At 46.0% G+C, this 59,911-nt stretch overlaps 1 protein-coding gene across 1 annotated transcript; it reads left to right on the forward strand.

Moving 5' to 3' along the window:
* Positions 1–19,682: 19,682 nt before the first annotated feature.
* EDRF1 (erythroid differentiation regulatory factor 1) lies at positions 19,683–57,223 on the forward strand (the record flags this gene model as incomplete). The annotated part of the gene is made up of 25 exons (XM_080694699.1): positions 19,683–19,793; positions 20,748–20,956; positions 23,117–23,183; positions 24,007–24,132; positions 25,708–25,832; positions 26,054–26,210; positions 28,969–29,070; positions 29,290–29,411; positions 30,053–30,164; positions 32,991–33,138; positions 33,215–33,323; positions 33,663–33,774; positions 36,952–37,212; positions 39,065–39,136; positions 39,392–39,542; positions 40,284–40,472; positions 41,037–41,237; positions 42,744–42,962; positions 44,665–44,888; positions 46,433–46,591; positions 46,755–46,904; positions 48,983–49,136; positions 50,867–50,982; positions 51,669–51,820; positions 57,070–57,223. 25 exons carry the CDS (start codon positions 19,683–19,685, stop codon positions 57,221–57,223), a joined length of 3,702 nt encoding a protein of 1,233 aa, XP_080550825.1.
* Positions 57,224–59,911: the final 2,688 nt, after the last annotated feature.

The raw sequence follows: 59,911 nt of genomic DNA on the forward strand, positions 1-59,911 counted from the left end.
TGAGGGCTTAGGGGAGGGCGTTTGGGGGTTGCCTCTCCAGCATCCATCTTCCTCTTTTTTTCCAGAAATAACACCCCCCCCATTTCCTTCTCATCCCTATTGTCGTTCCATATGACTTGGGTAGAGCTAATTGTGTCCCTTGCTCAACGCTTGTCAATCGGAGCATTACATTCCCCGGGAATAATGTTTGGTTCTGGAATAAGCACATGGCCCAAATCAGCAAGTTAAATTCCATTCCAAGTTTCTTACTTGCGCAGGGAAACAATCTCAGCTTTCCTGGCACATCCGAATCTGGTATTTCTTCTGCCATCTCCCTACGCCCATGCCTTGGGATTGGGGCCAGCTCATGGAGAAGACCTGCTGTGAGGCAGAAGGACGTGGGGCTCGGGGCCATGGGCTGCCTGCAGCGGAAGCCCGCGGCACCCCTGAATGTCCCAGCACACAAGCCAATGGAGTGTGCTTCTTGCCAAAAAAGAATGAGAAGCAAGGTATGGTGGTTCACACCTGTAATGCCGGTACTCAGGAGGCAGAGACAGGGCGACTGCGGGTTTGAAGCCAGCCCCAGCTACTTAGGCCCTCAGCAACTTAGCGATAGCTTATTTCAAAATAAAAAAAATATAAAATAAAATAGGGCTGAGAGTATAGCTCAGAGGTAGACGCCCTGGGTTAAATCCTCTATGAGAGAGAGTGAACAGGAATAGGAGCATATGAGTGAGAGAGAAGCTGGGAATCGGGAAGGTGTGGTCTCATGAAGTGTGGTAGAGCAGGGTGGGGGATGGATGGAGGAGGACCAGAAGATGGCAGGAAAGAAAGGACATTCTTCCTCCTCAGCACCAGAGAGCCCTGCCACGGGCCAGGGGGTACCAGCCTTCAAGGCTGGGGGCCTCCCCTGTGCCCCACAGTGTCCGCCTGGCCCTCCACTTGTCCACCACTGCTGAGCTGGGCTCAGTCCTCCACGTCCTTCCAGGCAAGTTGGGGTCCCTTGATAGGGCCCCTGCCCAGGAATGATGCCGGCAGGCAGCTGAGCCCCATGGGGATGGGATGAGGGATGGATTCCGGCTCCCTGGTCCTCGTGGGCCTTCCACATACCTGACTCCAGCCCGCCCACTCTGGGTTTGAACCTATCCCAAGTAAACACCATCTGTTCCTGCCTGGAAAGGACTTCTTTTGGCAAACCCCAGGGCCTCCAGGACAGCCCCACTGTCCTATGACTTTTGGCTATGCCTCCACCTGGCAGAGCCAGCCCCATCCACTCGCCCCAGGGGTGAAGAGACCCTCTCTGTCTTGTAGAGGCTCCCTTGTGTGGCGGCATGTACACACTTGTTCCCACGGGGCCCAGGCGCTCCCTTTGGGGCCTCCAGGCAAGTAAGGAAATGATGATGGGGACCTTGTGAGAGCAACTGGCAAAGCCACACTAACCCCATTGCACTGGGCAAGGTCAGGAAGTCCCACACTTCAGAGGTCCTTCCCTAATGTTCAGATCGGCATCAGTAATATAAACTTTATCTTTTTGTCAAAAATAGGCGTCTTCAGGCTGCATCTTTGTTCGCCATGTTTTTGGGATGTAAATGCCCGTTGACCTCTTTGGTCTTAAAGTGCCAGCCCCTGTCTAAGTCCATGTCCACGGTTGGCAAATCCAGAATTACCTCTTGTCTGTTCTTCAAGCTACCCTTAGAGGCAAAAGCCACCTGGATACCACTGCCTCCCTCTTTCTCTGGGTGACAGGAAAACTTTCCAGCAGTTCAAAAGCAAGCAGAGAGCAGTCTGTAAAGAGCCATGCAGGATGGCCGTGGGGCCAGCAGGAACACGGGTTGCTGTGGCCAGCTGGCTCGCCACCCCCCAGCCCCCCAGCACCGCCACTTAGCAGATGTGCGGCCTTGGGCAAGTTCCTTAACCTCTTCGCACATCAGTTTTCTCTTCTGTAAGATGGAGACAGTAATAGTGCCTATGTGGGAACACAGTGATTGCCAAAGGCAGGACTGCGCTGGGAGTGTGGGCCAGTTCAGAGGCTCTGAACATCTGTCCTGGAGTTCAGCTGAGAGATATAAAAAGAGGCAGATCCCACCGGGTGTGGTGGCGCACACCTGTGATCCCAGTACTTGGGAGGCTGAGACAGGAGGATCGCAGGTTCAAGGGCAGCCTCAGCAACTTAGTGAGACTCTATTGCAAAATAAAAAATAACAAGGCTGGGTGTAACTCAGTAATTTAGCAAAATTCTGTTGCATGCAGTAACTTAATAACCTATCTCTGATTCAAAATATAAAAAAAAGTACTGGGGGTGTAGAATACCCCTGGGTTCGATCCCAGTGCCCTGGGAAGGGGGAGGCAGGAGCTGTCTGCAAGCTGGTATAGTAGCATACATTTGTAATCCCAGTACTTGGGAGGCTGAGATAGAGGATCACAGGTTCGTGGCCAGCCTCAGCAACTTGTGAGACCCTCCACAACTTAGACCCTGTTTCAAAATAAAAAATAAAATAGTGTTGGGGGTGAAGAATACCCCTGGGTTCAATACCAGTACCGCAGGGGAGAAAAGAAGAGAAGCAGCAGAGCCCTCTCCAGAACCTGCCGTTGGCTCCTCTGCTGGCTCCAAGGTCCTGACCTCGGAGCCCGCTTCTCGCTCTCACTCTGCTCCGCTCGGCCTCAGGATTCCCTGCAGCCATGCTGGCATCTGTCTGTCTGATTGCTTGGGGACACAGGAGCATGCAGCCAGGAGGCAGGGAGCTGGGAGGAGGTGGGGGTAGTGCTGGAGAAGGAGTCGGGAGCCCAGAAGGCTAATACAGATTCTCTGCAGCTCTACCAATGGCTAAGCCTTACATCCATCTGAATTCGGGTCTTCCAAGAAAAGCCACAAGCGATGACAAGCCCTTCAATATGGATTCCCAGCACAGGCCAGAGATCAAGCTTTGCGGAACCAAGAAGCAAATGCAAGTCAGACAGCTCCTCCGCAGGCACAAAGGCTGCAGTGGGCTGGCCACAGGTCATCCTGGACCGGCAAGGGTGGTGCACAGCGCCTGGCTCTTCGCAGTCATGGATGGGAGTGAGGGTGCGGGGATGTGGCCGCACCCTCACTTGGTGGGCAGTCCAAAAGCCATTTCTCGTTGGCCATGGGAGACGTTCCTGTGTTCATTCTGCGTGTGGCATACGTGAGCCTACCTGCCAGGTGGTGTGCACAGAGCAGTCTGGGCAGAGCCAGAGACCCAGGGTGCACTCAGGGGTCTCCTGGCCCACAGCAGCAACCACCGCGATGAAGAGGGACTTCAGAAAGTGGTTCTCCATGTGCGCTCCATTCTGTGGTCCGTTCTCATCCTCCTCGGCCCTGCCTGGAAGGCTGCGTCCGCTCGGCCCAGGGCCCGGGCTCTCTTACTCTCTGGCTTCCTAGCAGCTTTGAGCCATAGGACCAAAGAAGACAAAAGCTGGGCTATTTCTTTCCACTTCCTCCTGCCCTGCTGTCTCTCTAGTTGCCTCTCTTGCCCTCTACCCTCCTCCCTGTGCACGCTTGTAATCCCAGCAAATGGGAGGCTGAGACCAGAGGATCGTGGTTCGTGGCCAGCCTCAGCTACTTAGCGAGGCCCTTTGCAACTCAGTGAGACCCTGTTTCAAAAAATAAAGACTAAAAAATAGGACTGCGGTATAGTTCGGAGGTAGAATGCCTCTGGGTTCCATCTCCAGTATCGCAAAAACAAATAAATAAATAAATAAATAAATAAATAAATGTGCCATGGAAAGACATGGTGGTTATGCCTGTAATTAAAGTATTAAGTACTTAGGAGGCAGAGACAGGAGGACTGCAGGCTCGAGACCAGCCTCAACAACTTAGTGAGACTCAGCAACCTAATGAGGACTGGGGATGTAACTTGGAGGTAGAATGCCCCTGTGTTCAATCTCCAGTAACACACACACACACACACACACACACACACACACACACACACACACACACTCACAGAGAAACTTCCTGACAAACTGACCATGTTTCATTCTCTGTTCTTCATAAAGATTTCCAATAAATTCATTTGTGAAAGGTGCAGACCCAAGAGAACTGCAAAAACCAAAGATAAGACAAGGATGTCAGCACTTTGGGAATGTGAAAAGTAGGCGGAGACAAAGTTGCTGGTTCATGGTACAACAAAGAATGATAGCTCCATCCCAGGAGCGCACGGAAGCGATCCAGGTGACGCGCAGAACCCAAGGAGCCGAGAACCAGAGACACAGACGCATGGCCGGGGGGAGTGGGGGCGAGCCCTCTGTGAGAATCCACGTACAGAGTGCTCCAGCACCCTTACTCCTCCACTCTACACCCCTGCAGGAGAGTGGAGGCTCATCCTCCAGTGAAGACGAACTGGAGTCTGTACAGGTGAGGAGCTGAGACTCGGAGGTGGCCGTGCCCTGGGCTGGATGAAGGAAGGCAAGTAGGACACCCCGCGCTGGGGAGAAAGGCCCTCAGGCGTGGCCAGCTGCTGGCAGTCACAGCTGGCAGAGCACGCAGAATGGCCTCAGGATGGGACAGGGCACAGCGCCTGCGAGGAAAGGCAAATGGCCCTCGGGAGATTGATCCAGTCCTGGATCACAGAAAGGGGCAACTACTGAGAGTGATTTGAGACATTTCGGGGAAATTCAAATAGGGACTCCATGTTGGATTTTATTTATCAGTTTAAATATCTTGCTGTGATAATATTATTGTGGAAATGTAAACGAATGTCCTTGTTCTTAGAAGAGCCTGCTGAAGTACTTAGGATGGAAGTGGGGTGATGTCTGCAGCTTCCAAATATTCAACAAATAATTATACAGCTCTGACTTGGGAATGTCAATATAGGCACAGACAGACAGACAGCCAAACGGTGGGAAGAAACAGAGTAGAAAGCAGAGGAAGCCAGGATGTCGAAATGTTAAATATAATAAGTCAGATGTGTAGTATCTGGTATGCGTTGTTCTTTTCTTTAGTTCTTTTATATAGGCTTGAAGTTTTACAAAATAAAAAAAGAGGCCTAAGATTTCTCAACAGCAATACCGAGAGCTAAGACCAAGCACAAGGTTGTCTCATATACTCAGTAAAACTGATTTTATTTTTACCATAGAATTCTATTCATAGCTGTACTATCTACAAAAGAGGTGAGTGCAAAACAAGGTTTTTAACACATATGAGACCTCAAAATATTGATGTCTTGTGTTCTTATTCCTAGAAAGCTACTAAAATGTTGAACTACAAAGTTTGGGTGCAAGAAACAGTGCCCAGAAAAAGAGGAGCCAGAGAATGGTGACGGTACAAGAGGAAATCCACTCCAGACTACGGCAAAGGACACTGGGCTTCCTGAAAAAGAGGAAAAAGAGAATAAAACAAAATTTTAAAACACTTCTGTTTCCGAGCAAAAAATATTGTATTTAGTGAACATGTAACAAGGCATGAAGAAAAATGTACTGATGATACATGAACCCCAGCAAATGTAGAACTGATGCCATTTTAACTCCAGAAGAAAAGCAACACGTACTCAAGAATAGGAGGGTGAGCTAGAGCACGACAGCTCGCTAGGTATCCGCGTCTGCACCACTGGATTGAAGAAAACCCTGGCTGCTAGCCAGCATGGGAGTGAGGTGAGGAACACAGAAAGGCAAAGGGCAGGAGTTGATTAGGATTTGGTCCTCATCTGCCTCATTTATCATGTCTGGAAGTCAAGACGTAAGGTAAAAAATGATAAACTAAGAAATCGTTGCCCAAAAGAGTTGAAAGCAGGGCCTTGAACAGACATGTGTGCACCAAAGCTTACGGCATCATCGTTCACAGAAGCCAAAGGTGGGAGAAATGCAAAGGTTCGTTGACAAATTAATGGATTAAAAAACATGTTGTCTATCCATACCGTGGAATATTATTCAGCCTTAACAAAGAATGGAATTCTAAAAACTATAAGGGAAAAGAGAAAGAAAGAGAATGCCAATCTGGTACATGGTGTAGCATGAGTGGCCCTTGAAAAACATGCTCAGTGGAATAAGCCAGTCACGAAAGGATGACGAGTGTGTGATTCCACTTGTATGATGAGGTCCTTAGAATAGTCAAATTCATAAAGACAGGAAATAGAAAGGTGGGTGTCGGGGGACTAGAAGGAACAAGGATGGGAGATGAGTACTGAATGGGAATAGAGTTTCAGTTTGGAAAAAAAGAGGAATTTCCGGAAATGGATGAAAGTGATGATTGGACAGTGCGTGGCTGTGTTAAACAACACGCTTTGGATGACTGACATGGTTCTAAAACTAGCTGTATCCGGGTAAGACCTGAAGTGATGAGGGGACCCTCCAGAGACCGAGCAGTTGTGAGGGCTGCGTCTTGTACCTGGTCCTGGGGACCAGCCCAAAGTGCGCCGTGGGAGACTGCGGCTTTTTATTACAATCCTTCCAGCGCTATTCTGCTTTGAAAAGAATAGCGTCAGCCAGGCTAGTGCTCGGGAGGCTGAGACAGGTGCAGCCAGTCTCGGATACTCAGTGAGGCCTTCTGCAACTTAATGAGACCCTGTCTCAAAATAAAGAATAAAAAAGAGCCAGGTATGGTGGCATATGTTTGTAATCCCAGTACTCGGGAGGCTGACACAAGATCACAGGTTCGCCACTAGCCTCAGCTACTTAGGTCCTCTGAAACTTAGCGAGACCCTGTTTCAAAATAAAGACTAAAAAATAGGGCTGGGGTTGTAGCTCAGAGGTAGAATGTCCCTCAGTTCAATCCCCAGTACTGCAAAATAAAAAATGAGAGGGGGGGGGGGGAGAATGGGAATAAAAAACAGGGTTGAATATGTAGCTCAGAGGTAGAATACCCCTGGGTTCAAATCCCTGATACTGCAAAAAAAAAAAAAAAAAAGAATTAAAAAACAGGACTTAGAGTGTAGCTCAAAGGTAAAATACCCCTGGGTTCAATCCCTAATACTGGAAAAAAAAAGTATAGGGTTCACACTTAACTCATGTTTACTGTGTGCTAGGCATGCTTTAAACACAGCACATACACGCTTGTATAATGCTTGTAACACTACCACAAGGAAGCGCTCATAGCCATCCGCATCTTGCAGAAAAGGAAAGGGAGGGACAGGTGGAAGGCTGGTCCAGGAGGGCTCCCCCAGTGGTCCTCGCCCTTACTCCTCCTACTTTGCCACCGCTTGTGTACGGATATTACTGGGATGGAAGGGAAAGCCTAATTTAAAAAATATGCTGCAGTGAATAGCCTTCCATGCACATTTTAAAGTGCCTGAGTGGGATATCAGGCTCCTAGATGTGAAATAACCCAAGTTTTCATAAAAAGACAAAATGCGACTTGGATTCATCATGTGGGCAGAAAAACGATTAGAAGAGCGCTGATCCTGACATCATACTCGCTGAATTATGGAACCGCAGCACAGAAGCAAATTACTTTTCTATGTGTCTGTCATTTTTGATCAGGGGCCCTGGTTTACTCCGTCCCTTCGCCTCTCTCGTAGAGTCGGGATGCTGCGATGGAATAAAACCTAAGAAAAACGAGCACTGTGAGGGTGAATCTGCTTCCTTGAGAAAGAGAGGGACATAATTTTGCAGTTGAGAAAACATGTTGAAATATTATTTTTACAATGAAAATAGTTACATCACAATTTTAAATTACATTTCCATTTGAAACGGAGTCGATTTGCACCACCTACTGGAATATATGTCTCCGTATAGTGGCTGGTTTAAAATTATGAAACCATTTTTAAGAATTTCAAGTCATATTTCTAGTTATCTGTCAGAGACCAGCCTCTTGGATACGTTGGAAATGCCAAACGCTAATTTACTTTGGGGACCATTTTCTAAAACAAGCTCTCTTTAGAAGCCAAATTTAATCATCTAACTAAATTAACAAATTGTAGAACTGCTTATAAAAATAAAATGATTAAACCAAATACATCAACCAAGGAGATAAAAATGTAAATTAGAAGCAAAACTGAAATCAATACACATTATCAGTTGCTAAATCACCATTAAAAAACAGGATTCAAGCAGACAACTGGAAAATGACAGGAAACATAAGCAAACAGGATAATAAACAGAACATAACTCAACATTAATTAAAAAAGAACTCACCAATGAAAATTTGATAGTATTTACATCCAGAGTAATAATCATTGTCACAGCTTAATTATAGCCTGAATATCAATACACGGAGTATGCATATTTAGGCCCTTTGACATTTTAAAAGAAAACCTCAACAAAAATTTTCACTTCTCACAACAAACTACTCCAAGCAATAAATTTCTGAATACAGAGCAGCAACATTTGTTACTGTATAATTGACAGGAATTTGTAAAAAAAAAAAAAATCTACAGTATCTACTATTCTAGATGAAATTGCTTTAGAAGGGAAGCCTAAATATATTACATTTTAATTCCTTGAAACCTATTACTCCATTTCACTTATTTTATGGGTATTTTGTCTGAAAATTGATTTTATTTTTATATGTCAACTAAATTAGATGTCAACTAAGTTAACTGAAGTGTAAAATATGCTGGCAAGATATATTTACAAACACACATGGCAAGGAACAAGAATCTGAATTAAACTCACAGGCACCAAGAGTTCTCGGCCATCGGCGGCGACCTCTCCTCCACAGTCCTCTTTCTGGGTGTAGGTGATTCGCGGATGGCAAGGCTGGTTACCGTGACAAATGTCCTCTGCAGGGCCACTGGGTTTCCCATTCCCGTGTTATTTGCTGCTGGTGCCGTTTTATTCTTAAAGCTCTGCTGTGCCTTGGGATGCTTGGGTTCCATTCCTGCCGGGTACGTAGGCAGTCTCTTTCCAGGGCTCACCTCTATGGCTACCCAGCATCTGCTTGGAGATGGCTCTCACACTCTTAACCTCCTTTTACGGCTGGGCCCGTGTATCCTTCTGCCTCCTTCCTGCCCTCTTTGATTTCCCTAAGGTGCTGCAACCCATGTGTCCCAGAGCCAACTCAGGACCTGTTCGCCCCTTAACCTCTTCCTCTCTTGGCAGCCCCACCTCATCCATCCCATTTATCCAAGCATGTGTCCCTGTGACCTGCTTTCTCTTCATTTCTGAGCCATAACACACACACCCAAAAGTCCTGACTGTCTAAGTCTCCCTGGAGCCTTTCTGTCTCTGGATGTCTCCTCCACTGGTCCAAAAATCTACCATGTCCAGCCTAGACTGCTTCAGTAGTCTGGGCTAGCTTCATCCACCCTGACCATGTAGGTGGCACCTCGCTGAAAGCCTTTTGTTGTAAGTAAACCTAAACTTCTTTCTCTCTCTCTCTTTCTTCCTTTCTTCCTCTTTTCTTCCTTCTTTCTTTCTCTCTCTCTTTTTTTTTCTTTCTTCCTTTCTGGGGGTGTAGCTCAGAGGTAGAATATCTCTTGAGTTTGATTCCCTAGTACTACAAAAAGAAAAAGATTCTCGGTACCCCTTTTGAATTCTGAGGTCAGAGGAGGATTGATTATTAAAATCAGCAGAGATATAAACATGATTGCTGAGCTGGACGTGGTGACACACACGAGTAATCCCAGTACTTGGGCGGCTGATACAGGAGGGTTCACGGCCAGCTTCAGCTACTTAGAGAGGCCCTCTGCAACTTAGTGAGACCCTGTTTCAAAATAAATATAAAAAAAAATAGTGCTGGAGTGTGCCTCAGAGATAGAATGCCCCTGGGTTCAATTCCCAGTACCACACACACACACACACACACACACACACACACACACACACCTGGATTGCCCAAATGCACGAGGAAGCACAGTGAGTAGGAAGCAGGGAAGAGCCCCAGAGCCACTCAGAATTGAAAACAAGCTCAAATCATTCTATGGGACCCAAACGCTCAAAGTATGTCCTTCAGGTGATGGAACGATGGATCTCCGTTCCTGTTCTTTCCTTTTCACATTTTGCTACGGTTTCAGTTTTCTCTTATAAACATGCTTACATTCCTAACAAAAACCTTGTTCTTTCAAAAAATCACGTTCCTGAGGCCGGGAGTGGTGGCGCACGCTTGTCATCCCCGCGCTTGGGAGGCAGAGACAGGAGGATCGCGCAGGTTTGAAGCCAGCCACGCGCACTGGCTTAGGAGACCCTGTTTCCAAATAAAAATGTAAAAATAGGTCTGAGAGTGCAGCCCAGAGGTAGAAGGGCTTCCAGGAACCCCAGTACCACCAAAAAAAAAAAAAAAAAAAAAAAAAATCACGTTCCTGTTCTGATTCATTCACAAAAATGGAACATGTCGTGGAAGCCTGCTGTCCTCTTTTCTCTTTCTTTCTTTCTTTCTTTCATTTTTTTTTTTTTTTTTTGGTGTGTGCAGTACTGGATATGGAACCCAGGGGTATTCTACCTCCGAGCTACACCTCCAGCCCTATTTTTTAGTTTTTTTATTTTTGAAACAGGGTCTCACTGAGTTTCAAAGGGCCTCACTAAGTAGCTGAGGCTGTCCTCGAACCTCGATCCTCCTGTCTACGCCTCCCTAATGCTGGGATTACAAGCGTGGCCACCACGCCCAGCCTCTTTTCCATTCCTCACACCAAATCAGGGGTAGGAATTTTCTGTCTGTGCATTTACTTCACTAGCAGAGGCTTTAAAAAGCCTTATACTTTCAGAACTTGGTGGAAAAGGACCACGGCTTAACTTACATGTTGTATATCTGTAGTCATGGACAAGCCACAGACTTTTATTAAAAAGGATATGTTACCTGGCTGACGTTACCGCGTTTGGTGCACCTGTCCGAGTTTATTATATTATCCATGGTGCCTAATTTCCAGCCAGCCCACCTGCTTTTGTGCCCTAATTGTGCTGGCGTTTCTGTTCCAGAAGCCCAGGCTCTGAGACCCTGACCGCCCATCTCCTTCGATCCTGGCATCCCCCACGGGGCACTTCTCGCAGTGTGTCCTCATGGATTAGGTGGCCCCTGTCCCCGCTGCCCCCCTCCACACACTAGTGCACCCCCTCCAGGTCTCTCTCCTGCGCCTGACTCCGCTCCCCGGCTTCCCAGCCTTCCCAGCCCTGCCCCACCACGCACTGCCCCTCCTTTCTCAGCGAGCCACACTCTGCCTTTGCCTTGATCCACGCCCCAGACCCGGAGCACTGAGCCTAGAGGGCAGCAATCCTGTCTTACCCAGAGGTCTTGGCCCCCGCGCTGCACCCAGCGCTCAAGTCACAGATGCACTGAATTAAATGAAGTGTAAGTTGTAGGTCAAACCCAACATTGTCCTCAGAGCTGCTTAGGGCTCTCTGGAGACGTGGGTCTTCAGCTCGCCAGCCCCACCGTCTGCTGGCGGCCCTGACTGACAGAGGAGAAAAGCACTGCTGGACAGGTGCAGCAGGAGGGCTGAGCTAAATTTAATGCAGGACGGGCCCCTTCAGCGCTAACTGCTAAGTCGGGGAAGGGAGGAAGGCGGGACCGGGGAGCCGATGGCCGATGGCCGGCATGAGGGTAATTGCTGAAGAGAGCGGCGATGGGACACAGGGGGCTTATTTTAGTGCTCTCTCTGTTTTGATTTGCATTTGAAGTTTTTCTTGTGATGGAAAGATTTGAAGAAGAGAAAGCAGCCGCAGCTGATGTGCAGGCTGTGATGAGGTCCCAGGCGAAGGCGTGAGGGAAGGATCTAGAATACAGGTCTCCCCTCCCCGCTGTGGCAGCACTCCGGTCTTTCCAGCACCCCGTCCCATTCATTTGAGTGGACCCTGGCTCTCGGACTGACCCAAGTAACACCCCAGCCTCGGCCTCTTGGGTTGCCCTATGTTCTAGAACATTCCCAAATGGGAATGGGTGCCCCTAGAAGTCAGGTTCTACTTCCCTTAATCCAGCTGGCAAAGCTGATTAGGTGAAGAAAGCTAAAAGAAAAGAAGAAACAGCTGAGACCCAGGCTGAAGTCTTCTGAGACAGAGTCCCTTTGATACCTCCATGGTATCTCACAGGGAGCTTGGCCCTCCTGAGAGGATCTGCTCCAGGCCACGGGAGCCATCTTGACACAGACTTCTCCACTCAGAAGCTTCCCGAGGCAGTGGAGGCCAGTGCAGACTTTCTTCTGCCAGAGCAGCTGCTTTCTAATCCCCCACTCTAATTCCCCCGCTCTCCCCCCAGCCACCCTCCCGAGGATCACTGCAATCGGATAATATATGTCTGCTGTGGCCAAGATGCACCAAGTACTGCCTTGACTCCATACTCTGGTTTTCCCAAAGCAGTTCACGATGTCCACCCTGATCAGGCCCAACCAGCTCTCTGAGTAAACAAGCCTGAGCCCTCCACGGGAGCGGCAGGGTTCTCTTCCCCGGCCTGTGTGCAGCGCATCCTCCCTACCTTCAGGCCATCGCAAGAGTGATATTTGTAATGTAGATGAGGTCAGTCCTTTCGCCCGGTGTTGACAGACGAGAGGAAGATTCCGGAAAGAAATGCCACGGCAGCAAATGAATATAAATGACGCTTTTCCACTTTGCGCTTCTGAAATGCCTTTTGTGCCAGAATCTCGGAGCTCTCCGGGAAGCAAGGCGCTGACTGGCGCTTTCACTGGGGTGGATGGAATGGCCAGTGCTTCCCAAGTCGTTTCCCATAAGAAGGAACAAACATCCGAGATGTTTAAAATGCAATAGTCTTGCCTTCTGGGTAGTAAACAAAATGTGCAGATGGATAATGACATCTGTGGGCTCTGGCTCTGAGAGAGAGAGAGAGAGAGAGAGAGAGAGAGAGAGAGAGAGAGAGAGGATGTAAATAAATATATTAAAAATGTCATGTGTGGGTAACACCGGCGGTTCATCCAGTGGCTGCTCTGCTCCGTGTCAGCCAGCAATGGCTCTGTTACCGGGTGCCTGATGTGTGCATGACACAGAGAAAGCAAAACACATCTCCTCAATGCCCAGGGGAAGGCAGATGTGATGGAGATGCTTCTTACAGAGGTCCCCACAGTGGCTCTGACACTCGACGCTTTCGCGAGAGGACGCTCTTCCTGTGTTCTCGCCCTCAGAACCTCCCCGTAAATGTTTAATAGCTAAATGATGCATCTGGATCTGCAGAGGCCACACCCTTAACTGGATAGGCAGGGGCCACAGTGGATCAACTGGAAGGTTCATTGGAGAATTTCTTCCCTTCTAATCCATAGCTTAAGAGGCATGTGCAGTGTGAATAACCACTTGGGCTCCACTGCCGACGTGCCCAAAGAGCAGATGTTAGTGACTTGAAACCATTCCTAGGACTCATTTAGGGTATTAACCAGCCTTGGAGGATAAAACTCAAAGCTGGGAACACTGCTGCGGTGAAAGTGATACCTCACAGGAACAGCTTGACGATGCAGTCCCTTGCCTTGTGACTCTGAAAGTCAATGCTAAGAGCTTGCAAAGAACCCCAGCTCGTCAGATAGCTAGGAAACAGACGCCTCCAAGTGCAGCCGAACAGATTTCCAAAACGTTTCAAATACTCCGCTGAAATGTTACTCGTCCACAGAACAGCAATTAAATAATTAACAGTTAATAATTAAATATTCTGCCCAAGGCATCATGGTGCATTTCTGTAGTCCCAGTACTTGAAAAACAGAGAGGAGGACCGCAAATTCAAGTCCAGCCTCTGCAACTTAGGAAGACGCTGTTTCAAAATAAAAATTATGCATACTTGTAATCTTAGTTTTTGAGAGGTTGAGACAGGAGGATCACAGGTTCACAGCCAGCCTCAGCAACTTTAGCGAGGCCCTCTGTAATTTAGTGAGACCCTGTTTCAAAATAATAAAATAGGACTGAGAGTGTAGCTCAGACGTAGAATTCCCCTGGGTTCAGTCCCCAGTACCCTAAATAAATAAATATTGTTTTTTTTGTTTTATAGCGGGTCTGGGGAGGGAGCCCAAGTGCATTTGACCTCTGAGCTACACCCTCCACCCTATATTTTGGTCTTTATTTTGAAACAAGGTCTCTCTAAGTTGCAGAGGACTTCATTAGGTAGCTGAGGCTGTCCGCAAGCCTTGATTCTCCGGTCTCAGCCTCCCGAATGCTGGTTACAAGCGTGCGCCACCACGCCCGGCTAAATAAATAAATATTGTATTAGGTAGTTGTGACCAAAAATATCTTGCTGTTGCACTGGTAAATTGCATTAAAAAATCCCAGGCCTACATTATCTTGCACTTTTAAAATTTCCCACTCTTTTCAAACAAGTGTAAAGCAAAGTGTAGCTCATTAACTTGCTAATTGTTCTTGACTTAAAGAGTAGCTGGCATTTGGTTGTCGGCACCACAGAATGTCTACAATAGTCATTCTAAAAGCAGTAGTCTATAAACTTTTTTTTTCCTGACACTGGGGATGGAACCCAGGGGCATTCTACCTCCAAGCTACACCCCAGGCCTATTTTTATTCTTTATTTTGAAACAGGGTCTCACTGAGTTGCGAAGGGCCTCACTAAGTAGCTGAGGCTGTCCGCGAACCGCGATCCTCCCATCTCAGCCTTCCTAATGCTGGGATTCCAAGCGTGCGCCACCACACCCAGCTCTATAAACTTTAAAAACCACTTATCATAGCCAGCTGTGGTGGTGCACGCTTGGAATCCCAGCATTAGGGAGGCTGAGATGGGAGGATCACACAGGTTCGAGGCCAGCCTCAGCTACTTGGTGAGGCTCTCAGCAACTTAGTGAGACCCTGTTTCCAAATAAAGTGTAAAACAGGTCTGGGAGTATTGCCCGAAGGTAGAATGCCCCTGGGTTCCACCCCCAGTACAAAAAAAAAATCCACAAAATTTCTGAACATAGAACCTGATTCTATGTATATTTACTCATTTATTTATAAATACACATTAAGACTAATACATTGACATAAAGCATAAAAGTAAAAAATGTATGCATTTTGAAACATTTTTATTCACTGGCTACAAACTAATTCTGTTCTCACTAATGTTTGTTAAAATTTTTAAAAAGTGAGTAGCTTAATGGGCTTCCTTCACCTTTGAGAATCTTGAAAACTTCTCCAGACAACAGTCTGAAGTCTCCTTCCAAATTAAGTTAATTTTAAAACTTGGTTCTAGCCGGGCGTGGCGGCGCATGCTTGTAATCCCCGCGCTTGGGAGGCGGAGACAGGAGGATCACGCTGGTTCAGAGCCAGCCTTGCTGGCTTAAGAGACTCTGTTTCCAAATAAAAATATAAAAATAGGTCTGGGAGTGTAGCCCGGAGGTAGAAGGGCTTCCAGGAACCCCAGTACCACCAAAAAAAAAAAAAAAAAAAAAAGATAAGTAGATCTATTGACAGAATTACTTGGTCTCGGAGCTTTCCAGACCAAACCTGTCCTTTCAATCCACAAAGTACACAAAGGCTTTAACTGAAAAATTTAGATGGTTAAAGCCCCACTTTAAGTCTATCCATCATTCTTACAAACCCCTTCAATAGTGTTGAGGAATAACTCTGAAGCGTTTGGTCTGTTCTTTCTGCATGCACTGTGCGTGTGCATACATGTGAGAGAAAGGTCAAAAGCCTGTTGTCATGGAACCAGAGTTAAAACAGGATGTGTAACAGGTAGGAGAAGGGCCAGGCCTGCTAGCTGCCTCCAAAGAGTGGATCCTGCAGGGTAAACAAACCACCTGGATGTTCCAATTGGCCAACCAGCAACGTTAAAGAACACAGTAAGTGTGGGTAGATATTTTCGAAAGCTGAAGAGCACGAGCTTGCTGCCTCCACGAGACGTTGGTGGTCCGCCCCGCACCCGCGTCTTCCTGAGCCAGCCCTGCAACACGGTCCTGGGATGCCTCCATGTCAAAAACTCCAGCTCCCCTTAGGATGCTTTCTCAAAGAGGTGAGGAATTTCCCTTTCTAACCTAGGTGCACAGACATGGGTCTTTAGGAGCAGTACGCATCACTTTTAGTGACATGATCACATAATGTTGGAAAGATTTCAAAGATGCTCCCTTTGCAGGATAAGACTCTTATGAAAGCCAAATACTTTCCCACTCGCTTTAAAACATCGCCTTTATTGTGAAGGAACACACAAAGTCTATTTCTGTGAAACGTCCTCCTAAGTAGCATCCTAATGACAGCGACTTGTCAGCCCAGATGAGAAGGTGCACGACACTGCAAAAGAAAATGTTCCCTTGCTTTTCAAGCTCGACAACTCTCCAGTGCATTGTCACTTTTGTTCTGTGACCTCCATGTGGTACACGGTGTATTCAAAGTCACTCCTGCCTCACTACAAAATTCGCTAAAGGTTGTCTTTTCTTTTTTTCTCTTTTGGTGGTACTAGGGATTGCGATCTGGGGCATTCTGTCTCCAAACGACACCCCAGCCCTATTTTATTTTGATTTTGGAAACACGGTCTTGCTAGGTTGAGGGTCTTACTTCTTGCTGAGGCTGCCCTCAAACCTAGGATGCTCCTGTATCAGCTTCCCAAGTGCAAGGATTACAGACACGTGCCACCACACTCAGCTCAAAGGTTGTCTTAACAGTCCTGTCTTGTCACCAGATTTCTCCTCAAGAATGGTGCTTGGCCAGCGGCTTATTCAAGCCACCATATGCTTGTGGCAGACTGTAGAATGGTCTCAAATAACCTACGTCCTCCTCAGGGGAGCATATCTTCCCTACCTCGCTGACACCAAGTTGGCCACGTGAGTTAGTTCAGGGGTGGCAGTGACATGTGTCACTTCTGCCCAAAGCTAGAGGAACCAGTGGACAGTTCCCAATCTCTCTGCCCCTCTGCTGCGCCCACTGGAAATGCTCCAGGTCAAGGTCAGCATCAGCTCGGGTTCTGAATAAAAAGGACATGGGTTAGCATAAGTATGTCTCAAATGCTAAATGGATATACTTACGCTAGATTAAAAAAAAAGGTCTTTTTCACTGTTCATCTGAAATTCAAATTTAACTTGTATTTTGCCTGGTGACCCTTGTTGTAAGCCACTGATGTTTGGGGATAATTTGTTTTGGCTACATATTGGAATTGAAACCAGGGGTGTTTTATCTCTAAGCTATACCCCTGGCCCTATTTTATTTTTTCATTTGAAATAGGGTCACACTAAGTTGTTGAGGCTGGCCTTGAACCTGCAATCCTCCTGTCCCAGCCACCCAAACAGGCCAGTACTAAGTGTAGAAGTTTTGGGAGTTTGGCACCTGTGTGTACGCTGTACACTCCTGTTTTGAGTAGCACCCCCAAACGACATCTGCCTTTCATACAGTTACCTTACTATCAAAGTTTTTGAAGGGGTTTCTAATTTTGCTTTGGGAAATACTATGTCCTCTGAATAACTAAATAAATTGACTTCAATCTTTCAGAAATCACACTGTATGCTGGGAGGAATTCTGCAAACCGAGAACGTCTACCCTCCAAATTGTTTTAGAATAGAACAAACTGTATTTCAACATTAACTTTAATAATTAATGACATTGACATTGCAATGTTTTTAGCACCACTTCATCAAACGTCTTAGCTTTGATTTTGCAGATTAAAAAAGATTTTTGAGTCAACAACATTGTTTTTTTGTCTCCAACATTTTGATAAGCATTTTAAAAGCCTGGCATCCCTAGTCATTTCTCTTATATTGCCTAAGGGCTAAAGCAGCTCTGTCGGCTGGTGCCGCGCTTGGTGCTGGAGAAGCAGAGTTGAACAGACAGCACACCCGCCCTTGAGGAGCTCCCAGGCAGCAAGGGAGGCAGATGCAAACAGGTAATGCTTCTATGATGTGACACGTGTGGCATAGAGCTGTACAACTGATGGGAACAGAGGGACCCTGAGGGGCACGGGGGGGAGGTGTTAGAGGAGACTTATCAGAGATGATACGGGAACTAAATCTTGAAGACAAACAGGAAGAGGCCTGGTGAGGCAGGGGAAGGTATTGTAAGCAGAGCAAAGAAAGGCACCAGCTAGTGTGGCGCTATGGGACACGTCGCTGGGACAGCACACACAGACAACTCATTCGCTCAGCAAACAGTAAAGTCTTAAGCAGTGAGGGCGGCAGGTGCTGGGGAGGCAGGTATGATGCAAGAATCCTAAGTACAAGTGAAATGTGGGTGTTTCCTCTTTTAGGGTTCTTGTCCAGTGGATTTTGACAAATCAAGTCTGAGGACTAGTGAAGGGTATAGAAATATGAAAGTTTAAGTCAGGGAAAGATACAAGACAAAGCAGCCCAGCCCCACCCCCACGGGGGTAATACGATGTACAACTTAAATAAACCTGAAAAAACAAGTTAATGATTGCAGTGTTTTTTTTTTATGTACCCTAACTAAGCCATCTTCTGGTCTTGGGTACTTGTGTTCAATTTTTTACTAAAATAATGTATAACTTGTGAGACAACAAAAGAATTATTGACTGCAAAATTGAACAAGAGTATGAAAAATCATACCCAATGCATGTCAATGTCTATAAAATATTAGTGAGTTATCAGAGCCAACTGTAAGTTGCAAACTGAGTAAACTGCCAAGGCAAACTAATTTAAAAAATTTTTTTTAAGCCAGGCATGGTAGTGTATGCCTGTAATCCTAGTACTTGGAAGGCTGCGATGGAAGGATCACAGGCCAGTCTCAAAAGTAGTGAGGCAGGCCCGGCTTGGTGGTCCAAGCTTGTAATCCAAGCATTCAGGAGGCGGAGAATGAAGGATCGCAGTTCCTGGACAGCCTCGGCTACTTAGTGAGACCCTGTTTCAAAAATAGAATAAAAAATTAGGGCTGGGGGTGTCGCTCAGAGGTAGAATGCCCCTGGATTACATCCCCAATACCGGAAAAATAGTGAGGCAGGAGCCCGGGGTGGTAGTGCACACTTGTAATCCCAGTACTTTGGAGGCTGAGACCAGGAGGATCGTGGTTCGTGGACATCCTCGGCTACTTAGTGAGGCCTCCGCAGTTTGGTGAGACCCTGTTTCAAAATAAAGAATAAAAAGTAGGGCTGGCGGTGTAGCACGGAGGTAGAATGTCCCTGGGTTCAATTCTTAGTCACCCACATATATACTCATACAGCCTTTTAACATCTTACTGCAAAAAGAGGCAATTTTTTTTTTTTTTTTTTTTTTTTTTTTGGCCACAGTAGTATATTTTATGAGAGGTGGTGGCTTTAGCTCTTTATTAGGTGTAGTCCCAAAGTAAGGGCGCCTAGGCTTTCAAAGACTTGAAACGGCCCTGGCGACTTCACCGTCCCCCCGCACCTCGCCGCCGGGCAGCACCTCCTGGGAGCTGGTGCCGACGCAGACGCTCAGGCCCCTTCCCGACCTGCACGGCCAGCTCCCCGGGCGCCGCCCTGCACCGCACCCTCGGCCGGCCCGGGCTCCAGCCGAGCAGCACCCCGCGGAGCCGCCGCGTCTCCGGGGCTGCGCCCAGGCTCTGTGATCACAAAGGCCGCCTGCAGCCCGGCTCGGTGTGCCCGACGCCATTAACTCATAGGAGCCGAGCCACCGGCGCCGCTCGGCGCATCTGCCGACCCACCCCACGCCGACCTCCGGGTTTTGACGGTCTCCAAGCCCGCGTCCAGACGGCTATTTGCCAACAAAGCCGAGCCGCGCGCGAGGGGCGGGGCCTGGAGGCAGCTATCGCGAGACGTGGGCTCCCCGGCGGGTCGACGGGCGCAGGCGCACTGCTGCGGAGGCGGGGTCGGCCCCGGAGACAAAGCTCGCGAGACTTGGCGCGTCACCAGGAGCCCTTCCGGTCCGGGGCCGGAAGTGCGGGCTGCGGAGCGTCTCCCGCACCTGGTCAAGGCGGCTCTCGCGCCCGGTCGCGCTCTCCGTCGCGGCTCGTAGGTCCCTGTGTGGTCTCGCCTGCCCCGGACCCAAGTGATGGCGGACCTCAAGGAGGCCGGAGGAGCCGAGGCGCCGCCCGCGGGGGCCAGTGCTCGGGGAGGGCTCAGCCTCCTGTCCCCGGGAGAGCCGGAGGAACCTTCTGCACAGGTGAGTCCTCCGTGGGTCGGACTGGCCGGGTCCGGGCTCCGCGGGCCCGAACTGCCCGGGAGGGACGTCGCGGCCCGGGAGCTCCAGGCACCTTCCCCACGCCTCCCTGGCACCTCCAGAGGAGAGTGGAAGTCCGGGTGCCTCTCTCCAGGTATGCGGGTGTTGACTTGCAAGTCATTAGGAACCAAAGCAAAGTCGGAGGTAAACGACTGGTGAGTTAGATACGATCTCCGCTCTCCAGGTAGATCCCTGTAAATAGGTGGTTCCAAAAACATAGCGCAGTGGTGCAGAGCTGGAGGGAAGGGAGAGCATGCCAGGGAGGGGACGAGGGGAGAATGGGACTGAGCTAGTTGTAGAAAGGTGCAAAGTGTTTGCAAGGATGACAGCGACTGCGCAAAGAAAGGTTAGAATAGCGAAGCCAGGCGCTTGCTTGGGGAGCCCCCAACGCCGTGCTAAAAGCTAGAAGGTTCAAAGTACGTGTGTCAGGACCTGATTGACCAGTTGCCGCATGTTTACTTAAAACAGGCCCAGGTATCTCACCAGAATCTTCTATGTGAATGACGTATGTTACTGAAATTAAAATGTTACTTTAATACCGAAGATCGGTTTTACTAAGTTTTGCATTTAGTGCCATTCGGTAGGATACTGTTGAGTCTCCTGGGTTTCTGCTTCCACATTTGATGTGAATAAATTGTAAAAAGCAGAGTGGTTGGCCTGTTTCCCAACTGAAACCCATAGCCATCATGCTCCTCCATGCAGCCATTCTTTTTCTTTGAAATTAGGCAAAAGGAGCTAAGTAGATGTGATTATTTATGCTTACGTTTACTAGGTGTTAGTAGCGTGCAGCATACAGTCCCGATGAAGCCTGATGTGGTGGGTTCTCGTTTTTTAAAAATAGATGAGATATTTATGTTTAGAACAGTATGTTAAAGTTTTACTCGCTGTGTTAATTAGGCATCAGCTCTGTTTCTTGGAGGCAGTGAAGTGAAGAGCCGGGCGGTGGTGAAGTATTCCTCCGCCCCTCCTCGAACAGCATTTGCACGACTCGAAGAGAAAACAGACTTAAAACTCCCACCTGCCAACTGGTTACGAGAGAGTGCCAAACTAGGGCCAGCAGGAACTACCATTCTGGGCAATAGTAAGAAAAGCAAACCATTTTCAAGGTAAATATTAACCCCTGGCATTTTTACTGCCCCTTTGCCTTCACTTAAAACTCTTAATACTTGGTTTTCATTTAATTTGTGATGTACATTAACTTGCAGAGGTCTTTTTTTTTTTTTTAATAAAAGGTCACATTTGGCTTTCAAGGTCCTTTTTCTTTCTAGAGAGTAAGATGTTACAATATGAAGATGCCAACTGCATGTGCTTCTTTCAGTGAGTTTGGACTGCTAGTTAATTATTTTGCTTTAGCCAATTTGCATATCTTTTGAATGTGTGGAAATAAAAGAACCAGGGTAATACATGAGAAGGAAAACTCTTCCTACTGCCTGATCGGTTCTGTGGAGTTTTCATTAAGTGGTGATGAATTGTCTGGTCTGGAAAAGCCTGATTAAAAACCCAGATGTCAGCCGGGCGTGGTGGCGCACGCTTGTAATCCCAGCATTCGGGAGGCTGAGACCTGGAGGATTACAGTTCGCGGACAGCCTCAGCTACTTAGTGAGGCCCTCTGCAACTCAGTGAGACCCGGTTTCAAAATAAAGAATAAAAAATAGGGCAGGGGGTATAGCTCGGAGGTCAAAAGCCCCTGGGTTCCATCCCCAGACCCGCAAAAAAAAAAAAAAACCCAGATGTCACATGACTTGCACCCTTGACTTTGACACTGAAAATCCTGCTAGTAGCTTTTAAAGATGAGAGTGGCCTGGCAACTTATAAAGAAAACGTACTAATGTCCATATTCTTGTAGGCCATTTAACATGTGAGGCCCTTCCCCCTCGCTCCAGGTATTCAACCTAAAATAATTATAGTTACTAATAGCAAGAGCCATAAATACATTAATACCTTAGGAGGTAGTCGTTTGTAAAATTATCCTGATGCTTCAGAAAGTAAAAGTTACATATGCAGATTATTTGTAGTATTATTTATACTAGCAAAAAATTGGAAGTAATTCATTTTAGAAGAATAATATTAAGTATGATGGGGCAAGTTAGTTGATAAGTATATGGGCTGTGTGCAAGCACTGCTAGGTACTTTACATCTTCGTCTCATTTAACTCGCATAACAGTCTTTGGAGACAGGCACCATTCACTGTTTTGCACATGAGAAAGCTGAAGCAAAGAAGGTTAAGTAATCCCACAGAGCACAGAGTAGAGCGTAAGCTCATGCTTGCTTCAGAGCACGGATACTGACTGGAAAATGCTGGCACCAGTTACTTCTCTGGCTCGCAGATTATAGATGAGCTGCGTGTGTTACCTGGCAGGAGCTGGGTACTCAGCGTGTTTATTCTTTTCTCCTAGTTGTTGAGTTGGTGTCAGGTTCATTTTTAAATATGTATATATTTCAGAAGAGAGTTGTTCTGTATCACTAGGAACATAGTCCCAAGAACTACTTCTCTTTCTGTTTTTCTTATCGCCCACCTAAAGAATAACATCTTATTTTGCTGGGTGTGGTATCACATACTTGTAATCCCAGCACTTTGGGAGGCTGAGACAGGAGGATTGCACAGGTTTGAAGCCAGCCTCAGCTACTTAGTGAGGCTCTCAGCAACTTAGTGACACCCTTGTTTCCAAATAAAATATAAAATAAGTCTGTGAGTATAGCCCGGGAAAGCCCCTGGGTTCCATCCCAGTACCACCAAAAAAAAAAAAAAAAATTCTTAAAGTTTTTTTTGTCTTGGAGATTTTTTGAGTTTCATGAGGACAAAAATAAAAGTGCTCACCAAGTACTTTTAATTCACACTTTTTCCTACTAATTGAGTCTTGTAATTATTACTCTGTTTTATCAAACTTAAGGTGCTATCAATTTTAAGACACTCCTTATTTTATGTACATTAAAGAAACAGCCGGGCATGGTGGCGCACGCTTGTAATCCCCGCGCTTAGGAGGCGGAAACAGGAGAATAGTGCAGGTTCGAAGCCAGCTGCCCTGGCTTAAGGGACCCTATTTCCAAATAAAAAAGTACAAAAAATAGGTCTGGGAGTGTAGCCCGGAGGTACAAGGGTTTCCGGGAACCCCAGTACCACCAAAAAGAATAAATAAATAAAGAAGGAAACACCAGCGATACACAGCTTGATTTCAGAGATGTGGAATTGTGAACAATCCGTATCCTAGAAGCTGACATTAAATATTCTGTTTACCGTCTGACCTGTGGCCTTTCTCCTTCCTTAGTTTTGGCATGGCCTATGACTTTATAGATTCAGTGGGAAATGATGTGGATGTTGTCTCCGATTCTGAAGTAAGTGTTACTTTCTGCTTAACTGTAACTTTGTGGGTGTTGTGCTAGGCTTTTATATCATGTTCTGTTTTCCTGTCTTGAGAAATTCCCAGTGAAATAAGATAGTTATCTGACTGCTGAATACCTTTTTTGTTTCTAAAATATTACTCTTTAACACTTGTCCTTTCTTCAAAGAGGAAGAGCAATCCCCAGAACAATGGCGGTGATAACATTAATGCTAATGACTATTTTAATAGTAATTGGCTGATGGTAACGCTTGGGGTTATTCTACATATGTTACCAATTCCGATGTACACATAACATATCCAGTAAAGTTTACTAATCTTTAGTCATAGCTGTTTTCTGATAAGCTAAAAGCCTTGGTCAGTACAACAATGTGACCTGTACACACTTACCTTTAGGAATTGTAGCTTCCAAAAATATTTGCCCATCATTTACATTAGCATGTGTTAGTATAGCACGTAACCAGGTCATTGTGATATTAAAGATCTATATTTAAAAGGTTATAGTTTAGCCGGGCGTGGTGGCGCACGCTTGTAATCCCCGCGCTTGGGAGGGAGAGACAGGAGGATCGCACAGGCTGGCGTAAGAGACCCTGTTTCAAAAAAATAAAATAGGTCTGTGAGTGTAGCCCGGAGGTAGAAGGGCTTCCAGGAACCCCATTACCACCAGAATAAATAAATAAATAAAAGGTTATAGTTTGTATAACCTTAAGGAAATAGGCATATTTTCCTTAAAATGAAATGAAATGAAAATTTTGAAAGATTGTAGATCACACTAAAATGGTCTTTCTAAACTCTTTTCTTCTCTTAATTTTTTTGAGAACATAAAAAAGCTCCTGAAGATTCCCTACAGCAAGTCCCACGTGAGCATGGCGGTGCATCGCATAGGAAGGACCCTGCTACTGGACGAGCTGGATATCCAGGAACTCTTCATGAGATCATCGCAGGTAATGCACTGAAAAACATCCAGAAAAGATTATTCTGACAACTTAAGAGCACTAGAAATATAATTATGTCTCAAAGAAAGGTGAGTACTTCAGCAGGGAAAAACCAAAACTTTTACTGACAATTAAAAGCTTTAATTTAAAAAAAATGGGGAGGGAGATTATTGATGTAAACCGCCAGCATTACTTCTTATAAGGGAGTGGATGAAGCTAATGAAAGCTGTGAAGTAGCTGTGAAACTGAACTAATGTGAACTATTGAAAACCCTTCAATCTCTGTAGAGGTTCTCTAGAAACATGGCTCCCAGGAAATGTGAAAAGTGCTGGGAAGGTAGTTTTAGGATTAATTAGGTTTAGATTTAGCTGATTTTCTTAAAACCTGGTTTCTCATACTGTGTGTTTGTAAACTGCTCTTTTCCATCATGTCAAAGATGGGCATGTTTGTAAAATATAGAAATAATGTTTCAGTTTTCTGAGGCCTATCATTTCTATTCCTAACCATTTCTGGACAGTAACAAGCAGTTGATGGTTCTCCCAGGCCATAGGCTACTCTTTAAAGACCATTCCTTCAATGCTTTGATGAAGAAAAATAAATTACAGTGATTTAAGTTGACATTCAAAATGAGTGTTTTTCTCTTTAAAAAGACACCAGTTCAGGTCAAGCTTTGTGTATGTACCAGCCACTAGGCAAGGTCTTGGGATGCGGCAGTGAATAAATCAGCCTCCATAGCAGCTCACAGAACACCCACAGATGATTTCAGTAAGACACAAAGCAGGGCATACTTTGGGTGCTAAAAAAATTTATACTGAAGGAGTACCTCTTCTAGCCTGGCTTATGAGAAAAGAAAGATGTAGGCTTTTTAAAAGAGGTAATATAAATTGATTCTAGGAAATATATGACTATATGCTTATAATATGGAAAAATTGAAGAGTATTAACTGTAAAGTAATAGGTACGTGCTACTTTTCTTTCACTGACAAAATTCCTGAGACTATCACCTTAAAAAGGGAAAGGTTTGTTTCCACTCTGAGTCTCAGGGTTTCAGTTCGTGCCAAGCGGCTTCCTAGCTTTGGTCTGTAGAGAGCGAGCACAGCATCTGGAGCACATGGCAGAGGAAGCTACGCGGTTCATTCTTGGTGGCCAGGACCAAAGAGGAGGAGGGGCAGGGCCCCAGTGCCCCCTGGAAGGCATGTCTCATGACCACACATCCTTCCTGGCCCCGCCTGCTATAGGCCTCCCCCCAGAGATGCCTTCAACACCTGAGCCTTAGGGACACTCAAGATTCAAACCGTAACTGCCGGGCGTGGTGGCGCACGCTTGTAATCCCCGCACTTGGGAGGCTGAGACAGGAGGATTGCACAGGTTCGAAGCCAGCCTCAGCTACTTAGTGAGGCTCTCAGCAACTTAGACCCTGTTTCCAAATAAATTTATAAAATAGGGCTGGGGGTGTAGCCCGGAGGTAGAAAGCCCCTGGGTTCCACCCCCAGTAACACACACACACAAGATTCAAACCATAGCAAGGTAGCTGTTGTGATCACGTGTCTGTTGTATTTGTTGGGTAACTTTTTGTGTCGTTCAGACCGGCGATTGGACTTGGCTGAAAGAGTTTTATCAAAGGCTGATCGATCAGAAGTGGCAGAGGAAGAAAAAGAGCAAGGAGCACTGGTACCAGAAGGCCATTCTCTCCAAGTTCTTATATTACAGGTACTGTCTGCTTTCTCATCTTTATCTTAAGAAAAGTGAAGCTACTAAATTAACAACTTAAGTTTTGCCACTAGGGTATTGTTATTTTTTGTTTTTTATTTTATTCCTTTTTTAAAATAAGCTGTATCCTTGATGACAAGGTGTAATTTTTACAAATAGGTATCCTGCCACAAAGTTAACTTTAGTAACAACACGGTGTTTTTCAATTTCCTTTTGGCCAGTATCAATGGCGATGGAGCCGCTCAGCCTGCCCCGCCCGCCGCAGAAGAGCAGGAGGCGTCCAGCCCCAGCCAGGCCCAGCGTGCAGGAGGGGCTTCGTGGCCGGCTCCCTTCGAAATACCGCCGTCAGTTCCTGAAGACCCCAGTGCTTCCAGGCAGGTCAGTCGTAACTCCATAAACTCTCTTAGAAAGTGGAGCAGACAAACAGGAACAAAAGATCTGTCAGTTCATGTCGCACAACTAGAAAAAACAAGTTACAAATACTATTAGGAATAGCTGGATCAGATTTTTTATAAATCCAATTTTTTTGTGTGTGTGTGATACTGTGGATGGAACCCAGAGGCATTCAACCTCCGAGCTACACTCCAGCCCTATTTTTTATTCTTTATTTTGAAACAAGGTCTCACGAAGTTTTGGAGGGCCTCACTAAGTAGCTGAGACTGGCCGAGAACCATTGCCCCTCCAGTCTCAGCCTCCAGGTACTGGGATTACAAGTGTGGGCCACCATGCCTGGCTAAATTCAAATGTTTCGAAGTATAGCCTACTGATAGGTGTATCATACTGATTTTCTCCTTAAAGTCACAAGAAATGATAAAGTATACTTTTAAGTTTAGATTTAGAGGACGTACTTATCAAATATTGAGAGTAATAGGCCTGTTTATAATTTAAATACCATTTTACTATAACTTTTAGTCAAATTGTTAGGCCTAAAATACCCCTTAAGATTTTCTGAATGAAGGTCCCGAGTCTTATCTCACAGTAATTTAATGAGGATTTAAGAGGCAGAGAGTAGAATGTCTGTCTGACTTGTCTCATGTTCTTGGCTTCTTACTGTTTGTTTGTTTGCTTATCTTGTTCTTATTGTGTCTCATATAGTAAAATAGCTTCACAGAGATAAACCGTGGCATGCCTGTTTTCAGAAAAATATATTGATAAATGTTGTAGTGATAAAAATAAGATTTTTTTGTTTTTTGGTGGTAATGGGGATTGAACCCAGGGCCTGACATATGCTAGGCAAGTGTTCTACCACTGAGTTACATCCCCCATCCCCAGTCCTTTTTATTTTATTTTGAGGCAGTGTCTCACTAAGTTGCCCGGACTGGCCTTAAATTTGTAGTCCCCCTGCCTCAGCCTCCTGAGTAGCTGGGATTATAGGCATGTGCCAACATACCTGGCTAAAAAAATAAGATCTTTGACTTGGTCATTTTTTTCTTTTCTCTTGCTATATGTGCATATACTGAGTACTATTCAACCAGATCAATTCAGTCCTCACAAATTAGAGAGTTACAGGGAATCAACACGTTTAACCTGGTATTAGTTTGAGTAGGTTTTAAAGTAGAGAAACGTTCCCGTACAACTGTGTAATGAACTTAAAGGTTTTCCCTAAATGAGAAAACTATTTAAGAGCTGAGAATGTTTTGTGAACTATTACCCATGTCATGATTTGGCTAATAGTGTGTGGTAATTTGCTTTGTATTTAAGAGGACTTTGAGTGTAGAGCATTTGCTTAGCATGCATGAGGCCTTGGGTTTGATCTCCGGCATTCCAGGAATGATAAAAAGTGAACCTGAATTGATTCGTAGCTAATCATTATCCTTAAATTATTTAGTGTTTGCACTGTGTTATATGAGATTATGTCCCCAAAGGATTTTCAATTCCTTTAGTATTTCTTGCTTTCCATTCTAATACCTCCCACAAAAGACCATGAGAAAGATACTACCCTCTGCTGCCCACCCTGCCTCTCTCCCAGCCTCGTCATTGTGTCCTTACTTTGATGAGGAGTTACTGTGAAAAACCCAGGGACTGTGGAGAATCCATGGACGTGTAAGTTCAGGAAGCAAGCTGGCATTTATTTAATCCTCTTACGCCTTGTACTTTGATATGTGTCTTTGTATACATTTATTTTCATCCCTGCCTGGAGCTGCATATGCAGCAAGTGTTGACGATACCGGTTTATAAGTAAGCAAGCTATATTCATGACAGGCAGATGTTTTCCGTGTTCATGCAGCTGGCGAAGCCCAAGGCACAGTCTTTCTTGCCCTGGAGGCCCTCGCAGTGGTTCTTCACCGTGTCATGTCAGTGTACTTCACATGTTAGGAGGCCTCAGAAGCAGCTGGGTTGTCTTGGCAAGGGCATGCCACAAAAATAATACTTTAAACGAATACTTTTTTTTTTTTTTTTTTTTTTTTTTGGTGGTACTGGGGTTCCTGGAAGCCCTTCTACCTCTGGGCTACATTCCCAGACCTATTTTATATTTTGGAAACAGGGTCTCTTAACGCCAGCACGGCTGGCTTCAAACCTGCATGATCGTCCTGTCTTCGCCTCCCAAGCGCGGAGATTACAAGCGTGCGCCACCACGCCCAGCTAAACAGAACACTTTTTTTATACTGCCACAGTTCAAAATCCAGAAATCATTTATATTCACAAGCTACCACCTTGTTAGTCCTTCTTCCCCAAAGTGAAACCCCGAGGCTGAGGCCTTTGTTAAGTGGTAGAGGTCACTCAGGTGTCCACGATAGGACTCTGGAGCCAAATCATTTTTGAGAACTTTGTGACCCAGAGCTCAGGTTTCTTCTTAAGAAATATAAACCATATTGACTAACAGTTTTGGGTTGTGACCCATAGGGTGATAACTTGTCTCCACTAAAGCAATAAGATAAAAAAGAATGACGCTTTCTTAGAACTTGTGAAGGAGGAAACGAGGCTTAACAGAACGTGAGAGCTGCCCCGTCTAGGGCTGGGCACACCTCAGCAGCAGGCTGTTGGCACATGCCTGCACAGCAGGGCGGAGCACTCGGTGATTAGCACCGAGGTCTGTGTTTAGTCCACGCAGGTGGATCTGAGGTGCGCTGTGATGTTTAGGTCATCTTGGAGGTTTGGGCAGCAGAATCACCCCTTCTCCTTGCACTTTTCACAGGGAAGTGAGCCTCTCGAGCCCTCATACATAGTGGGGCACGTGGCCTCAGCGCCCAGAGAACAAAACCTGACTGCTTTATTCAGTGACGGGGAGGACAGTCAGGTAACAGAGAGTCCCTGGTCCACATCTGCATTTAGACAGCCTTGGCTGGAATTGATAGGGAACAAGCCCACTTGATCCTAAGAATTGCTCTCTACACGTCTCTGACAGCTCTGGGAACTTTCTCTGTCTCCTTGTCTTTTCCTTCTGGTCTTCCTGTGGATCATGGGGGAAAGTTGTGGATCTTGTGTTTATTATAATCTTTCCCATTTTAAATCAAAGGGTCTTAAAAATGATTTTGTTCGAAATATTCTGTGGACATTTGAAGATATCCACATGTTGGTGGGCTCCAACATGCCTATTTTTGGTGGAGGCAGATACCCAGCGGTCAGCTTGCGTCTCAGGTAAGCCAACAGCGTGCCCCTGTGCTTAGGTTACGTACTTAAGTGCTGCCTTTAGCATCAGTGACTTGTCTGCTTCCCGTGTCTCCTCGAGCATCCTCCTCCACCTCCCTCCTTTCCCTGCCAGTTGAAATGGCTGCAATAAGGAAGGGGCCACTCTGAGCAAATGCTGGAAGCTGATAGCTAAGTTCTAATTCTAGGCCTAATTGAGGAGCCAGAGGCCTGGGGGCGGGTGTAGGTTTATATTTGAATCTACACCTTGTGTGAGTAGATTTAATTAGGAAAGGAAGTGTTTGCCAGCTTCCTGTTAACTAATGGGGGGGCGCTTTCCTAGTGCTCCTCGTGGGCACATTTACATCGGCCAGCGTGAGTTCTGACCTGGCACACTGTGTACTCTGGTCAGTTCTGCGCACGCAGTTTGAGGAGCGTGCAGCAGGCTCACCATCATCCTCACATTTCTTTCTGTTACTGAAAACTTACCCGTTCCAGTTTCAAAGCTGTTGGAAAGCTGTTTGATGTAACACAGCCACTGGGCTCTCTGTGCCGCTGTCAGTAGCAGGGAAGCATGTATGGCATTTTCCATCCAGGGAGGGAGAATAGAGTAAAATACTAAACCTAATAACACTAGAAATGTGTATTTTTAGGGATAACAACAAGCCAATTAATGTGCTAACTGGAATTGACTATTGGCTGGACAACTTGATATGCAATGTGCCAGAGCTTGTGATGTGTTTTCATGTCAATGGAATTGTACAGGTAAGATACAATGTGACTTTTCTCATTATCTTTCAAAAGCAAATTGGTGCAAAGAGTACCTCACTCCGGTTTTAAGGCCCGAAAATACTAATGTCTATTTTTGATAGTGAAGAAAGTTATGAATAAATAAAAATTTGAGTGTTTCACATTTAAGTTGATAGCAGAATTCTAGGTGTTACACAAGTATAACAACTTAGAACTCTAATACCAAGTAATAATTAACTGAAAATGTCTATGCGATGTGTGTTTATGAATTATATGAATACATACTTAGTGTATGCAGAGTTTTAGGGGAAAGCCGCAGGGGAAATTACATAAGGCAGATGGCAAATTCGTATGGAGCACATTCTATTTAGAAGCTTTTTATCCTCATTACAAACATTGGTGGGAACGGAATGAGTTTTCTCACCACTCAGATATAATCCGATGTGAAGTCATGATGTGCAGAGAGAACGGCGGGAGACAGGAGGTGGCTGGACTCCAGGGCGGCTGTCAGAAGGGTGACACTGCTCTGGGTTAGCCTGGAGGGAAGACTTTGGGGAAGAAGTGACATATTAACTGGGTCTTGAAATGACTAGAGTGTCAGAATTTAAGAGCTGGACTTTTAAAGACTTGAATCAGTAAGTGAAGGACTTGATAATACAAATCCAGCCAGGGCACACAGGATTCAGGTAACAGAATAGTTGGAGAGGTCATGGCCAGAAAACAGAGACTTTTGTGTGCTGAGCTAAGGAGTTTGGGTTTGGTCCAGCTGGTAATCTGGAATCAGTAAAGGCTTTGCCTCTGGGATGTGAAAGTTCATTGTGTTGGAATATTAATTTGGAGATGGCATGTAGGACAGGCAGGGAGGAGTGGAGAGGTATTGCAATTCTTTTGTGAATAGTGTGTGTGCCTATATTGCAGGGGAGTGTAAAGACTCAGTGGTGATCATAGCTGGCAATTGTTGGGTGCTTATTTTGTTCTAGGTATCTTGCTAGGTGCTTTACATGCCTTACCTTCTCAGTTTTCTTAGCTACCTCATGTACTGTTATTCCAGTTTCTCAGAGAGGAAAACTGAGGCTCGAGAGCAAATGAGTTGCCCAGGGTCCATTTCTACTTTTTTGGGGGGAGGATGGAACCCAGAGGCATTTGACCTTCGAGCTATACCCCCTTCCCTATTTTTTCTTCTTTATTTTGAAACGGTCTCACTTAGTTGCAGAGGGCCTACCTAAATAGCTGAGGCTGTCCACGAACCGTGATCCTCCGGTCTCAGCCTCCCGAATGCTGGGATTACAAGCGTGCGACACCATGCCCGGCCCAGAGTCCATCTCTAACAAGTGGCGATACCCGTATTTGAACTTGCATCTGCCGAAGGCCATGCTTTTAGCCACTGTGCTTTCACCCAGTGATTCTTGGGTTGTACTTCAGAATCACTGGAGTCCTCTTGAGAAATATGCTTTTTGGCTGGACATGGTTAAAACAGGAGGATTGCAGGTTCAAAGCCAGCCTCAGCAACTTAGCAAGACCCTGTTTGAAACAACAACAACAACAACAAAAAAAAAATTTAAAGGGCTGAGGGTGTAGATCAGAGGTACAGTGTCCTTGGGTTCAATTCCCAGTACCAAAAAAGAAAACAAAAAGTCACTTCCTGGGCTCTGTGTATCTGTGTCTCAGGATCGCTGATATCTGTGTTTCTTTTCCAGAAGCTTTGTACATGACTCTGATTTGCAGCCCTGGTTGAGAACCTCTGTCACCTCATCCCCCTAAATGGCAGCATCTAGTGAGAGGCTTGTGGCAGGGGCAAGGGAGATGGGTAAAGTATTACTGTGGCAGGCAGGGAGAAGCTCGAGGGCAGAGAATTTAGTTCTGAGACCAGGGTACGGGTTGTATGATTTACTAAGATAGGGGCATCAAATTGGTATAGGCAGGGAAGGAAATGGGTTTTTATTACATGTTCAGGTAGAGGAGATCATAAAAATGTCCAGTTAGCATTTTGAAGATACAGCCTTTAGAGAAGGGCTACAGAATAGATTGAAGTGTCATGTGCCTGGGCACGAATGGGTTTCATCCCCTAGAATCTATTAACATCATACACTGGAGCCCTTCCTTACGGGGGTAAGCGTAGGCACCTCCAAGAGAGAGGGAGAACCAGACTAGTGCGGTAAGGGAGGAAGGGAGCAGCAGCACTGGGGCTGGATGGACTAGGAAGGATGGAAGCCAGCCAGAAGCAAGGCTGTCTGGGGGTAACATGCCACTTGCTTCGGGGTTTCTAGCCTTACAGTACTCGAGAAGATGTGGTCAGAGACATTTAGAGAAGCCTGCACAGAAGACAAACGAGAAAAAATATGGAGGCACGTTGGCAATAGCAGTACCATCCCTCGGCCTCCACCCTCTCTTCCTGCCAAGGAGTGGAGTCCACGGCTCCGAGGACGAGAAGTGGCTACTGGGTTGTCCCAAGTGACATTCTTCTCTCAAGCCATTGATTCTAGTTTAATTTGGGGAAAGAAAAGGCCAGAAATATATGTTTACTTTCATGAAAATACAAATTCAACCTTCATTTTACCATCTTCCTAGCTGAAAATCATTCGAGTGAATAGGACGCATTTGGTGCTCTTGGCGCTGTGTTAGAAGTACAGTTGTGCCCAAATCTGAAGCACTACACCTGGTGGGGGCCCCTGGACGGTGTCTCCATGGGACCACTGTGCTCGGCATGGGCCAGCTCCCTCTGGGTACTGGAGCAGGGAAGCGCTGAAGCCACGTGTTCCATAGGTCACTGTTCACAGGAGCTGTGCATTGCTTTCTGCTGCCTCAAGTTCTCTCAAACTGCCTTCCATCTGTGTTTTACAGAAATATGAAATGATAAAAACAGAAGAGATTCCCAATTTGGAAAACTCTAATTTTTCTACTAAAGTCATAAAAGACATTGCACAGAATATTTTGTCATTTCTGAAATCTAATTGTACCAAAGAAGGACATACCTATTGGCTCTTTAAAGGTAAGCTAAATCTTGAATGAAGATCCGGGTGATTGATCGGGTGACCGCTGTGCAATGAGCTCTGTCTTTCTCTCAGCCAGCGGCAGTGATATCGTGAAGCTCTACGACCTCACTACTCTTTGTGAAGAGACTGAAGACAAATACCAGAACCCGTTCACAATGCCAGTGGCCATCCTCTTGTATAAGTGAGTGTTTCAGAACTTAAGATGAAGTAGCCATAGATAAAGCTTAAAGTGTATAGCCACACTGTCCACACCAAGTCCTGTAAGTACTTTTTATTTTCATGTAAGTGTGTGCATGTGTGGAGAGAGAGACAGAGAGACAGGCAGACACACATACACAGAGACACATTGTACCAGAGTGTCAACTGTCTTATGTGAAAGTACAGTATCAACTTTTGATTCACAAACAAAAAGTAGGTGGGTAAGCAGTAGTTGTTTGTATAGCCTTTATTCTCCTAGAAAGATACCGGAGTGTGGCTAGACTTGGGTCTTGCAGAGAATGATAAAAGACGTTTCTTTCAGGGTTGCTTGTAACATGATGATGAAGAAGAATCAAAATAAGAAGCACTATGGGACTATTAGAACATTGCTTCTTAATTGTGTTAAACTGCTGGACAAAAGCAGACATCCTCAAGTAAGATTAACATTTATATGCTTTCTAAAAATTCTAGCATTCTTTAGAGAATTGTTGCCTAGATAGTAAAGCCTCTAGCTCACATTCCACGACCACCCTATCCAGTATGGCAGCCAGTAACCCGCATGTCTCTTGAGCACTAACGATGGGCTTATTCTGGTTGTGATGTGCTATCAGTGCAAAATATGTGGTGATTTTTTTTAATTTATTTTTATTGGTGCATTGTACTCATACATCACATTGGAAAACAAGACTTGAGAGGATATACAAGCACACATCATCCAATTAGCCCTCATCCAGCCCCCGTCCCATTCCCTCCCCCTCCCTCGATCCCATGCTTGTTTGGTGATTAACTTTGATACATTTGTTTATGTACCTCCTGCCTTTTAAAGAGGCTCCATCCTCCCCTATTCCATACCCTCTGATTGGTCACCTTAATTGCTTCAGTATAGGGCCCTTTCTATAGCTCGACCTCTTCCTGTTGCCCCTTTCCTCCTAGTTATTGCTGATTAGGGGAAGAATCTGGTTTTTATTTTCTGTGATATTTGCCTGTGCATGCCGCGTTGCAAGTACCAATCCCACTCTTGACGGCCCCAGTAGTGGCCTGGCTACCCAGTGGACTGATCCAGACCTCACTGGCTCAAGCAGCGGCCTTGCCTCATGGGAGGCCCCGATTCTGGTCTCGCTGGCCCCGACACCGGCCTAACCCCTCGGCTGGCTCCAATCTCGGCCTCGGTGGCCCCAGCACCAGCCTAACCTCAAGGCAGGCTCTGATCCCAGCCTCAGAGGCCTCAATAGCGGCCTTGCCTCACAGCAGGCTCCGATGTCGGCTGCTGGCCCTGGCACCAGCCTAACCCCTCGGCAGGCTCCGATCACGGCCTCGGAAGCCCCAGCACCGGCCTTGCCTCACGGCAGGCTCCGATCCCAGCCTCAGAGGCCTCAGCGGAATACGTGGTGATTTTGAGGAGGACACATATGTTGAATATGTTTTGAATATTGAATCAAGTATAATATTAAAATTGATCAGATGTACATTTTAACAAAGCTACTAAAAAATTAAAACTGTCGGGCCTGGTGGCACATGCTTGTAATCCCCGCGCTTGGAAGGCAGAGACAGGAGGATCGCACAGGTTTGAAGCCAACCTCACTGGCTTAAGAGACCCTGTTTCCAAATAAAAAATATAAAATAGGTCTGGGAGTATAACCCGGAGGTAAAAAATTAAAATTCCATGTGTGGATCACAATATAGTTATTTTGGATGGCTGTGTTTCATATATATATATGTGTGTGTGTATGTTTTTGTAGTACTGGGGATGGAACCCAGGTGCATTCTACCTCTGAGCTCCACCCCCCAGCCCTATTTTTTATTCTTTATTTTGAAACAGTCTCACTGAGTTGCAAAGGGCTTCACTAAGTAGCTGAGGCTGTCCAGGAGCTGCAGTCCTCCTGTGTCAGCCTCTTGTTACATATATTTAGATTTCATGTAATTCTAACCATAGTGCTGATTTCTCTTTGCTTAATACTCTTACAAAACTTATGTCTTTGAAAAGATGTATTCATACAGATGAACCATGTTAACATTTGTTAACGTAAATAAGGTTCACATTCCATAAAAGCATCTTAGAATGGTGTTAATTTCCAAGTTAATTTTAATTGCAGCCACATCCAGTTTGGAGAAAAAGATTATCTGAGAGATCAAACTCAGAATGTTTTTTAAATTTTAAGTGGGCTTTTATGTTGTCCAGGCTGGCCACAAACTCCCAACATCCTGCCTCAGCCTCCCAAGTACCTGAGATGACAAGTGCAAAACAATTTCTGATTTCAGTATCTAATTGCTGATTTAGGAGGTGATGGTCAGTGATACTTGGTTTATGTAAAAGTTATGTAAAAGTGTCTATAAGCCAGGCTTGGCAGTGCAATTTGTAATCCCAGTACTTGGGTGGCTAAAACAGGAGGATTGCAGGTTCGTGACCAGCCACAGCGACTTATTGAGGCCCTGTTTCAAAATAAAGAATGAAAATAGGGCTGGAGGTGTATCTTGGAGATAGAATGCCCCTGAGTTCAATCCCCAATACCAAAAAAAGGTGTTTATGATTAAGAATAAATAACTGAGAGCATGAAATAAATGATCATAAATAAATGTTGATTTTAAGAGCTGTCAGGATGGACTTTCTCATTTACTCTAGTGACTTCTTTCCCCTAGACTATAGATCATGTGGTAAATCTTAGCTTCCTACTAAAGACAGACTTGAGCCAGGCCTGGGGGCACACGCCTGTAATCCCTGTACTTGGGAGGCTGAGACCGGAGGGTCGCAGATTAGAAGGCGGCCTCTGCAAAGTAGTGAGACTTATCAACCTAGCAAGTTCCCATTTCAAAATGAAAATAAAATAGGAACGGGTGTAGCTTGGAGGTAGAATGCCCCTGAGTTCATTCCTCAGTACCACAAAAATAAATAAATAAATGTGTATTATTTTATAGTTTATAAAGAGAAATTCTGGTTTCTCGCTTGGTGTGGGGTGAAAATTGCGAGCATTTTAGTTGTGGTAGTCCATACTTAAATGCTTTTGCTTGTCTCCAGTGAAATACAGTGGCCGTCTTTTTTCAGAGGGAGGGCTCAGAGTAGAATAATAAAGTAAGAAAACTATTAGCGCAGAGGGCTTTCACAGCGCTCTTGCTCCTGGAGTACGTGTGTGAGTGGGGTGTTTCTGTGGAGCACTGCAGCCTGTCGTGTGTGAGCGGGACGTTTCTGTGGAGCACTGCAGCCTGTGTGTTGGAGTACGTGTGTGAGTGGGGCGTTTCTGTGGAGCACTGCAGCCTGTCGTGTGTGAGCGGGACGTTTCTGTGGAGCACTGCAGCCTGTGTGTTGGAGTACGTGTGTGAGTGGGGCGTTTCTGTGGAGCACTGCAGCCTGTCGTGTGTGAGCGGGACGTTTCTGTGGAGCACTGCAGCCTGTGTGTTGGAGTACGTGTGTGAGCGGGGCGTTTCTGGGGAGCACTGCAGCCTGTGTGTTGGAGTACGTGTGTGAGGGGAGTTTCTGGGGAGCATTGCAGCCTGTGTGTTGGACACAGACTGTGTGCGGGCCGCGTCCCGCAGCTTGTTAGTGTTGTGGGAAGCTGACTTCTCTCCCAATTGTGAGACAGTTTTAATGATGCATGTTTCTTTTTTCTTTTTATAAGATTATTGCTTCGGCCAATTACATGCTTTCAGAACTTTTTCAATTGGATGAACCGAAAAAGCAAGAGAGTTCAGAGTCTCCTTTAAATGAGAACTCAGATGAAAGTTACAGCGAGGAGGAGGAGGAGATGCCAGACAGTGATGAAAACGGGGCCTACGGCGCCAGCTCCGACCCCACGGACGACAACAAGGCAGTAGCGATAATTAAGTCTGTTGGAGAATTGTCAGTACCCGAAAAATACAAATCCATTCATCAGATCAGAGTACGCACGGTAGAATTTATATTAAAGTTCTATCGATTGAAAAACAAGTAATTTTTAATTGAATATAATTAGTTACTCAAAGCCTAGCATTACTTCAGTACATCATTTATAATCCAGCTTCTAATAATTATTAGCTTTTAATCTAAAACTAGGTTTTAGAACCCTGCAGTGGAGTAGAATGGTCCTGAGGGTAACTGCTGACCCACGTTATATAAATAAACCAGCCGTGTGTGTGTGTGTGTGTGTGTGTGTGAGAGAGAGAGAGAGAGAGAGAGGGAGAGGGAGAGGGAGAGGGAGAGGGAGAGGGAGAGGGAGAGGGAGAGGGAGAGGGAGAGGGAGAGGGAGAGGGAGAGGCAGAGGCAGAGGCAGAGGCAGAGGCAGAGGCAGAGGCAGAGGCAGGCAGGCAGGCAGGCAGGCAGACAGACGCAGGCACACAGACAGTATCGCATCCACAGGCATTCTACCTCTCAGCTACACCCCCAGCCTTATCTTATTTTTTATTTTTGAAACAGGGTCTTAGTAAGTTGGGCTTCACTAAGTTGCAGGGGCTGGCCTTGAACCTGTGATCCTCCTGTGTCGGGCTCCCAGGTACTGGGATTTCAGGTGCCCCACCACGCCCGGCTTACATACTAGTTTTACGTGAGGGGTTTTCTTCCCGCGACTCGTGTATAGCGGAAGCCTTGTCTCCAAAGTACTTCTGTCCAGTTCTTGAGTTGCTGGAAAATAGCGGACGTAGGTTGCTTGGTGAACATAGACTAGAGAAAGGGGTATAGCAGTTTGACCCCGCTGCACATGGAGAGAAGTCTGGCAGGTTATCCTTTGCTGTACAGAACAGCACTTTTTCTGTGATCTTGGCCATGCCTCTGCCCTGGTCAGGACCAGACGGGCCCTGACGCCGCACACCCTTCCAGGTTCTCTTGCCAGGGTCGCGTTGGCCTTCTACTCTTACTTCATTGCCAGCGTACTTTCCCATATTCTGCCTCCCCATGGTAGAGCCAGGTTGGCCTTAAAGGAATTCTGGTGGTTCTCTGGACTGAAATACAGTGATATTTACAGATAGTTTCTTAGGTTCCGAGTTTAACTTCCAGCTGGAAACTATCCAGCTGAGTTTTGTGAGGATACCTGGCTGCTCTAAAGCATGGCCTCTCTCTCTCTGGCTCTCTCTTCCTTCACTTTCCCTTTCCTGTGCCACAGCCACACCAGCCTCTTGCCTGTCAAGAGCTTCAAGATCATAGAGGTCTTTGTATTTGCTGGCATTGGCTTCTGCTGAAAACACCTTTCCCAGGCTGCCCGATTCCTGGCTTACGTTTTTATTGAAACGTTGCCGCCTGGGAGACCGCCCCAGACTTTTTGGTGGAAGCATGCTGTCTCTATCTTTCAGGGAGCCCTCCGTACTCAGAGTCCTTTTGTTTTGTGTTCCTCTCCCGTCACTAGAATATAGGCTTCCTATACCCAGGTACTCCTGCCTTCTTGTCTCAGGCACACAGTGGGTGCTTAGGAAGTATTTGACTGCTTGACTCTATAAAACTAGTACCTTTCTAAATTGTTGGTTTCTAAGCCAGGCATGGTGGCGCACGCTTGTAATCCCAGTACTTGGGAGGCCGAGACAGGAGGAGTGCAGGTACAAGGACAGCCTCAGCAGATAGTGAGACTCTCGTCAAGCTAGCAAGACCCTGTTTCAGAATAAAAATAAATTAGGTCTGGAGGTAGAATGCCCCTGACTTAAATCACTAGTCCCACAATAAATAAATGAATGAATGATTGGTTTGTAGAGTTTTAGTAACTCCCAGGTGAGGGCCAGGAAGTGTGTTGTATCGCAGCGTATTGACGATGTCAATATTTGTTTCTGAAGCCCAGCTGTGCATTCCCGGTGTGCCACGACACAGAAGAGCGCTGTAGGCTTGTTCTTAGCTATGTCCTGGAGGTACGTCCATGTTTTACCCTCGCTTTTTCAGTGAAGTTTCTGTCTCATATGCAGGTAGCACTTGCTCGCTGGTGCCCAAGTGTTTTCTGAATGATGTTCTGTTGTGGTTTTTTTTTTTTCTTTGAGTTTAATGTAGAAGCTAAATAAGTTTTTCTCAAATTCTAGTTTTGCAAAGTTGGGTTTTGAAATAGGAATTCAGCCTTTGGTTTTCATTTGACTATTAAGTTATGTAGTAAATCTTTTCCTTTTTTTAAGGGTTTAAAGTCTGTAGATAGCAGCATCAAAAAAGAGGGTGACCTGCCAGCAGCTGACCCCAGCACCCCAATCCCTTTAAAGTATGAAGATGAGTCCACAAGGGGGGGTCCTGAGGGCCTAGAGAAGCAGATGGCCTTGTTTCTGGACAAAAGTAAGTTGAATTGATGTGCGAATAAGGCCTTCCATAGACTAGCACACTGGTGCCTGATCAGTTGCAGACTTAGTCTATTCAGGTATTCATTGACAGGAATTGAGAGAAAGGATGTCCTATGATCAAGAATTGGGAGCGTACCCTTTCATTCACAACAAAGCAGGATCGTCTTGATCTTTCATAAATATTTCCAGTAAAAGCATAAAGAAAGTACATCTGCCTGTGACCCACTGTGAGGAATTAATGCTTTTAGCCTGTAGAGGTCTAAGAAATTGTCGCATTGGTAGCAAGGGAGCGTTGAGAGAGAACGCGGCCTTAGAGACCAGACTCCTGCTTCAGGCCTTGCCTTGCTTGGGCAAGTTTTTCCACTTTTTTGAGCTGTCTTTTCTCTCTCAAACTGAAGATCAAATTAGCACCTACTTCATAAGGTTGTTACTAGGATCAAATGTTAATGTCGGCAGAGCGCTGAGAACCGTGGGCCTCACAGCGTTGGCTAGAGGCGTCACTTTTAAATGGCTGAGTCTGTTCCTCAGGAATGTCACTTCATGAAGAACATGTGGGCTTTGAAGTTAAAGTCTTAAATTCCCTCTGTGTTAGTCTCAAGTTGTAGTTCCAGTTTGAACCTTACTCTTCCTCCTTTTTGAATAGTTTCAATTGTTTTAAAATAATTAATTTGAAAGCCTTTGTGATTGAAATAATACTCACCGTTCAGATAAAGTGCACTGTCTTCCCGTGTCCCAGTGGGCTCCCTCCAGAAGGGGAACTGCTCCAGTCAGTCTGGAATGACCCCTGGTTCTTGGCAGCATAAGATGAAGCTTCAGCTGATCCTCAAGTCATCAAAGGCCTATTACGTTCTGTCTGACGCTGCCATGAGTCTTCAGAAATATGGGAGAGCGTTGCGGTACATCAAGCTGGCTTTGCAGAGCCACGGTAAGCCACCGTCACGAGTGTGCAGGAGGCGTGGGGAGGGAGGCCCCCGGCATCGGTCACAGCGGACCTCCACCTCTGTTCCGTGGTGACAGTCGATCCTTACAGCGACTTTTCTCAGTCCTGCGTAGGTGTCTTTGTATTTTATGTCCTGCTCACAGTGGGTTTTTTGTTGTTGTTGTTATTGTTTTTGGTACTGGGGATGGGACCCAAAGGCTTTCTGCCTCCAGGCTACACTCCCAGACCTATTTTTATACTTTATTTGGAAACAGGGTCTCACTAAGTTGCTGAGAGCCTCACTAAGTAGCCGAGGCTGGCTTCGAACCTGAGCAGAGCCGAGGCTGCCAGAACTCCTGTCTCAGCCTCCCGAGCGCGGGGATCACAGGCGTGCGCCACCACGCCCGGCTCTGCTCACCCTGGTTTAACATCTCCTTTTGAAATACGTGAGCCATGTGTTCCTGGACATAAAGTGAGCTTAGTGATGCCGTCGTGCACAACTCTAGCGGGTAACGGGCTTGCTCACTTCCTGTGTGCATTAGCTCTTAACATCCCTGTGTTTCCTAATAGATACCTATTGCTGCCTCTGCACCAACATGCTTTCTGAAGTGCTGCTCTTTCTTTCGCAATATCTGACCCTGTGCGGGGATATCCAGCTCATGCTGGCCCAGAACGTCAACAACAGGGCAGCACACCTCGAGGAGTTTAACTACCAGACGAAGGAAGACCAGGAGCTACTGCACAGCCTTCACAGAGAGTCCAGTTGCCAGGGTATGCCGCGCACGGCCTCTGCTCTCACACGTCAGCCAGGCAGCTCTGGCTTATCTGGTAGATCCAAAAGGTGGCAGAAATATTACTATTTCAATATTTGCTCTATTTTGTTTTCATTTGGTGTTTAGTTTTAAAATCAAGCATGAGAAAACCGGGTGTAGTTGTATACATTTGTAATCCCCGCGCGTGGGAGGCTGAGACAAGAGGATTGCACAGGTTCGAAGCCAGCCTCAGCTATTGAGTGAGGCTCTCACCAACTTATGAGACCCTGTTTGCAAATAAAGTATAAAATAGGTCTGGGAGTATTGCCCAGAGGTAGAAAAGCCCCTGGGTTCCACCCCCAGTACCACCACAAAAAAAAAAAAATTAAGCATGAGGCTGAGTGTGGTGGACTACACTTGTAATCCCAGCATTTGGTGAAACTGGAGGATAGCTCACGGACAGGCCCTTTGTAACTCAGTGAGACCCTGTTTCAAAAATAAAAAGACTAAAAAAATAGGGCTGGGGGTGTAGCCCAAGGTAGAACATCCTAAGTTTCATCCCCAGTACCACAAAATACATACATACATACATACATACATACATACATACATACTTTTTTTTTCCAGTACTAGGGATGGAACCCAGAGGCATTCTACCTCTGAGCTATATACCCAGCCCTATTTTTTATTCTTTACTTTGAAACAGGGTCTCAGTGAGTTGCAAAGGGGCTCACTAAGTAGCTGAGGCTGGCCCAAATGGCAATCCTCTTGTCTCAGGCTCCTAAATGCTGGGATTACAAGCATGTGTCACCACACCCAGCCTTTTTTTTTTTGCGATGCTGGGGATGGAAGCCAGGGGTATTCTACCCCCGAGCTACATCCCCAGCCCTGTTTTTCTTTATTTTGAAACAGGGTCTACTGAGTTGCAAAGGGCCTCACTAAGTAGCTCAGGCTGGCCCTGAACCGCAATCCTCCTGTCTCAGCCTCCCAAATGCTAGGATTACAAGTGTGCGTCACCATGCCTGGCCCCATTATTTTTTATTTTTTGGTGGTACTGAGGATATAACCCGGGAGCTTTCTACCTCTGAGCTATACCCCCAGCCCTATTTTTTATTCTTTATTTTGAAACAGGGTCTCACTGAGTTACAAAGGGCCTCACTAAGTAGCTGAGGCTGGCTGCAAACCTGGATCCTCCTGTCTCAGCCTCCCAAATGCCAGGAGTACAAGCGTGCGCCGCCATGCCCAGACCCCATTAATTTAAAAAACATTTTACCATGTTATCTAGATGACTTTAGTTCTCTGGTCGGCCTATAAAATCTGGTAGTTGATAATATACTTCAATGTCTGTCTTTTAAGGAAATATATTTTTAGAGAGCTTTATGAAATTTAGGTATCTTGTCGTATTGGTTGAAGCTTAGTATATTATACTATATTTCTGTTATCTTTTAATTTTACTTTAAGATGTCTGGCTCACATGAAGCATTCCTGTGGCTTATGTTGATGTTTCCTTTTTTCTGTTCTTAAGGGTTCGCATGGGCAACTGACCTGTCTACAGACTTGGAGAGCCAGCTTTCAGTTAGCTGTAAGTGCTACGAGGCCGCTCACGAAATCTTGCAGTTCAGTGACTTAAAAAGCCAAAATCCAGAGCACCGTGTGCGAGTGTTGAAGAGAATGGGAAACATTAGAAATGAGATCGGCGTGTTTTACATGAATCAGGCCGCCGCGTTGCAGAGCGAGAGAGTGGGTGAGTAGCTCCCTGGGTCTCCTCTCTAGGCCCGGGTCTCTGTTAGGGAGTCGTGCGATTTCTTCTGGGTCAAATAAGAAACTGTGGCCCTGTATTTCAAGTACTAGAGAATCTTTTATAGTTCTCAAGAAATAAAATTAAGGGAAAACCTTGTTTTCCCTTGGGATTTATTATTTCAGTACCGTCCATCACTTTTGACACGTCAGGCCATCTGGTCAGCTCAGAAGCAACTTGGACGGCCCGCCTCGTGTCAGGCTCTGCGTCAGATGTAACTGGTCCCCTTCTGGTTGGAAAGCCCAACGTGAATGCAGACCGAGAGGCTTGTTGAGGCTGCAGGGTCTTGGGAAGCTGGGGGAGGAGCTGCGGCCGGGCGGGGCGGGGCGCAGCAGAGCGGTGTGCGCTCCGCAGGCCAGCGTGAAGGCGGGCAGCAGGCAGCCTTTCCAGGGCTTAGGTAGCTCTGGAAGGAGCCCGGGACAGAGGCTGCCGAGCATGTTGGGAGTCGCAGGAAGCTGTGTGGGTGGAGGACCAGGCTGGTGAGCGAGGCATCTGCTGGCATGGGTGCGAGAAGGCCCGACTTAGCCGTGGACTAGAAACCTGTGCAGAGCTGTAGGGCTTATGCAGCACGGTCAGGAACCGCTCCCCTGAGTGCGATGGCTGAAGCCACAAGAGTGGCGGGACAGAAAGGCTGGGCCCAGTGAGAGGGACTGCAGGTAGATGATATGGCTGTGCGTCGTGACTGACGTGGCCCTGGAGTTGCTCGTGGCTACTCGCGGATTGAGCCCAGGGCCTCCCTTGTGCTGGGTACGTGCTCTGCCAGAGCTACACCCAGCCCTAGAGCCTGTCCCTTTAAGGGGCATCTGAAGGAGGAAGCCAGGAAAGTGGCAGTCAAGAACCTAGGAAAACTGGATAAGACTGACTGAATCTTCTCTTAAAACTCCATGGGTTGGATTGGGGAAAAAAACTATTTACGAGAACTATTTTTAAAACACATGGAAGCTAGGCATGGTGGTACATGCCTGTAATCTCAGTACTTGGGAGGCTGGGGTAGGAGGGTCGCAGGTTTGAAGCCAGCCTCAGCAACATAGATCCGGTTTCAGAATTTAAAAAGAGCTGGGGATGTAGCTAAGAGGTGAATACCCCTGAATTCTATCCTCTGTACCACGAAGGGGGGGGGGGCTCCACAGGACCACAGCTTTCAAATGCTTTGCTCACATGTTTTATTTTAATTTTAGTCTGTTAATAATGAGGGATTTGCTTCAGTGATGCATTAGTCTACTGTGGCTCCAGTTAAAAATGGCACAGACAGGCAGCTTAGCAGAAACGTCCTGCGAGGCTGGGAGTTGAAGGGCAGTGCTGGCAGGCCAGGTCCTCTGGGGCTTCCTGCCTCGGCTCGCAGGTGGCCCTCACGCTTCCTCTGCGCACAGTCCTGCTGCCCCCGGACACCAGTTGTAGTGGATCAGGGCCTCGCTCCCCTCGGTTGCCTCTGTGAAGGCCCCACCCCCGCTCGGCCACATTCTGAGCTGGCCCGGGCTTCGCCTGTGAACTGGGGACACGCGGCCCTCCGTGTCGGTCAAGAGCAGAGCATGCCGCTGACCACGGGGTGGCTCCCCAGGCACCCTAGCCTGCTCCGGCCACACCGAGAGGCAGCGCCGGGCTCGCACCATATCTGCTCACGCCCTTGTTCTCTTTCTTTCCTGTGAAGTGAGCAAGCCTGTGTCTGCCGCAGAACAACAGTTGTGGAAAAAAAGCTTTTCTTGTTTTGAAAAGGGAATTCACAACTTCGAGTCGATCGATGATGCTACCAACGCCGCCCTTCTGCTGTGCAACACGGGCAGGCTCATGCGGATTTGTGCGCAGGCACACTGTGGTGCGGGCGACGAGTTCAAGCGGGAATTTTCCCCCGAAGAGGGCTTGTATTATAACAAGGTAATAGCGGCCTCGGCTGTTGGGTCTGTCATCGTTTACACCTGGCCATGTTTCACTAAAATACTATAAAACTAGAAATAACTGAACTGGAGTGTGGTAGCACAGGATTAGATAGCCTGTTCACATACTTGGAAACTGGCCCAAGAGCTGGGCACCGTGACGTACGCCTGGAGTCCCAGTACTCGGGAGGTTGAGACAGGAACATCACAGGTTCTAGGCCAATCTCAGCAACTTAGCTCATCAACATATCAAGACTCTGTTTCAAAACAAAAAGGGCTGAGGGTATAGCTCAGAGGTAGAATGCTTCTTGGTTCGATCCCCAGTACACCCACACACAAAAAAAATTGGCTTATGAAGGGTAAGCATTCATTGTTGAAGATGGCATATTGAATTGTTAAAGATGATTTAGTGAATTGAATGGTGCAATCCCAGTAAACCTCCAGCAGACTGGATCGATACGAGAAATACACCTAAAGTCACCAGAAGAGAATGGAGGTGAAGGTTGATGGGGTGGGGCGGGGGGCTTCACCACTTAGAGAGTGGAAAACACACCGCCATCTAAGGAAAGTGCTTACCACATACATGACAAATCAGGTTATTGTACCCATAGCATCTAAAGAGGAACCAAGGATCATTGAAAATAAGCCACTCCAATACAAAAAGGCAAATAACCTCAAATAGAAAATTCATACTATAAAAGGGCTAATATGTTTGAAAACCCTCAAAATATTAATTTTTATGAAATTGAAAAATTGAAGTTGACTTATTAAATTGCCAATTTTTTTTTAATGTGGTACTGGGGGGTAAAACCCCAGGGCTACACTTCCAGACCTATTTTATATTTTATTTGGAAACGGGGTCTCACTAAGTAGCTGAGGCTGGCTTCGAACCTGTGCTATCCTCCTATCTCAGCCTCCCAAGCACGGGGAGTACAAGTGTGCACCACCACGCCCGGCTATTTGCCAGATTTTTTGACGTATGGTAGTATCCATTGTTGGAGAGGTTGTGGGAAAGGAGCATTTAAAAGTATTTTGAAGCTATTTTAAATAACATCCAGGAAGAATGTTCATGCATAATGTATATCAAAATAAGTCTTTTTTTTTTTTTTTTTTAGTTTACATATAGAAAGACTTGAGTTTAAATACACACCAGATATATGGAACTTACTACTGGGGGTTGACTAGCTTGCTTCTCTGTCAGTGCAATGGCCCCGTGTTTGAGGATGGGGAGGTGAAGCATGGGATGAGTTACTTCTTTTTGCAGTAAATAATTATCAATTTTTTTTTTAGTTTGCTAGAAATTACATAAACTGTAATTTTCATTTGGAAAGGAAAAAAATGCATCTCTATGCATCAGCTAGAGTAAGAAAGTGGCACCAAAGGTTTACTTCATGAAAATATTTTCATTGATTTTTGTTTTTTCTTTTCTCATAGAATTATTCTTTTATGAATTCTCCCCAAGATAAATTGGCATCTGCATGGTTTTCAAAAGTGTGTTTTATTTAATGCAGTATCGGCATATAATTTACCCATTGTCCTTCACAGGCTGTTGATTACTACTTGAAGGCTCTGAGGTCGCTGGGGACTCGAGACATACACCCCGCCGTGTGGGACTCAGTGAACTGGGAGCTTTCCACCACTTACTTCACTATGGCCACTCTGCAGCAGGACTTTGCTCCACTATCCAGAAAAGCTCAGGAGCAGGTAGTGAGATTTGCTGGATTATAACAGAACTCTTCAGTCTTAGTATTCTGAGCATCTGTTGTCATCGTTTTCTTGACAAGCAGTATATAAACATTGTGAGAATTCTTACAAGCTGATTGTGAGCTTAGCATTTTTTTTTTCCTGCCCCTTCAAAATAAAACAGATTGAGAAAGAAGTCAGCGAGGCCATGATGAAGTCCCTCAAGTACTGTGACGTGGACCTGGTGTCTGCCCGCCAGCCCCTGTGTCAGTACCGCGCGGCCACCATCCATCACAGACTGGCTTCCATGTACCACAGCTGCCTGCGGAACCAGGTAGCTTCCCAGGTCACCTGCTTGCTGAGGCCAGTTGAGATACTCTGGGCCCTTTTCTTACCTTCCTGTGTATATTTTAAATGCTTTCAGCTCTGATCACCAACTAGAAAGGCCTGCAGTGCGGGTGCTTTTCCCCTGCCTGCTTTCTCTGCTACAGTTGGGTCTTAGCTTGAAGTTACCCATTTGCCTAGGTGTGTTATCTAGATCGTTTTGAACGTAGTTAGGCTTTATAGTGATGGTTCTGTGCAAACTTTGACATACAGCTCTCCCGTCTTGTATTGTGAAATACAGTTTGCATGTGAACATACATAAGAGACACAGGTGGAACATGCGTGCAGGGTAATCAGTGGCAAAAGAAAACCCCTGTGACCAGCCTGGAGGCCCCTGTGTGCCATGTCACCCTTGACACCCGACTCCCACCCAAATTAACACTACCCTGAATTTTTTCCATGACCAGCTTGGACACAGATGCGCACCGCACTTGGTGAGCTTCCTTTAGATCCACGCCACTCGCCCCCTCCCCGCCCGTGATCACAAGATCGAATGTGTCTATAGTGTCGGTGGAGTGTGTCCTCCAGCAAGTGTCCCTCCCCCAGCCACCTGCTCCTCAACCCCTCCGTCACTCCACTCGGGCTCCTCCTCCACCTGGAGTCCATGTTGTATCCCACTGTATCATCGCTAACTCCACAAAGGAGGGAAAACATACGACCCTCCTTTTTTTGTGACTGGCTCATCTCACTTAGCATACTACTCTTAAGTTCCATCCATTTTCCTGCAGGTGACATCATTTATTGTTGAGCAGAATTCCATTGTGTGTATGTCCCATAATTTTGTAATCCATTCATCTGTAATGGACACCTAGACTGGTTCCATAATTTGGCTATTGTGAGTGGTGCCGTTATAGACATGGCTATGCAGGTATCACTGACATTCTGGCCTCAATTCCTTTGGCAAGATACTCAGGAGTGGGATAGCTGGGTCATTTGGTAGTTCCATTTCCAGGCTTCTGAGGAACTTCCACATTGATCTTCAAAGTGGCTGCACTAATTTGCACTCGCATCGGCAGTGTATAAGAGTTCCTATTTCCTTCCCCACATCTGCACCTGTTTTTATCAGTATTTTTATTGTTGTTGATTGCCTTTCTAATGGGCATGTCACCCATCAGTACGCTCCATTTGACTTCCTGTGGGCTTTATGAAACAGTCCTACTGTGTCAGTCCCTCTGTGGCTTACTGCGTTTTACTTAGATCTCATTTTCAAGAGTCACCCATGTCAGTGCATATAGCTATTCATTTTCGCAGTTCAGGAGGATTCGTTAAGTGATGATCATAGTTTACTTTTGGGTTGTTCTGTTTGAGGCTGTTGGAATTATTCTAGCAGCGGCACTGTTGTACATGAATCTTGGTGCTCAGCTGCAGGGATTTCCCGGATCACCTGAGGCCTCGGGTGAAGGTGCCTTCTTCCAGGAGGTTGCTTTGCCTCCGCCACAGGCGTTTGCTTGCCATTTCTCGGTGGGTTGTGGTCGTCGTCGTCGTCGTTGTTGTTGTTTCTTTGTTTACTGTATTTTCCTTTCTTGGCTCAATACCAAGGTAACTTATCTTACAGTCCCTTGGGCTTGGTTTACTTCTGGGTTATCCTTACCCTAAGAGTAATTTTCTTTGAGGTTGAGCTTCATCTGAAAAGGATTTTATTCCACGGTGCTATGGGAGGCCCTAACCAATATTTCTCCTTACAAAGAAGACCTTCCCCCAACCAAAATTTAGGTTTGCCCAGATGGCCTCTTATCCTCAGAACAAAAGCAAGCAGGGGTGCCAAGACAGTCCAGCATGAGAAGACTAGTCTCTTTTGCAAATGGTCCTGGAGCAATTGGATATTCACATACAAAAGAATGGAAGTGGACCCTACCTCACACCATAGAAATCGACTGAAAATTGTTGGAGGTCTAGATATAACCACTAAAACTACAAGATTTGTCAGAACACAAGAAACTTAAGTGTTTAGCTATCTAGTTAGAAGAGCTGCTTAAGCACTGATGAAACCCGAGCCTCAGGTTCTGTTGCTCTTGTTTTCGGCTCTAGGTTGGCGATGAGCATCTTAGGAAGCAGCACCGGGTGCTGGCCGACCTCCATTACGGCAAAGCCGTGAAACTCTTTCAGCTCCTCAGAGACGCTCCGTGTGAGCTGCTCAGAGTACAGTTAGAAAGAGTAGCGTTTGCAGAGTTCCAGATGGCCAGTAAGTCTGAATTCTCACTCTCGGTGTGGGCATTGAATGACCAGTAAGTCTGAATTCTCACTCTCGGTGTGTGGCATTGACTTCATGTTGGGTCGTGTTAGAGGGAGGCAGACTTGTAGATTGCTCTTGGATGTGAATAATTCTGCTTTCTTGTTAATTTGCCCATAGTTACGACTTGGAGTACTGACTAGGAGAAGTTGCTGTACTTTTTTTTTTTTTGGTGGTGGTACTGGGGATGGAACCCTTCTACCTCCGGGCTACACTCCCAGACCTATTTTATATTTTATTTGGAAACAGGGCCTCTTAAGCCAGCAAGGCTGGCTTCGAACCTACGCGATCTTCCTGTCTCTGTCTCCCAAGTGCGAGTATTATAAGCATGCGCCACCACACCCGGCAAGTTGCTGTACATTTTGAAGTGCTTTTTAAAATTTAGAAGCTGGGTGTGGTGGTGCATGCCTGTAATCCCAGTACATGGGAGGCTGAGAGAAGGATCACAAGTTCAAGGCTAGCTTTGGCAAATTAGTGAGATCCTATTTCAAAAATAAACAGTGGTATCAGGCTGGGATTATAGGTCAGGAATAAAATGCTCCTGGATTCTAAATAAATAAATATTAGTTGAAAGATAGAGCAGTGAATTTAGATGATTAAATATAGATCGCCGCTCTCTAGGTCAGTGTTAAGCCTGGACTGTGAAGCCAGATAGATGAGACAGGCTAAAGTCTTAAAACAATAGTCATTTTATTCCAAGATCTGTGAAGTTCTATACTCCAGCGGGACCCAGGAGGTTATTAGAGGTTACATGACAGCAGTAGACACGCAGCACAATAGATGACATTCTCAGAAATAGCCACGTCAAGGTCTTCTGCAAAACAGTGTGTCTGGTTACAAGTAATACACATGTTTCTAGGCTGTTAGGTAAAAACACTGATTTGGCAGGAAGCACAAGAACACAACCAAGGCCAAGTCTTCGTCCAAAGCACACTGAGTGAAGGGCTTGTCCTCCCTCCTGGAGCTTTCTCACGAGACTGTTTCTTCACAAGATGTCACAAAGACTTAAATCAGCCTGAAAAGCTTGGGGTGGAGAAGCGGTGCTCCGGGGCAGGATCCTTGCTGAGCCTATAAACACAGGGCTGCCACGTGCAGCTTTGGGTGTGGTTCTCTTACAAGCGGGACCTTCCCAGGGCCTGGGAGCCGCCTGTGAGAGCCAGGGGCAAGTCTAGACCTCACCAAGCCTAGACTCATGCTCTGCCGTCCGCCACGACACAGCGCCGACGTAAGCGCCAGGAGAGCGGGAGCAAAGGCGCTTGGTCCCCGTAGCTGTAGACGCTTTTACTCAGAAGCTGCCAGAATCAAGCGTGGCCCTACTCACCTGGCCTGAACAGAGCGAGGGCGCGTTGCTTGAGCTACACAGCCAGCACGAAGGCTGAGCGACCCGAGCGGCATCACGCAGCTGGCTCGTCATGGGGAGGCCTTCACACCAGACTCTGCTCCTAGCCTTTCCCCCTGACAGAACCAAGTAGTAGGGCAGGGAAACGGCTTCCAGTGTTGCCTAGACTTCCTGTTTTCTCAAGGGCAGGTAAGTCAACAGAAGTTAGATTAGGAGGACTTGTGGGATTCGCATGAGCTACTCCTATTGTGTTTGAAATTCAGAAATTTCACTAATACACTAACATTGGATGGGCTTTAGGTGAATGGTTCAAGATGTAATCATTTTGTGTTTAATATTTTAGGTCAGAATAGCAGTGTTGGGAAGCTAAAGACACTCTCTGGAGCTCTCAATATCATGGCGAGAACTGAGCATGCGTTCCAGCTCATCCGCAAGGAGCTGGCGGAGGAGTGTGACCAGGTTAGGGGAGCCGTGACTGCTTATGTTTCTTGACTAAGCGCTGAGTATGTGTATAAAGTGGGAATGGGACCTCCAAACCATAGCAGTCACAGCTGCCTGTCAGAATTACCAGACTGTTGTCTTTAATTGGCAAGTATATCTTTTATATTTTAAAAGTCTTCTAACAGTGTGCTCTAATGAGGCACCGGTTAGCAAATTATAAAGCTTTGGTTTTCCTGTTCAGGGGTTTTGTTTTTCTTTTTAAGGAAAGGAGAAGCCTAGGCCTTTTTCACAATTCCACTGAGCTGCCTGGCATGGGTGGATGGCGTGGGGCGAGCAGGCTCAGAGCAGGTGTGAGCTCAGTGTCCTGGGCAGTCCAGATGCATGCTGCCTTCTGCTGCTGCCCAGGGCTCCCTTGGGCCCTGTGTCCGGCACCGACACCGTGTGTGACTGTAGCCACCACTGGGGCCCTTTCCCTGCTGTTCCTGCAGCAACTGGTGCTGGGAAGTCAGGAGATTGTCATTGGTATTAATCTCTTACATAAGTGCTTCTTAGGTGTAGGACACTTTTTTATTTTGTGTTCAGCTGTGACTTTGTTTTGTTTCTGGTTTCTGGTATTTACAGATTAATGAAACTGCAGTTTCATTATTTTAGTATGAAACTACAGTTGCCAGTAGCTCTGTGAAGTAACATTTTGTCCTTTTTAGCTTAAGGATGGTGGGACCAGCCCAGCTGCTGATTCTTCTCCTAGTCTTAATAGAGAAGAAGTGGTCAAACTCCTCAGTATATTTGAATCTCGGCTGTCATTCCTTCTCCTTCAGTCCATCAAGCTGCTGTCTTCAACAAAAAAGAAAACAAGGTAAATTTTGTGATTGTTTGTAGAAACTTCTTTCCCAGTACATTACCTGTGAAACTCTACTAGCCTTGTAAAGAAAAAATAGGTTGCATCCTTTCTCATCTCACATCTGGGAGATCCAAGGTTTTAGCTGGTGTTTCTTCCTGACTCGTGAAATAGGTGAGAATCACGTCCACGTGGCCCCTACACATTCAGACCTTCGATACAAAAGTCTGTGGCCAAGGGGTCGATCCCTGTTTTGTGTTCTTTTCGCTGAGAGAGGTGACTGACCGTAGAGTGAACGCTGAGTGTCTTGACAATGCGTCTGAGCGTTCTCTTTAAGGGAAGTCTGAAATGCAGTTCGGATGCTCTGGGTCGCGTGCCATCCCAAGTGGACGGCTGACCGCGCGGTCTGGAAAGCCAGGAGAGAAGCGAGGAGAGCGCCCCTGCCCGGCGCCCGGGCTGCTCTGTCACCGCGGCCGCACACTCTCCGGCCAGAGGTTTTAATTTGGCGTTTTCAATGTAACTTGATTACAAAAGATCAGGAAAACCGTGTAAATAGTATACCTTTTTAAAAAATATAGTCTGGCCCATATTTCAAAATTAGGAAAAGAGAGAAAAGAAACATCCACCCAGATAGATCCATTGTGTACCTGATTTAGCATTTATAATTTCAGAGGACAGATCATTTTCATCCCTTGTGTTTTAATTTATATCTAGCGAAGTTCACTGTCTGTGCCATACAGATCTCCTGGCGCGCACTTGTAATTCCAGTGCTTGAGAGGCTGAGACAGGATGGTCGCAGGTTCACAGCCAGCCTGGGCAACTTAGTGAGACTCTATTTCCAAATAAGAAATAACATTGGAAGCTGGGTGTGGTGGCACCGCTTGTAATCCCAGCATTTGGGAGGCTGAGACAGGAGGATCGCGGTTCACCACCAGTCTCAGCTACTTAATGAGGCCCTCAGCAACTCAGACCCTGTTTCAAAATAAAGAATAAAATGTAGGGCTGGGGGTATAGCTCAAAGGTAGAATGCTCCTGGGTTTTATCCCTGGTACCACAAAAAAGAAAAAAAATAACATTGGTCTGGGGGTATAACTTGGAAGTAGAATACCTCTGAGTTCAATCCTCAGTACCACAAAAACAAAACAAAACAAAAAAACCACTAGCTTTTCTTGCTTAACCGCAGTAGGTGAATTGCTTTCACTGGCTTCCACAAGGTGGCAGTATAAATATATGAGAAAAAGCCATTCATTGATTTTCACAAATAGATGGTTCCAGTGATTGGATGACAAATAATACTTTCAGTCTTACAATATGTTTTAAAATCATAACAGTCTTATGTATGATCTAAGTAATATTATTTTAGTAAATGGTTTTCTAACCTTATTTGTGTTGAGAATTTTAATCTAAAGTTTTCATGCATGGTGCATAAAATAATATTTAGCTAACTAATGTTTATTCTTCAGGTTCATTAAAGACTGCTAAATGTTAAAACAGCAAATATCTTGACAGGTTTCAGAACAACTAAATACCTCTTTCTCTCATGTTTCACCAACGTGCAGGTGAAAACACCTATAATTTTGTTGTTGAGGAAAATGTCCTTTGTTAGGGTCTAGTTATTTCACCGTCAAGCAGTGTATAACTCCTTTTAGAAAACGGGGAAATCAAAACAAGACCTTAAAGAAAGGAAACATTAATAGGCTTATGGTTTGTTTTGACTGCTATTTCTACCCATCCCCCTATGACAAAAAATACAAGTAAAAAAAATCTTGAGTGGGACGTAGTGGTGCACATTTGTATTCCCAGTACTTGGGAAGCTGAGACAGGAGGACCACAGGTTCGCGGCCAGGCTCAGCTACTTAGCGAGGCCCTCCACACCTTAGTGAGACCCTGTTCCATAATAAAGGATAAAAAAAATAAGGCTGGGGATGTAGCTCAGAGGTAGAATGCCCCTGGGTTCCATCCCCAGCACCACAAAAAATAATAATAAATAAATAAATCTGGCATAATAACTAGAAACCTTACGTTTTCTTAAGTGAAACCTAAGACGATTAAGATACATTCGATTTGTTTAAAGTGTTTGCTTTTCAGATTGTGCGGGTGCGTCACCGTGTGACTGCTAGGTCAGCGTTGTCCAGCTAGACATGCTCTTTTACTAGATTGTGGAGGGATGTCTTCTTTGGGGGTTAAGATTTTATTTGCTCTTATACTATCTTTAATTCTCATTAATTTAGCAGAAGGGGGCTCTTGATATTTTGATGCCTTTGGGGTTCCATATATTGAACAACTACTAAAAAGCCAGGCATGGGTGGCACATGCCTGTAATCCCAGTACTTGGGAGGCTGAAGCAGGAAGATTGCATGTTCAAGGCCAGCCTCAGCAACTTAACCTTATAACTCTTTTTCAAAACAAAAGATAAAGAGGTTTGGGGGTTTGTCTCAGAGGTAAAATGCCCTTGGTTTCAATCCCCAGTGCCAAGAAAAGAATATAAAGAATAAGAAAATCTCATGAAATAAAGGCCACGAATAGGGATCAACGTTCAGTGTTTCTACTCATGAGAATGGACCAAGGAAGGGCATGATTTATAGAAATTGGGAGATAAAAGATCTAAGATTCAGAGATGATGAGAAGAAATCAGAGGGCTTAAGCTATGATCTCAGCAGCCATCATTTATCTTCAGCCCAAGTGACACATTGATGTCCATAGAGAGTAACTTATATTTCAAACACCTTTTCTGGTTGTATCATGAATGCTCACTTTTGCTATGCTGTGGCAAGTTTGAGGGGAAAGATTTGCCTCATCAAAGCAGTAGGGATTGGAAAGGAGAAATGGGTCTCTAAAGAAGCCGGTCAGAGTTGGGTATGGTGGCGTCCACCTGTAGTCCCGGTGCGTGGGAGGCCGAGCCTGAGGATCACGGGTTCAGGGACAGCCTCTGCAGTATCACGATACTCTGAGCAACCTAGTGAGATCCCGTTCCAGAAACAAAAAGTGAAAAGGGCTGAGGTTAGAGCTCGGAGATAGAATGCCCCTGGGTTCAATCCTCAGTACCAAAATAAATAAATTAAGCTGGGTGTGGTGGCGCACGCTTGTAATCCCAGCATTTGGGAGGCTGATACAGGAGGATCACGGTTCACAGACAGCATCAGCTGCTAGTGAGGCCCTTTGCAACTCAGTGAGACCCTATTTCAAAATAAAAGAATAAAATGTAGGGCTGGAGGTGTAGCTCAGAGGTAGAATGCCCCTGGGTCCCATCGTCAGTACTGCAAAAAAATAATTAATTAATTTAAAAATATGATCAGGCTGGGGCAGAGGGAGGAATGGAGCCTGGAAATTAGGGAGAATTCTTTCCAGCCCAGCCCTGGCCAGGGCATGGAGCTTAGCACCTGTCTACAGCAGGCTGAGAGCCACTTGGCAAAGGAAGAGAACTTGCACACGAGAGGAGAGCGTAGCATTTGACATTGGGAAAATGCCATTTTGATCTTGATCCAAATTATGAACCTCTCTGGGCCTTACTTTACATGTACAGAATAAGAATACAGCCCTTGTGCTTCTGAGGGGAGGGCCTTGGGAGGTTCTGCTGGGGTCGCCACGGAGGAAGGCTAATGGAGTCGTCACGTCTTGCCTGGTTATGGGAGTCGGGTCTGCATGACATCTGCACTCATCAAAGCAAAAGATGCCAGAATTCAGCTGCTCCGTCACTGCTAGGCTTTTGCAGAAGTAACAGATATAACAGCGATCTGTCCTAAGGGTTAAGAATTTTCAGAACAAACTAGATGTAAACAGCCTTAAATGGAATAGTGTGGTACACTCCTGTCTGAGGAGCACTCCTCCTGCAGAAGCCGCCTGACAGCCGTCGTCAATGGGGGCCGTCTCTCTGAGTCTGCTTGGAGCCCTGTGTGTTTGCGCTTAGGGCTGGCACCCCAGCAGTTGGTTTAGACGTCGCAGGTCCACACTGCATGAGGGTTTTTAAGACACCTGTAATCCCTGCTGAGGCGGGGCGGGGGCCACTACCACACATTCAAGGCCCACCGGGCAACTTAGGGAGACTCTGAAAGTAGGGCAGGGTGCAGCTCAGTGGTGGAGCACCCCGGGCCAGCCTCCAGTACTCAGCAGGGGACGTGCCGGCCAGTGTCCCAGGCCCTGGTCATCTCCACTGTGTCCTCCACAGCAGCTAGCAGGGACACTTGTTTTCTTTTTGTTTTGGGTTTTTTTTTTCCTCCTGGTGCTGGAGGTTGAACCCAGGATCTGGCACATGGTAGGAAAGTGCTCTGCCACCACGTCACCTTCCCAGCCCTGATGCGTCTTATCACCATCATCATCATTATCATTATCTTGGTACTGGGGGTTGCAGCCTCCAAGTTACACCCCCAGCTTTTTTAATTTTTTAATTTTATTTATTTATTTTGGTGGTACTGGGGTTCCTGGATACCCTTCTACCTTTGGGCTACACTCCCAGACCTATTTTTATATTTTTATTTGGAAACAGGGTCTCTTAAGCCAGAGAAACTGGCTTTGAACCTGCGCAATCCTCCTGTCTCTGCCACCCAAGCGCGGGGATTACAAGCGTGCGCCATCACGCCCGGCATATTTTTAAATTTTGAAATAGGCTCTCACTAAGTTGCTGAGGCTGTCCTTGAACCTTCAAGACTCCTCATCTCAGCCTCCCAAATTTAGGGATTACACACCTGTGCCGTCATGCCTGGCCTATTTAGTATGTATATATAATTTTTATTTCATTTTTGATGCTGGGAATTTAACTAAGATGTATCCTTCCTCTGACCTACTCACCTAGTCCTTTTTAAATTTATTTTTTATTTTGAAACAGAGTTCTAACTAAGTCGCTCTAGATAAGTTGCTAAGGCTAGCCTCAAACCTGCAGTCTTCCTCTCTCAGCCTTCCCAGGACCAGGATTACAGTTGTGCCCCACCAGGTATGGCTGAGGCGGCATCTTTTTAGTTGTTCACTGTACGTCTTCTCCCAGCGCCACCCACCCCCGTGCCCCAGCATGATGCAGAAAATCTGTGTCTGTTTGGTTCTGTGCCAAGAGCATTTCCCTGGCCCATAGGAAGTGCTCACATATATAGGCAGAGTGAACCCTGACTTTCATAGATGCCAGGGTCTGAAGAGGTCCCCGGTAGGGAGGTAGGAGGCAGGGTGGAGGGCGTTGGCGGCGTCTGCTGCCTGTGGAAGGCGGCTGTGGGCTGTTAGGGTTTGCTGCCCATCTTCACCTGCATTTTTCTTTTTTTTTTTTTTTTTTTTTTTAGCCCCAGCAATAACATTGAAGAAGATGTAGTCCTCAAAACCAACAAGCAGATTTACTCCCAGCTTTTGAGAGCTACTGCGAACAAAAGTGCAAGTGTTTTGGAAAGGCTCGACGTGGTCATCCACCTGCTGGAGCAGCTCGCTCAGGGCGCAGTGGAGTGAGTGGCCGCGGAGCTGCGGCCGCGTCGCACTCACGGTGCCTTCTGACCCCGGAGCCCTTTCCACCGGTGCTGAGCTCGTTGGAGGTGAAGAGGTGCACTAAGACTAAGCAGGTTCGCCAGTGGAGACACGCTGCTTTCCACGGCGGAAGAACCGTGCTGGTGTTGGGCTTCTTCGCTCGAAATGCTGAAACCAGAACTGGACCGAAAGCTTCCGGCATATATTTCTTTGAGACTTACGTGGTACCTCAATATTAATAGACTTTCTGTGATGCAATTACACTCTTAACTATTTTTGAAGTATGTTAAGCTACATGGGTTGAAGATATGATTATTTTGGATAAAATGTTACTTTGGTCGAGGGACCATTTATCCAAATGATTTTACAGGTTCAGATGAAGAAACTTCTGTACATCTACAATGTTTTCTTCTAAATTGCACAAAAACGTGTACCCTTCTTAAGCTTCTCTGAAAGGTGATTTTGAAGACTAGCCATGGTACCGTCTCTGTACCTGAGGCACGTTCTGAGGGATTCGCTTTTCTTGGACTTTCCATGACGGTGATCAAGGATAGGCCCTTACCCCACCTCTTTTTTTTTTTTTTTTTTCCCCACTTTAAACTTGAAACTGTGAATAAGGTAAAAGAAAACAAAACTATTTTGAATAAATATTTATTTAAAATATCTTTGTACTTTCCATTTTGTATTCTTCACATTGAATTGTGATTTGAATTCAGTTTTGTTGATAATCTTTACAAAGTAAAGATCATAACATCAAGAGTGAATTTTGCCATCCACTAAATTCTCACTAGAATATTTTACTTATTACTTAGTGCTGCTTGGTGGATCTTGTCTAGTTGTATACACACATTCTATATTTTTCAAAGCCTACAGTATACAAGGCTGTATTTGTCTTTTATAATGAATACTCAATAAAAATTCTGTAACATACATGTAGATTGGATTCTTTCACGTTGGGGTGAGTGTCTGGGATCCTGTGTGTTGACCCTGTTGTGGACGGGCCTGCAGTCCCAGGGAGATCCTCACACTGACAGCAGCCCCTCCCACCCCAGCCCGGCCTCTTGGAGGAATCCACACTGCACTACACAGTCGTCTGGAATAAACTGGTGAAGCTGGGTTTTTACTAACTGCTTTGCTCTTACATAGAGGTTGCGGGTGTTTTTGTGGAAAATGAGCTGGCGTCTCTCACAGCTTGGCAGAGCTCTCCTGCCATTCGTCCAGTTTCTCAGTTGCATTGTCCTTGGGACAGATGTACATCAAGGTGCAAACACGAATCATTGAAGCAGTGGCAGCTTTGCTGAAGCCAAAGCATGTCTTGGGCTGCCGCATCGCTGCAGCTCTGTCCTCACTCTGCGTCCCCTGGGCAGCACACGCAGGGCGACGATGTCTCCTCTGCCGCTCAGACCCGGCTGCTTCCGCTGATTTGTCATCTTCTGGGTTAGCCAGTTCAGAAAGGATGTTCCCACTTAGGTAGAAAGAAGCCGGACTTTGGGGTATTAGAGTTGCTAACCTTTTCTCCTAGCCTATCTCCTTAGCAGAACAGCCTTTTGGTCCAGAGAAAATAGCTTTTAAGCAAAAAAATAAATAAATTCTAGCTATCTTCCTTTGTCAAAGCAATAATTGAAATTTTCTGCATTAGAGAAGAAAAGATCCTTTTAAAATAATATTTGTAGCCAGGCATGGTGCCACACACTTGTAATCCCAGTGCTTGGGAGGCTGAGACAGGAGGATCGCACAGGTTAGAAACCAGCTTCAGCTACTTAGTGAGACCCTGTTTCCAAATAAAAGTATAAAAATAGGCCTGGGAGTATAGCCCAGAGGTAGAAAAGCTCCTGGGTGTCAACCTCAGTACCACCAAAAAATAAATAAAAAATAAATTATATTTGTAATTTGCTGACGAATTAAATCTTAAAGTGCCTGTGTTTTTAGCTATTTCTTTAGAAAAAAAAAATTCATTTGTGGCCTGATCCTGGGGCTATGGAATCTTTCAGTTAATTTCATTTCCCAGATTTTGTCTGAATCGTGTGTGTGTGTGTGTGTGTGTGTGTGTGTGTGTAGAATTAAGCCAGATGTAATGGTACACACCTGTAATCCCAGTACTTAGGAGGCTGAAATGGGAAAATCGAAAGTTTAAGATTGGCCTCAGCAACTTATTAAGAGCCTGTTTCAAAATAAAGGCCAGGGGTATAGCTCAGAGGTAGACTGTCCCTGGGTTCGATCCCCAATACCAACAACAATAATAATAGCCATGTTATTTCAAATTTAAAGGGACACAATGCCTATCCTAGATAGGCATAACTACATAACTGATACAGGAAAAATAGAATTTATTCAAGTAGCTTCCAGAGCCCTATGTTGTCACCCTGGCCTTCAGAACATAAGTGACGGCCGTGCAGGTATTAACTGCCTTGCAGGAAGAGCAGAGTACCGGATGGATCAGTGTGCACCAGGAAAGTTGTTCCTCCCAGGACCAATGCGATGCAGGCCCGAGTGCAGAGGAGAGCAGGTCTGGCTGCACACTTGAGGAAATGTGCCCTGCAGGTCCTGGCTCGCCAAGGAGATGTGGCCATCAAGAGAGACCTTTGACGCCCTCAAGTACTGGAAAGAGGGTACAGTGGGGATTTTGCAGTGGGGTTAATTCAATTTCAGTGACCTTTCTCATCAAACCTAGCT

The sequence above is a fragment of the Muscardinus avellanarius genome (assembly GCF_963383645.1).
Source record: "Muscardinus avellanarius genome assembly, chromosome: 4".
Taxonomy (NCBI): Eukaryota; Metazoa; Chordata; class Mammalia; order Rodentia; family Gliridae; genus Muscardinus; species Muscardinus avellanarius.